Below are 67944 nucleotides of genomic sequence, written 5' to 3' on the forward strand. Positions count from 1 at the left end.
GTCCGCCATCTTGTCCGCCATCTTGGCCGCCATCTTGTCCGCCATCTTGTCCGCCATCTTGTCCCCCATCTTGTCCGCCATCTTGGTCCGCCATCTTGGCTGCCATCTTGTCCGCCATCTTGTCCGCCATCTTGGTCCGCCATCTTGTCCGCTATCTTGGCCGCCATCTTGTCCGCCATCTTGGCCGCCATCTTGGTCCGCCATCTTGGCCGCCATCTTGTCCGCAATCTTGGTCCGCCATCTTGTCCGCCATCTTGTCCGCCATCTTGTCCGCCATCTTGGCCGCCATCTTGGCCGCCATCTTGTCCGCCATCTTGTCCGCCATCTTGTCCGCCATCTTGTCCGCCATCTTGTCCGCCATCTTGTCCGCCATCTTGTCCGCCATCTTGGCCGCCATCTTGGCCGCCATCTTGGCCGCCATCTTGTCCGCCATCTTGTCCGCCATCTTGTCCGCCATCTTGTCCGCCATCTTGGCCGCCATCTCGGCCGCCATCTTGGCCGCCATCTTGGCCGCCATCTTGTCCGCCATCTTGTCCGCCATCTTGACCGCCATCTTGTCCGCTATCTTGGCCGCCATCTTGGCCGCCATCTTGGTCCGCCATCTTGGCCGCCATCTTGTCCGCCATCTTGGTCCGCCATCTTGTCCGCCATCTTGGCCGCCATCTTGTCCGCCATCTTGGCCGCCATCTTGGCCGCCATCTTGTCCGCCATCTTGTCCGCCATCTTGTCCGCCATCTTGTCCGCCATCTTGTCCGCCATCTTGGCCGCCATCTTGGCCGCCATCTTGGCCGCCATCTTGTCCGCCATCTTGTCCGCCATCTTGGCCGCCATCGTGGCCGCCATCTTGGTCCGCCATCTTGGCCGCCATCTTGTCCGCCATCTTGGTCCGCCATCTTGTCCGCCATCTTGTCCGCCATCTTGGCCGCCATCTTGTCCGCCATCTTGGCCGCCATCTTGGCCGCCATCTTGTCCGCCATCTTGTCCGCCATCTTGGTCCGCCATCTTGTCCGCCATCTTGTCCGCCATCTTGTCCGCCATCTTGTCCGCCATCTTGGCCGCCATCTTGTCCGCCATCTTGGTCGCCATCTTGTCCGCCATCTTGTCCGCCATCTTGGTCGCCATCTTGTCCGCCATCTTGGCCGCCATCTTGTCCGCCATCTTGGCCGCCATCTTGGTCCGCCATCTTGGCCGCCATCTTGTCCGCAATCTTGGTCCGCCATCTTGTCCGCCATCTTGTCCGCCATCTTGTCCGCCATCTTGGCCGCCATCTTGGCCGCCATCTTGTCCGCCATCTTGTCCGCCATCTTGTCCGCCATCTTGTCCGCCATCTTGTCCGCCATCTTGGCCGCCATCTTGTCCGCCATCTTGGCCGCCATCTTGTCCGCCATCTTGTCCGCCATCTTGTCCGCCATCTTGTCCGCCATCTTGGCCGCCATCTTTGCCGCCATCTTGGCCGCCATCTTGTCCGCCATCTTGTCCGGCATCTTGGCCGCCATCTTGTCCGCCATCTTGGCCGCCATCTTGTCCGCCATCTTGGTCCGCCATCTTGTCCGCCATCTTGTCCGCCATCTTGGCCGCCATCTTGGCCGCCATCTTGTCCGCCATCTTGTCCGCCATCTTGTCCGCCATCTTGGTCCGCCATCTTGGTCCGCCATCTTGGCCGCCATCTTGTCCGCCATCTTGGCCGCCATCTTGTCCGCCATCTTGGCCGCCATCTTGTCCGCCATCTTGTCCGCCATCTTGGCCGCCATCTTGGTCCGCCATCTTGGCCGCCATCTTGTCCGCCATCTTGGCCGCCATCTTGGCCGCCATCTTGTCCGCCATCTTGTCCGCCATCTTGTCCGCCATCTTGTCCGCCATCTTGTCCGCCATCTTGGTCCGCCATCTTGGCCGCCATCTTGTCCGCCATCTTGTCCGCCATCTTGTCCGCCATCTTGGCCGCCATCTTGTCCGCCATCTTGGCCGCCATCTTGGCCGCCATCTTGGCCGCCATCTTGGCCGCCATCTTGTCCGCCATCTTGTCCGCCATCTTGTCCGCCATCTTGGCCGCCATCTTGGCCGCCATCTTGGCCGCCATCTTGGCCGCCATCTTGGCCGCCATCTTGGCCGCCATCTTGGCCGCCATCTTGGCCGCCATCTTGGCCGCCATCTTGTCCGCCATCTTGTCCGCCATCTTGTCCGCCATCTTGTCCGCCATCTTGGCCGCCATCTTGGCCGCCATCTTGGCCGCCATCTTGGCCGCCATCTTGGCCGCCATCTTGTCCGCCATCTTGGCCGCCATCTTGGCCGCCATCTTGTCCGCCATCTTGTCCGCCATCTTGTCCGCCATCTTGGCCGCCATCTTGGCCGCCATCTTGGCCGCCATCTTGGCCGCCATCTTGTCCGCCATCTTGGCCGCCATCTTGTCCGCCATCTTGACCGCCATCTTGTTCGCTATCTTGGCCGCCATCTTGTCCGCCATCTTGGCCGCCATCTTGGCCGCCATCTTGGTCCGCCATCTTGGCCGCCATCTTGTCCGCCATCTTGGTCCGCCATCTTGTCCGCCATCTTGTCCGCCATCTTGGCCGCCATCTTGTCCGCCATCTTGGCCGCCATCTTGGCCGCCATCTTGTCCGCCATCTTGTCCGCCATCTTGTCCGCCATCTTGTCCGCCATCTTGGCCGCCATCTTGGCCGCCATCTTGGCCGCCATCTTGGCCGCCATCTTGTCCGCCATCTTGGCCGCCATCTTGTCCGCCATCTTGGCCGCCATCTTGGCCGCCATCTTGTCCGCCATCTTGGCCGCCATCTTGGCCGCCATCTTGTCCGCCATCTTGTCCGCCATCTTGGCCGCCATCTTGGCCGCCATCTTGGCCGCCATCTTGGCCGCCATCTTGGCCGCCATCTTGGCCGCCATCTTGTCCGCCATCTTGTCCGCCATCTTGTCCGCCATCTTGACCGCCATCTTGTCCGCTATCTTGGCCGCCATCTTGGCCGCCATCTTGGTCCGCCATCTTGGCCGCCATCTTGTCCGCCATCTTGGTCCGCCATCTTGTCCGCCATCTTGGCCGCCATCTTGGCCGCCATCTTGACCGCCATCTTGTCCGCCATCTTGTCCGCCATCTTGTCCGCCATCTTGGTCCGCCATCTTGGCCGCCATCTTGTCCGCCATCTTGTCCGCCATCTTGTCCGCCATCTTGGCCGCCATCTTGTCCGCCATCTTGTCCGCCATCTTGGCCGCCATCTTGTCCGCCATCTTGTCCGCCATCTTGTCCGCCATCTTGGCCGCCATCTTGGCCGCCATCTTGGCCGCCATCTTGGCCGCCATCTTGGCCGCCATCTTGTCCGCCATCTTGTCCGCCATCTTGACCGCCATCTTGTCCGCTATCTTGGCCGCCATCTTGGCCGCCATCTTGGTCCGCCATCTTGGCCGCCATCTTGTCCGCCATCTTGGTCCGCCATCTTGTCCGCCATCTTGTCCGCCATCTTGGCCGCCATCTTGTCCGCCATCTTGGCCGCCATCTTGGCCGCCATCTTGTCCGCCATCTTGTCCGCCATCTTGTCCGCCATCTTGGCCGCCATCTTGGCCGCCATCTTGGTCCGCCATCTTGGCCGCCATCTTGGTCCGCCATCTTGTCCGCCATCTTGTCCGCCATCTTGGCCGCCATCTTGGCCGCCATCTTGGCCGCCATCTTGGCCGCCATCTTGTCCGCCATCTTGTCCGCCATCTTGTCCGCCATCTTGGTCCGCCATCTTGGTCCGCCATCTTGGCCGCCATCTTGTCCGCCATCTTGTCCGCCATCTTGTCCGCCATCTTGGCCGCCATCTTGTCCGCCATCTTGTCCGCCATCTTGGTCGCCATCTTGGTCCGCCATCTTGCGGGGTAAGGGGGGGGAGGGGGATGGAAGATGTTACCTCTTGAACAACATGCTCTCCTGGTATCGGAAATCTGAAAACAGCTGGTTTGTATGGAAAGTTAGTGTATAAACATTGCATACCTTACGGCGCAATGCAAGTTGGTTGCAAAGTTAGTGTATAAACATTGCATACCTTTAGGCGGGCAAAATTACCAGGTGCTACCTCTTCCGTGGATGCTCTCCTGGTATTATACATTCAAAAACTGGTAGTTTTCCAAGAAATTTTTCACGACCAACGGGAAGGTTAGTGTTGAAACATTGCATACCTTTCGGCGGTTTTTGAGCAAAATTGCTGCATAATTTTACTCAGCCAACGGGAAAGTTAGTGTTTAAATATTGCATACCTTTCGGCGTTTTTCGACCAAAATTGCTGTGCTAGGTGCTACCTCTGCCGTGAATGCTTTCCTGGTATCGGAAATAGGAAAACAGCTGGTTTAGAATGGAATTTCGTACCAACCGACGGAAAGTTTGAGCGAAATGAAGGATGCTTTCCGTTTTATTGATCTTCCTTACATTAGCGATCGTTCTCACGGGTTTGATAGTATGCAATAGCAATTGTGATGGGCAAAGTTGTCCCAAGCTGCAGATGTCACCTCCGGAAAAACATGCTCTCCTATTATCGGAAATCTGAAAACAATTGTGTGCGCGGCAACGCTATAGTGGTTTTCACAGTTGCCCAGTTTATTTGGTCATTGGACAAATTTGTCAACTCTCGTGGCCCTGCACATATTAATGTGAATTTCGATCGTTCGCTTGATTTTCGCGTATGAAGTTTGATGCTCCAATTTTAGATCGGTTGTCCGTGCGTCAAGAAATCCAAGGATTTCTGGGCCGATCTCGTCGGTCATTGTGAAGACGCTTGAGATCATTTCGTCACATTTACACTTGCACATTTACATCAGTATGCGACACATTATGTGCTCCTCAGGCACAATTTGATAGTCAGTAGCAAATTATAGGGATACAACACCACAAAGCACTTACTAATTTTTCTCAAACAAACTGCAAGACTACTATGATATGTTCTTCACTGAACACATCGTTTTTATATCAATGCATACCTGATTACTTCAAGTATTTTTTTTCATGTTCTTTTTTTAATTTAGATCAACGATTTCGCGGTGATGATCTTAAACCGTATGGATTTAGAATTGGAAATTTTAGAACAATTCCAGTCTAACAACGATGCAAATGTTACTGAAATTACAGCAATGTAGTTTGAACAGTATTCTACACGGGGATATGATGAAGTGGGTGGACAGTTTGGGATGGGTGGACATAAGCTGGATCTACAATCCAGCTTCGAATAAGTAATAATCAAGAAAGACAGAAATGGTATTCCAAGAACCATGAGGTATGAAATATCAAACGGAAAAGAGAGTTCTAATGATTGCAATATGTTTTTTATTCATATTCTATGACAATGCTAGCTATGTCGTAGTACACTGACAGATTGTGTCGGTTATAACATCATTACCGGCTTGCAAACTTGTAGAAATTGTGACAATCGAAATACTAAACACAATACTCCACCACAATACTGTTTCGAAACACGTAGGCTGGACATTTTCACGGTTCAATCGGGGAGAGAAAACAATACCACACCACGAGTATCGCAATGGCAATAGCTGGCAAATATTGCGGAAGATGTCGTGCCGTTAAAAAAGAAGGAGTTTGAGTACACTGCATACTTCTCATGCGTAGCCGTGTAACCGGGCCGATATAGCTAGTCAAATAGAAACAAATGTTTTATATAACCAAGGATGTATAAAATCCAAAGATATTTTCGATCAATTTGTTTCCTTTTTAATAAGATTTTGTGCTATAAATTAACTTTGCTGCTAAATTTCCAAAAATCGCACCATCGGTACAAATTGTTTGGGGCCCCCAACACGGCGAGGCCCTAGGCGACCGCCTACACCGCCTACCGTTTGATCCGCCGCTGCATCATCCAACAACCCACAACGCGTGGACTTTGATTCGTATTCGCGCGCGGTGCTATCAAACTTCCGAAGTAGCATTTTGTCACCCATAAATTGAGTCAACTTTATCGTAATTATTGAGAAAGCCAACCTATCTTATCGCGTTACAATTGATAAGAAATGTTTAAATGAGGTGAACCAACTGCCCGGTGCGTAGCTGGAGACCGTCAGACAAACGATTAATTTATAGTACTAACACAATGAACAACAACAACAAAAAGGCAAATAATGTCAGCTTGTGCTTCAGGGTGTCCGGTATGGAGAACCGAGTCATCATAATCGTTTTCGAAGGGGGTGGCTCAACCGAATAGCTTCGAGTTTAACATGATCGATTCAGCAGCTCTTATATTTGTTCGTTTATTTTCGAGAAATTATACCACTTGGCAGTACTGCCACGGTTTTTAGCTACTGATATTACCCATTTATTTGATTCCCATTCGCCATTCGGGTCTGGCCGACAGCTTCCCAATTGCAGCGCGAATGGCCGGCCGACGATATACACACAAGTATTAAGAGTATTGTAAGATTATAATGATCGATATTAGGTCGATAACGCTGGATTACATTTGAGCAAAACACAGTTTACTAGTAGTATTAATCGTTCTATGTACATAGCAGAATGCTGTTCGATTATAGAGTTCGTGCAATAAACACAAATCGATATTGAAATGGGATGCAACAACAAAAAAAACAACCAAGTCCTTAAAAACGATTTAAATAATGCTTGCTAGTGGGTAAGAAGTAGTAGCAATGGAAGAAATGGTTATTGTCCAGTAGGATATTACACGCCATGCTGCTAGTAGAATAAACCCAAAACAAAGTGAAACCCTGGCAAAACTATCCCCTAACAACGACGCGACATTTACGGAAACGTTCTTCTACTACCGGGCACTACGCATGAACAGGGTAGCCATTATTATCTAGGTGTCCTTCTGCATCAAAGGTGAACAAAAAAAAAAAGAAAAGGTTACAACATCAACCAAAAGTGCGTTATATCACTGACTCACCTAGCTTAAGTGCTTTCGATATCTCTAAAACATGTTGGATACTCAACGGGCATGTGATGGAACTGATAAAAAAAAACAAACCAACCAAAGTCGAAACAGACCGTAACGGTCAAGCAAAACAAACTATCCTATCAACAGTGAAAGATGGAACGATAGTCCTAGGAACAGGTGTTGTGGGTAAACGGTGTGGGAACGCGCAACCGCCGCCGGCCTCCTCATCCTTCCTGTCCACCACTGGCATCAGCAGTTGTGACACTTTACTAGCCCCACCTCGTCACAGTTCATACACTTGAGGGCTACAAATTCGGCGGTGAAATGGTTCCGATGGATCGATTTCTTCGAACCGCCACAGGACGGGCACGGTAGTAGACGATAGCCGCCGCACACCTTGCACATGTACGGCGATTCCAGACACTGCGCGGAGAATGGAGGTGAAGAAACGTTTGCATTACTTTGGGCATATTGTTGCCACTGCGATTGTGGACCCTCGTACTAACCTTGTAAGGTTTCAGCATTTTCCGCAGCTCGCCGCTTTCGTTAAGCCTTTCGATACACTCCGCATCCTAGACGCCGTGGGAGGAAGTGTTAAGAATTAGCAAAGGGGTAATTGAGAAAGTAGAGGGATGAACATCCTACTTACCCCGATGTGCTGCCCGTCCACAAACACCTGCGGAATGTTGATCGTGTCGACCTGCATGCGCTCCTTAATCTCCTGCTGATACTCATTGCTCATGAATATATCCTTCTCCTCAAACTTGACCAGCAGCGTGCGCAGGATTTGCTTCACGTTCATGCATTTCGTGTACGTCTCCCGCACGATACCCATGCTGGTGCTGTAGACGACCACCTTGCCGGCTTCCTTGTCTTTGTAGTTCTGCGTACGGGGGGGAAAAAACAGGAAAAACACCGGAAATGTATGCGGAATTGCAGCTACAACGACTCTGGCAGAAGCAATAAAACCAACGCGAAGCATCGTATCTGACACACATAGCGGGGCGACACACTTTAACGCACGGTGACACACATCCCGCAGTGGCGCCAGTTTTGCATAGCCAAACAAAAGTAAATACCCCTTACGACGAACGTAAGGCACGGATTGTATCGGCTTGGCGTGGGTATGTGGGTCAAAGTCAGTCACCTCGTGTTGGATCAAGGCTTCGGTCAAGGCGAAAGAAAGCATTCTGATCCGGTTTGTCGGGCGCATGTTTTCTTCTCCCAACGCTGCGCTCAACCCGCTCAAAGGCCAAACACGGAAGTGTCAACGGGTCAAACCGGTTCCGACGAGTTCCCGCCTTGAAGGGCCGTTGATGATGGTGGAAGCGTATCCCTAAACACCGTTAATCAGATATAGGTCCGCCGTGTGGCCTACTCTTCGCTCTGTCCGGTTTTACAGCCCGTCTTTAACATTCTGGGCGAAGTCCAAAAAACTGGAGCGTTCTTCTGGTGATTCCAAAGGTGCCCGCGTTTCTGCATAGCTAGGACATGGTCTTGGCCCAGCGCGATACGTGATTGGAAACGCATTAGCATTAGAGGGTTTGCCAACAGCATAACGCCTTTCTCTTGCCTGCATTGATGAGGATACTGGCCCCGTTTTACTGATGTACGGATGACATAAAACGGCTCGTCTAGCAAGGCAATCACCCGAACCGTTGACTTCTGCAGCGATCCTGCCAAACAAAAAACAACGGCGTTTGATATGGCGCGGTGTGACCAACCAGCCAGATAACAACAAACACGAGGCAAAGCACCGACGCTTGATGGCGTGTTGCTGATTAACATACCACACGACGTAAGCGCGCTCCTTTCGCTTCGGCCAGCGTCCATTCGGACGCGGGTGACTTGTTTGCTCAGCGGTGCGCTTGTCTGGAAAATTTTTGAAGCCCCAGATTTGGTGAAGGTGTTGTTGACCACCCCGCGGTACGGTGGTGTGGGGGGCGTGCATGAAAAGTGAAAAGTGTGACGCCCCTCCCCCGCATCGGAATGCCGATGATCTTTCGGGGTGATCGATTTCCCAACACAACCCAATGGCACGGCGATGTCTAAGGCGGCATTGCCTAGGACTTGCAATTGTTGCAAAACTGGTGCGAGTTCGCATAGTCATGAAACATCTCCCAGTGAGGTATTTGGAATTAGCGTACATAATTGCGTAATGACGGTATATCAACACTATACGCTGTCAAAAACGAAAAAAAACGCTACTAAAATGCTTATCTGCCGAGAGATGCAATTGTGCAATTGAATGAGGGTGCGGTGATGAGTCCCACCGTCGTCATCAGCCCAAGTGTAGCCGCGTAAGCATTTCGTGAGACTCCGGTGCACTAACTTTCGCAAAGCGTTAATCGTGCGAAGATTAGCGAGACTCTCTACCGCGTTAAAGCGCACACGTATGCTTCACACACAATTAGGGGAGGCCAAATTTGAACCGTTCACCTCCCGGAAAACCCCTAACCCAGGAAGAAGGTTATTGTTTGAGGGCTCAGCGGGTTTTAGGCGTTGCCCCCAACAGCTTAGCCCCAAAGCCAAGCCATCAACAACAGCAACAACTAAAAGCCCTGCTCTGATGGGTAGAAGTCACGTCTTCCACGTCGTGGGACACGCACTTACCTTGAGGCCGGTCTGTTGCATCTGCAGAAAGGTGGCAATGCCGTTCCGCACGCGGTTCTTAACGCCCCGCACCGTGCCCTTGTTGCTGCGGATCGTGGACGTGCCGTTGCTCAGGTCCTTCAGCCCGGCGAAGCTTTCGTCGTCGTCCACCACGGACGGTGTGGTTTCCGGCGAGCTGCTGCCCGGTTCGCCACTACCGTCCGGCCGGCCCCGCTCGTTGATGTGAAACTTGTAGTACCGATCGCTCTCGAACTGATTGCTGCGCACGCTCTCCGTCGTGAAGGATCCGGCGGAGCAGCTGCTCTGGGCGCGCGTCACCCCCGCCGGATCGTTGATGGTGATGTGGTGCATGTGCTGGAGGTAGTTGCTTGATGGGTCGTGTTGGTGATGGTGGTCCGTTTGATCGGTGGCCCGGTGCATCCGGTTGCCGCATTCGAGACTGTTGATCTTGTCCATCAGGATGGACCGGGTGGTCGTGGTGGTGGCGGTGGCCGCGGCAGACGCGAGGCTGCTCAGGTCGAGCGTACCCGGCTCATCGTTCCGGCCGGGACCGACCGGTGCGAAAGGTTTCCGGTGCGTCTCACCGTCGACCGAGTCGTTATCGTCGTCGTCCGTACAGTACACCTTCGGGCGACTTCCACGAATGGCGGCCAGCAGCGAGTCGGGCAGAATGCACACACTGGGACCGTCGCGCTTCGCCCCGAGATACGCCGGCAGTTTCGGTCGGATCTGATGTGTCGCGCCACCGTTCACCGCACTGGAATCCGTCGGACTGTCCCGTGCTGGCGTAGCCGGCGCTAAATCGGTGCCAATCTCCGCCAACGGCTGCAAACTCGACAGGTGCTCAAAGTTCAGCGAATCACAGCTCAGACACGATTCCGATCCGTCACTATCGGACGCAATGATGCTCCCTTGCTGGGATGGTGGCTGCTGCTGCTGCTGTTGCTGCTGCTGCCGAGCGGCGAAACTGTCGGACGTCAAATCAACGGACGTTTGATGTGTTCCGTGTTCGTTCTGTCTATTCCGTTCTTCCTCGTGCTGCTGCTGTGTCAGCCGTTGCAGCTCGATGTGATGATGGTGGTGGTGGTGGTGACCTTGCTGATTGATAACGCTATCCGTTACCTTATCAACCGGCGAAAACTGTCGCAGCACGGCGCTGACCACCGGCCCTGCCACGGGCGGTGGCGTTTGTGTAGGTGACACCGGCTGACGGATACCGTCCGCGCCCATGCTCTTCTTTATCGCGGACGACGATTTCAGTATTTGCGACATCTTTTTCGGCAGTGGTGGCGGCGTCAGCTCGATATCGCTACAGGTGCCACTGTCGAGCATGTCACTCGGTGAGCACTGACCGCTGCTGCCGCCGGACGCGGACGACGATGATGCGGTGCGCGGCCCGTCCCGTGCCATCGCTGCCATGTAGTAGACGTAGGGGGAACTGTCGAGGTCGGCAGAATCGACCGCCTTCGGCACTATTAACTTTTTCTGCACCATCTCGCCTTCGTCGAGGTCTAGCGGCGGCACACCGTGGTCTGCGTCCGTACAGGGTTCGGGGCTGTCCGGGTCCGGTGGCGTCGTCGAGGGTATGCTGAGCAGTGTCCTGTCCTCGATCGTAACCGTCACCAGCACGGCGTCACCGTGCGCGGACGATGCAGTCGGCGGTTGTTCGGCGTTATCACCAGCTGCACACTCCGCACTGTCACTGGCACCGAGCGATACCACCGTAACCTGCGAACTCTGGCACCTGGTGCCGGATTGGGTACCAACTACACTAACACTCGCACCACCGCCACGTACGCTGTTGTTATTGCAATCCTCTAGCGGACCCTGCCCTAGCGGGGACGGTGGAGTCGCCTGCTGGTCGCACTCCGCCGGGATGATCTGTATTCGCACGACGTTGCTGTGGGGAGGTGCGCCACAGTGTACCAGCGCTGAGGGCGATGCCGTTGTCACTGCCGTTGTTGACGACGCTGCTGCAGGCTCGGCCGTTGACGAACCGTGTATGTACACGATCTGTTGCTGCTGCTGCTGTTGCGCACCGTTGATCGTAGTCGCTCCGTGATCGCTGACGATCGTGGCCAAAGTGTTGTGGTTCTCTGCCACTTGGTTGATCTCTGCTGCGGGAGCCTCCACGCCGCTGGGGGCAAGTGCCGTTATAAACATCAGCCGCTCTGCTGCTGCCAACTGCTCGGACGCCTCCGGTACCTGCTCCACCGTTGGCACGGGTAGCGTTTCTTCCTCTGCAGTGCTCGGCACCGCTGCGCGCTCATCGGTTGGTGAGGGTTGCTCTGCCAGCTCGCAGTGGGAATGCTCAGCACAGTCGGCCGCCACCACCACCAACGATGGAGGGGACCCGACCCGACCGAGCGGGAGATCCACATCACCGTCCGCGCATTCCTCCGCTTCCTCCCCATCGCTCATACAGCTAGCGCCATCACCATCACCGCCAGCGGTACCATTCTTCTCCTCCTCCTCCTCCTCATCATCCTCCTCATTCACAGCACCAACGGCATTTACCGTTGCTTTCGGGAGGAACGTTTTTTCTGGCTGCTGTCGGTCGGTGGAAGCTGCATTCGCCGAGTCCATCTAGCCTTTTTTTTTGCTGCTTCGTTCTGCTTCTCCGCCTCTGGGATCCTCTTTTGCGATTATTTTTTCCACCCTCTCGCTCTTTCGTTCACGCTTGCCGCCGGTCTTTTTCTTTTACGCACCAACAGGTGAGCCCCTTGCGAGCGTACACTCTCACTCACACTCACTTGCTTTCTTGCTCTCTGTTTTTGCTACCGTTCGCTGTTTTTGGTGCCTGGTTGGAGCCACGCATGGAACGGAGAGCTGGGAGTGTAGCCGAGTTTAACCACCTGTGAAAAACAATTTAAGCAGAAAAGAAAAGAGAAGATGATTTGAGCGAGCGAATGGAAAGCTTGAATATGCGCGAGCGAGCCGCAAATGGTGGTAGCATATGAGTACAAGCTGTTGCTCTGCTGCTCTGCTTGCCGCAACCACCGGTCCACCGCACCATGAGCGACTTGTTGTGCTTTTTCTTCTCCACCTGTTTCACCTGGAGTTCCTTCGAGCGCTATCTGTCCTCTTTTTGCGCCCTATACGCAAAGAAGAAAAACGGGAGATTCAGGCTAACCCGTTGGGATTCTGCCGAGCGGCTGGGGAGGTTTTCCCATCCGTACACGTAATTCCCATTGCTCCCACCCTCTCGCACCCAGAGTCCCAGAGTATGTGGAGCATCCGGGCTCAGAATCTACAAGTTTCTGGAGGGAATCGTGGTACGTGCGCTACGCGCTTGGTACGGTTGCAGCTTGCGCAGAAGAGAAAGTATGTTACGCCGTACGGAGGTACGCGGGAACCGTCAGAAGCTTCAATCATAGGGGATGGGGAAGAAAGCAGCAACCTCACACCCCCCGTGACTATAATAATACTAACAATAATAGCACCGCAAACCGTGGAAATATGGGCGAGAATGGCGAATGCTTCCGCTTCACTGCAAAAAAAAAACCTCAGGAAAATCATCTCCCTATTCCAGATGGTGTAGCGTAGTAACCGCTGGGCGAGCCGTGAAGGAAAAATTTTCAGTACGGCTTCGGTGTGGCAACAGAAATAGAAATTAAAACTTCTCTCCCCGCGTGAACTCCAAATTTGGAAAAAAGTTTCCTTTTTTTTCTCGCCGTTTGCTTCCTCTATTCCCAGGTTTGCTGGGAACGCTGTTGCGCCCCGGTAGGAGATTTTCCCGACCAGAAATTAATCGAAGGAAGGAAAGTTATACATTTTCGATCGAGTTGCTTGGGGTGTTGATATACCACATTGAAGCAGCTACAAAGTTGAGTGAAGATCCGTTGTGGAGTTGCGAAAAAAAACACACACACACATACACGTTCGTTTTTGGAATACCCCCTTCGACACAGGGCACTGCACTGGGTGCAGGAACCTCGCTTTGGTTGGTGTTGGCAATGTAAGGGCACAGGTTATGGGATCAATCGAGGGTTTCCACTTTACCGGATCTTGCTCTGGTTTTTGCTCGCTGCTACTACCCCCCCGTTTTGGGCTAGCAAATAGCTTTCAAACTTCTTTCAAAACCCCCGAACAGGAATGCATGAATGGGCAAAGAGAGATACTGGAGTTAAATGGAAACTATGCCGGTTACCATTTGATCCGGTTTTACCTGTTTTGTCCACTCGGCATCGTTATCCCGGTGGTTTGGATGCACTTTCTAGCTGCACTGGATACACTACTTTACTTGGTACTTTCTGGTCTGCTCCCCACGTCCCCATGGTACGCGTGAAACATCAGGATTCCGGCGTACGATAGAAGAGCCACGCAAATGCCGCCTAACACTTAGGACTGGAGCAACTCGGAAACCAGGGACCCCTGGGACGGTGGTCCTCCCACAGTTGGGAGGGGTGGAGTTGAAAGTTGCTCAGCAGATACACACATGCACACACACACAGACATACGAAAAAACACCCACCTGACTGGATCCGTGGATGTGGTTGCATCGAGCGCAGCCGATGCACTCCAATGTCGGACCAAGAGGACGAAGCGATAGCCACGAGCGACAGGTTCCACTGCAAGATCGCCTGGAATGGATGGCGCACACAGGCCACTTGACCGTTCCCAGCAGCACCCCAAGTATCCCAACAAACAATGAAAAAAAAACAGACACACGCGCACGGTGGAGTAAAACTTTCAAACGATCAGCAGGCGGTGGCTCGCACCAACCATGGCAATATCACCAGTTACCACGCAGCCACGATATCGGTGGTCGGATACTCTACTGTCAAAGTTGTGACTTCTTTGGTTCGCGATGTAAAATGGGTAAAAGCTAGAGCAGCGAAATGTACGTCCATAAAAAGCGGAAAGAGCGCGGTGCCACATTCAACACAAGACGAAGAGTGTGTGTGTTGCTCGTAACATACACCGAAAAAAAAAGAAAGCGTACCACCCATTCGCTCCCCTATTGGGCCGCTGCCGAAGCTCCAGAAGGTTTTGGCAGTGTGTGGTACACATTTTGCGGCCAGAGTCTTACCGAAAGCGAGACAACGGAACCCGATCGGTTGGCCTGCTCTCACGCCTGCTGCGGCGTTTGTCGTTGTTGACGTTGGGGCTTGAGGTTGAGAGCTGTGTTGCTGTTTTTGTTGCTTCTCCTTTTCATCGGAATCATAATTTGATAAAGAGGGGTGAGCGCGTGCGGTCCGTTTATGAGCACGGTCAGTCGGTTGAGGTTCATCGCCTTACTCCCTGTTGAAGTCTTTTGTCCGGGCTTCTAAAGCTGGGGTTTGCTGCTGCTAATTAAAGAGTAAATTTCTACGTTCGTCGTTAAAGAACCAGAACGATTGCTACGAAATATATTATGAAAGAAGAGGGCCAAAAATTACCCCCTCCCCACCCCCTACCCCTCTACCCTCCTCGAACGATTACTTATCTCGTCAATTGTTTTACGATGATAGAAAAACCCTAATTAAAATGGACTAGAAAAGGTTGAAGAAGAATGAAACGAACTAAATATTCTATCACACGCAGCGTAACGAAAATATCTATGCAGTTGGTTCTATAAATAATTCGTAATTATTATGTTACCGATCAACAATATGCTGCTAGTGCGAATAACAGAGAGCGTAGTAAGAAAAGAAATAAAACGAGAGAGGATAAAATAATCAATTATTTAACAAACCCCCCTCCTAGAACATCGACGTGTGTTCAGTGTGCACTATTTTTCGACTTGAAACACCACTTCGAAAGAATAATTTCGTTTTGCTTCACACGTTTCATAACGGGCGGCAAGCGTTTATATTTCTTCAGCTTCGTAGGACATATCCGAATCATCCGAGTAACTGTAATAAGCTTTCGCTTTCTTACGCTCCCGTCGTTTACTCTTAGCCTGGCTCTTTCCACCAACTACCGGTAGCGATGTAACATTATCGTCCTCCACCACGTCTTCACCTACCGATGGCGCGACGTTATCTTCATTTGTCGATTTTAAATCTTCCTTCGGTGCAGGTTCGTCCGAAGTTTTCACGTCCTGCGACGTGTCATCAACTGGATTGGCACTCTTTTGCTTCTTCACCAGCTCCACTAGATATTTGTAACGCGCTACGCACTCCTCCTTCGATTTTCCCGGCACACTATTAGCAATCTTCTGCCACCGGTCATAGTTAGCCGATTTCGGATATTTTTGAATAGCAACCTCGAGTGCTTGCTGCTGTTGCTGTGTCCAGTTGCTGGTCGCTGTTTCGTTCGTGCCGGTGTCGCGCGTTTTCGTTTTCACCTTTGCCGAACCGGTCACACCAGTCGAAAACGCTTGCCCTGATTCGGACGAATTTGTTCCTTCCGACTGATGCGGTAGCCGATACCCGCAATCCTTCATCTTTGCGGCCATGTAAGTGATTTCTTCTACGCTTCGCTGCATCATTTCCGCTATTATTTCCCAGCGATTACTGGTACCGCCAGGATATTTCTTCACCAGCCGGACCAGCTCCGTCAGGTCGTCCTCCGTCCAGAGGCCTCCAGATTGTGGTAAAGGAGTGTGCGTGTTCTTGTCCGCATCACCGTCGCGTGCAGGTTTCATAATGCGCTGACCGTACGCGGCCAGCTCTTCATCCGTTTTCTCCGGGACTACCATTTTTTTCGATCGTTTACGCAGGATGCGATTTTCTTTTTCTCGTGCCCGTTGCTCTTCGAACGTTGCTTGCAGTTCGATCTCTTCCTTCTCCCTGTACAATAAAATGAAATAATCAAAATGTTCTACACACTCAGCTACGAATAATTTTTGGACACTCACCGTTGAAGTTCCTCCTCTTTCTGTTTCTTCTGCTGCGAATAAAGCTCGAACATCATTCGGATGGCTGCCGGTGTACCGGTCACTGTGTTCCAAACCCACATGGGAATCTGGCAGGGTAATGTGTTCTTAATGCTGGGCAGTGGTATTTCATTTATTAGCTCTTCCAATTGTACGTTTGTCTGTTTTTTCTTGTTTAGCTTCTTAAGCTTGCTGCCCACAATTTGTTCCTGCAGAAGAAATACCGGTACAATTAGTTGTAATCACTCCAAACGATTGATCGTATGCCTTTTCTTACCGCTGTATATTTTTTCTCAATATATGCTGCCCAGGCTACAAAATACTGCATCACGGTGATAACAACAAACAGAATTGTGGCACTCTCGACCATTCCCATTTTTCGCACATGGCGGTAGTAGTAAAGTGCAGATTTCCAGTTGGGCATACCTTCCTTCAGCACTTTATCATATTTTTCTCGCTTTCCCGGGTCCTTTAAAATCTCGTAAACCGAAACAAGATTGCGAAACCGAATGTTTGCATCTTCCGCATCATTCTTGTCCGGGTGGAGTACCACCGAAAGCGTTCGGAACGCACGCTTAATTTCGGCCAGCGTCGCCGTTTGATTGATGTTCATGAGTGTGTAGAAATTTTCATTCACCTCCTCCACGAGATCGAAAAGTTCCATATCTTCCGAGCCCCAGCCATGAGCAGAGCTGGGCGGTATTATTTGCAGCACCATTAGAACCACCAACAGCAATGCTGCCACACCAGCTCGATGCCTTACTTTCATGATGGTGCCTATCTTCCGTCACTATACGCTGGATTTGCCACGCAACTGCATCTAATGTTAGTGAAGACGTAATGCTAATAAAGTGTTGACGACAACTCTCGGATTTCACAAACAACCCTTAAAAAACACAGTTCCGGTAAACTTACCCGTGATTGTTTGTACGTCATCTATGCTTACGAATACATTCGCACACAGTGTAACTTCAGCTGGGTCTGACACAAGGTTATTATAGGAGACCAACGATGGTGTGCCAATGTTTATTCACGTTTTGCCACATGACATGACAAGTTCCGAGATAAGAATCCATTTTTCGATCAAATTAGACCGTTGTTCACTATATTTACAAATGAAACCGGTTGCGAGTGGAGCGAAAATTATTATCAACAAATTTTCTGCACTACTCCCTTCGAATCAATTCCTTTCATAACGTTCAAATCAAGCTTATAATAAGATTTGCGTTTACTCCAGGCTGTTCTTCGAAAAACCTGTTGCGGGCAACAATGTTGCTGGTGGAACGTATAGATTTCACAGCTTCGGCAACATTTGCTCCTGTGGTAACATTTGCTACACGGTCTCCTACAATAGCGTTGGACAGCATACAGAAAACAAGGCTGGTTCGATGTCGTTATGTGACAGTGGAATGGTTAGGTGCTCAACTGTCAGTTTATTTGTCAGTTAAGCAATATTTGAATTTGATTTCATTTTTACTTTTTGTACAAAATCGCTGCTTAATTATAATACACAATCATGAATGTATTCCATTTCCTGAAGCGGTATGGAAAACATATCTTTCTTGCAAAGTTATGGACTGTATTGTGCCAAACTGTCAGCATTATCTTTGATAAATTACGCACGAAATGTCATCATGGTCGTACCTCTGATTTATTCATTGTTGTTATGTTTATCCAAAACCCGATAAAATGCTTTTTTGTAGTCTTAATTTTATCAACATTCGCACCTTCGAATACAAGTGTTGGAAAGTGTGATAAGTTTATAGTTATTACCATATACTTAGACGTGAATCTTTAAAGCCTATTTTTTAAAGATAATGTGTAATTAGATTGCCAATAGACAACACACCACGCTGTGTATCTAATCATTCACCGTGACGATCCAAAGGCGGCTATGAAGATGTGGGTTGTACGTTGAAAGATTGGGTCAGGTCCAACAACAATACACCACCCCATTCGCGCCTCTGTTGTTTGTCGTTCCCGCGAAACAGGCGGCCTTTCGCTGCTGTATCTACCCGTTAGCGATTCGGTAGACTATATTGCTATGCGAGCGCATACCGAACGCATTCAATGGCGGGATTCCACGCCAATCGCACGCCACTACAGAAGCGAAACAGCCACGCGGTGCCGAACCTCCAGCAATTCGTGTCGTTTTGTAAAACGGAGCCAAAGGTGTTAGTAGTGGTGAGTAGCGACAGCGAATTTAGTGGATGCCAGGTAAACAACAACGCGGCTACGGCGAGTGTGGTGTGTACTGTGTGACAACACCGACATATCTAGCCGTTTTGACCAGTTGGCATGTTGTTGGAGCGTAACCGGGAGTGTAACACCGTCCAGAGATACTGGTTTTAATATCCTGTGTGGGTGTCGACTGTTTGTGGTGCGTCTGGTTTTGTGTGCCTAATTGTATGTTGCTCAAATTTTACCAAGAGTTCCCAAAAGTTCTCGCAGTTTTCTTGGTTCCAAGTCTCCACAATATCTCTCTTTCGCTACCTAGCGTAAACCGGAATTAGGAGTACATTTTCAAACTACCGTTTATTTGAAGGTGATCCAGAAAACGAAACCAATTCCGCATTGTTCCGCGCTGCTGCTTCAATCAACCGCCACACCAGCCGTACCGACAGACCGCGCACCAGGTGGATGATCTGGTTTCGCTACTTGAGGGAAAGTGTCTTAAGCAGAAGGCCACCGAACAGAGTCGACGTGCTCAACAAAAAGCTGCCGTTGGGCGAGTGAATATTTGTTTCAACTGTAGCATTAACCCGGCTCGAAGTGAAACAATCTGTTTCAAGCAGCAACGCGGCGTGAGAAGTATTGTCGAATCTTAAAGGTGATAGCAACAGTGCTCAGGATGTACATTGCAGGTGTTGAAGGGTAAGTCAATTGTTTTGTATATAAATGTAAACATTTCTTTTTCAATTTCGCTCGTGCAGGTGTTAGAATAAATTCTACAACATTACATCATATTCTGAGAAAAGTTGCTACATGTCAAGAATTTTCGTTGTCGTACAAAGAACATCTGCAATTAGGTAAACAAAGTTACAATTTGGGAACATGCGCTGGGGGGGTTATTTTTAGAAGTTTTTGGAACGTATAGAAATCGCACCATTATGCAGGATGCACAAATGGATACAAGGAAGTATCCGGTAATGAGCAATTCGCAGTGAAGGCGTACATCTTACCGGAAGCCAATGGCACCTTCCATCCATTGAACGCTTTTAACACGGTATGAACGGAACTCAAACAACAAACTATCATCGAAACAAGTGATTATGAGGTAGAGAGAGAGATAGAGAGAGGAAGAGAGAAAGAGGAAAGCAGCAAAAAGATCAACCCACCCAGCACTTTCATAACAAACGACGTAACAGCTTCGAAATCGACCACAAAATGATCGCCTTGCTTTCCTTCCACTCCGAAACCCGGAGAAGGAGGAAAACAAATAGCCAAAATGAAAGTGAAAATCGTTTCAACAGAGCGATTCCTTTCGTATTGATCCACGATCGGAATTCGGCCTTTTCAACAAACACCCTCATCAAATCTCGATTAATGAGAAGATGTTTGAAAGAAGTCGGAAGTTTAAAGTTCTGGGTTTTAAGTTCAGTGCAACTTTCGGTGTGCTGCTGTGTGCGCACACGACCGTTCACTTTCATTTAATTGTTGCACCACATTTCAAGGTGAGAGATGCAGTTCTGACGGTGGCAGACACCATGTTTGTGAAGTAGTTCGTAGCGAACGCCCAGTATCACCGCAAACCAATTTGAAAGCTGCCCGCGGAATTCGTTTTAGATGAGTGATTGTTTTGCATTAGCAGGGTTTGTTTGTTTTTAAAAGCATTAGCCTTTTTAGCTGTTCTTGGCCCATGTTCTGCTGTTATCAGTAGATGTGACACATTTCGCCGAGACCTTGCCCTTACAGTTAGACATCGTCGAGTGTAGTTCACTGCCAAGTTTAGATTGTGGCGCGAAGAAGCGTAATTTGGTTTCATGGTTGATGTATGACTTAGATTAAGCCACTCTCAAGTTCTTGCTTGTGGTTTTATCAAGCACGTTCATAACAGGGGTCGTCATGTTTTGTCTTGAGGTGTAATTTTCTGTAGAATTTTTTAACTTACCGAAAAAGGAGCTTACGACGAGAGAATACTGAAAATGATGGAAGAAATCACAAATTAATATTGAGTTATTTTGAGTAGCAATAAATTACTATCTTAAGTTATCTGATCTTTTATCACCAATTTCATTTCCTCTAGAAAAACAAACACTGTTTTTGTTTGATCGTGTAATAATCTATAGCCTGAGTCGATAAGCACACGCTTAGATTTTTTTTACTTTAACTTAAGTTGACATCGGATTGTGTATCTGTATTGGTCTAACCACGCAATTGATTTTGCAAGATTTGTTTTTACATTTTTTAAAAAGAAGGGGATATAATTGCCTCTTTTTAGTCATGCTATTTTTCCAGGCTTCAAATGGTTCTTAAAAATACTACGATGACTGATAATGTTTATTTTTAAGATGTAATAGTATCCCGATGAGAATCGATCCGAAAAATGTCGGGGTGTTAGCAATTATTCGTGATCTGAATATCCATGGTCCATTTATATTATTTAATTTAAACCTATCCACTACTGTTGAGTAACGTTTCCAATTGTTCTGAGTTTTAATAACACCCACTAATTTAATTAATTAATCCACATTTAATTTCCTGGAAATACTTGTCTTTCCAATCCCCATATTAATAACATTTTTTACAACCTACGAATTATACGGCCTATAAATCGTTTTAACACATCTTCCGGTGTTACGACACTCAAAGTGGTATCTATTTAAGGTTTGTTCGCTCGTAAGTGGACAACAGCCAACCGTTTGTATGCCAAGCGTTAGATTAGAAATGACGTTCTAACCTTGATATAATGCATCCGATCACGATCTCACACCCATTTCGGGGGAGGGATATATTGAGCACGTTTGTACAAGTGCAGCAAAGATTAGTTCATTCTGGTTAGGATTTTAATTACACCGGAAACCAGTGCCTAAACACTTGAACGTACCAAAACAAAGCACTCGACGTGTAATCAACACATGTTCTCCCGATAAGACAAATTCAATCGGGGATTTTGTTGTTGCTATTCCCAACATTTGCGTGCCAGCGTTATTACCCTTTTTTGATGCTTTGATGGTTCATTTTATGTGTATGCCAATATTTGGAGGCTGTCTGTAAGAACCCGGAAGCGTAATTTTTTGCGCATCAGAAATGATTTCTTTTTTACTTACTTTTTTACTTTTTTTCTTTTAATGATGCTTTTTACGGGGCATATGGGCGCGCAAAATGTGCTACTCTGGACATTACCGTGTTCATAGTTGAAAGAAGAAAAACAGAAAATGATAGCCTGTTTGTCATACCGGTGTACAATTGATGGTCTTGTGAATAATCGCAAAAAACACCAGATGCCATACGCGATACATCAGAGATAAGGCATGTGTGAGTGTGTGTCGGTAGGGGTCGTCTGATAACTCGTCTGTCAAAGTGTTGAAAGTAGGGACCGTGTTGGGAGAAATTTGTTTCCTAGATCCGCGGTGTGATAAACTTGGTACGCCGTATGATATATACACATGTCATACTAAATGGTGAAGTATTGCTTCAACCCTTTCTTCCCTGCTGCCGGCTCCTCCTAACGAGCTACATCATCAAGCAACACTAATTGATAATTGAATTTTGCATTCATTCCACCTCCACGCCCGCATATCTCATAAACCATCACTCACTCTCGAGCGGGTCAGGCCACATTCAACTGCTTAAGTTGGTTAAATTTGGCCACAATATGGCGCTAAATGATAGAATGGCTGCAAATAAGGCCAGGAGCGCGTTATGTAATGTGAGTGGAAGAATTCAACTCGGTTGCTTACTATAAAGTCTCCAAAAATAGAAAAAAAAAAACGAATAAAAAACATCCTAAAAGTCGCTTTAAATAAAAAAATAAAATATCTTCTATATAAAGTATTTAAAAATATCTATCCAACTCTCATTATAATTTCAGCGGTGCGACACATTCCACCTTGGTAATCTGCGATGAGGCGGGACAGGTGGTCGGTCGAGCGAAGGGCCCAAGCACAAACCACTGGGCGGTTGGAATACCGGGCGTAGCTGAACGGATCGATGCAATGGCCCGTGCCGCCAAGCTGGAAGCGAATCTGCCAGTGGACCAACAGCTGACTGCAGTCGGGCTATGTCTGAGCGGTGCCGAAGCAGAGGAAACCAATCGCGAACTGGAGACGTACCTTCACACGCACTATCCGATGGTGGCAGCGCGGTATGTGGTGTGCAGTGACACCGTCGGCAGTATTCAGGCCGTCTCGAACCTGGGCGGTATGGTGATTATAGCCGGTACCGGATCAAACACGCTGCTGCGCAATCCGGACGGAACTACTCACGGTTGTGGTGGGTGGGGTCACATGATCGGTGATGAAGGTGGCGGTAAGTGTAACCATAAGCTCCGGTGGAAGCTTTCCCAGCCAGTGACTAATGTGTTCGGTATGTCGTTTTTGCAGCCTGGTGGATCGCACGTAATGCAATCAAGACCGTGTTCGACCATCGGGACAATTTGAAGCGTTCCAAGCACCCAATCGACCGTGTCTGGCAGTTGATCCAGGAACACTTTGGCGTGCGGACATTGCACGATCTACTCGATCACAGCTACGGGCGGTTCTGCAAGACGGCGTATGCGGGACTTTGTGCTAAGCTGGCTCGAGCTGCGCAGGAAGAGCGTGAACCCCTGTGCTGTAAGCTGTTCGACGAGGCGGGTCAATCGCTTGCACGGTCCGTGTGTGCATTGCAGGATAAAATCTCCCCGGAACTGTTGCGCCCGTCGGCTGCAGGTTCGACCTCCGCCCTGCTCGATATCGTGTGCGTCGGTTCGGTGTGGCTTAGCTGGGAGCTGTTGCGCGATGGGTTCGTGTCGGAGCTACGGTTGCAAGGATTCCCGCACGATTTGCGCCTGCTGCGGCTGACCACAACAATGGCGCTCGGGGCCGCCTATCTAGCAGCAGACACGTACAAGCTAAACTTGCCTCGCGACTACACCGGCAACTACGACGTGTTCTACACGTTCCGGGCAGTTGCGAGCGAGAACGGTAACGGAACGGATCATCAAACGAACGGCCGAAGCTAAAAACGCTCGAAAGCTTCGGGGTTAGTTCTTCTCTCCCGATAACTACTTGGCTCGATGCGATTCTTCCTTTCGCTACGCTACAAGATTGAGATTCGTTACAGTGTGATACATGAACAAGTGAGGGTTGTCTAGCAGTAGTTCTAGTAGTAGTAATACGCATTGTGAATGCGGCAACATCGATGCAGATACAATCCATGAGACCTGATTTAAGAGGCGTACGGACAGAAACACCTTACATGAGGCGCGTGCGAGGTGTATATATGTGTGTTTTTTCATGTTATCATATATTTAGTAAATTCATTTCATTAATAGCTAACTAATGTGGGTAGAACCTAGCTGATGGAATCCTGGAGATACAAATACCCGTGTATTCCAAGTTATTCCATGGTTCAATTCCGCCAAGAAGAAATGTATTTTTGAGTGGCACTTTCCATATGAATGAGCATGAGTATTCATGGCTAATAAACGTGTCCGTTTTGCTTTTTAGTTCTCGTAAATTGCCACTAGCTAAAGCATCTTAATATAACGATTCCAGTCTTATTGATTTTGTGGTGTGATGTTGTGAAGGTGTTTGTTTGCAGAAAAATATATAATGTCTACATATATTCCAAAATTCGTCCAAAAGGTGTTCGGTGTCTGATCTGATGTAAACTATTTCATTTGAATCAAGTGGTAAAAATCATTAGCAAAATAAATTAAACACTCTAGCACTAAGTTGACTCCTCCGGGAAGACATGCACCGTAGTAAGCTGCTGGCCGCGATAGACCGACATTGACAGTTTTTTGTCCTGTTCCAATAGCAGTTCGTAAACATCGTTGGAATTATTAATCTCCTTTCCATTAACGTGCGTTATGATATCACCCGGCTGCAACCCTCCGCTATTGAGAATAAGAACACGTTAGTAATGTGTGCAGATACTGCAAGGAAATAGCATCACTTACTTGTACGCCGGAGATCCTTGGATTACCTTCCACACCAACACGCCACCCCGCACGAAGGGTGGAAATCTATGATTGCGTTGTTGCAGCTCGTGCAAGATTTCGGGCGTCAAGGTTAGCATCGTGATGCCGATGTATCGTCGATATGCGGGCACATTGCTTCCCGAGCGCCGTTCTGACCCGACAGGCGATTCGTTAATTTTGCGCAGGAATTCCTTCGCGTGGTCGATCGGAATTGCGAAACTAATCCCCGACGTGACCTTCATGCTGTTGATACCGATCGCTTCACCGTCGAGATTTACTAGCGGGCCGCCAGAATTGCCGAATGTGATGGCCGCATCTGTTTGGATGTAGTTAATGTCCTTCCCGCGCAGTCCGAGCTCTTGCGACGGGCGCTGCGTTGTGCTTACGACCCCGGCCGTTACCGTGTTGTTCAGGGAGAGCGGACTCCCGAGCGCTACCACCCACTCACCCGTTCGCAAGTCTGCCGAATTGCCGAGCTTGAGCGTTGGCAAATTGTCGCACTGTACGCGTACCGTAGCGAGATCCGATGCCGGATCAACGTGCTCGACGTGACCGGGGAAGGTACGACCGTCGGTTAGCTTTACCGTAACCAACGTGTGTGGTTTGCTCACCACAACGTGCGCGTTCGTCAGGATCAGTCCATTCGATTCCACGATAAAACCGGACCCGGTCGAAACCGTCATTGGTTCGCGGGTGAAAAAATCTACATGCTGTCGGTCTCGTATTTCCAGGTATACTACAGCCGGTGCCGATAGTTCCACGGCGTCCGCAATGAAATTAAAATCTTTTCGCTGGCTACGTTTTGGCGTTGAATGCGTTTTCGCAATGACTGCCGGTAATGTCCAACTGAAACCGCGCTGTTTCTCACCGATCTCCAACTGTTTGTAGACGAGCAGTCCCAATACTCCGGTCAGTGCCATCGTAATGCCAACTTTTCGGTGAAAATTCCAGCCATTGTCGTTACTTCCATGCTGTTCTGTTGTTTTAATCGGTCGTGACGTATTTGTCGGTGGAAGATGAGCAATCGCCAGTAAACGATGCCGGAAAATAGTGGAGTTTCGCAATGCGCAATACATGTTTTTCTCAGCCTACAATCATACCTAAAATAGAAACATAGCAGTATTGTGAGCAATAGCATTTTGTCAACGTTTTGCTCTGTCGATACATACGTGTACTTTGATCATCGGTAGCCGCGAACGATGCGAAAACATTTCCAGAAACAGTTTGACAGCATCACCTGATTTGTTTGACGTTTGCGGTTGTTTATTTACGTTTTTGTTGCGTACAATTGAAACGACCGCGTGCGTGTGTGCGTCAAGCATTGCGAACAAATAAATTTATAGAACGAAACAAAACGTATTCTTTTACCACGCAATATGTTTTTAATTTAGTAATTTTTTATTCAATTCGTTTATTTCTTATCCCACAAAGTAAACAAAAGATATTCTTTCATGTGGGGTTTTTATTTAAGCAAAAATATTAATCTATTATCACTTTTACCGCCTATCGCTTCATGTTTCGCCTTCGGATGTTTTAAAACTCATTCAGTTGAATAACAAACGTACTTATCGTCTTTATATGACTATTATATGACTTACAAATGAATAAAGGCGGGAATTAAACAGCATTGGTACAGGCTAGAAGTTAACTAGAACAGTTTAACTCATACTGAGCAATTGACGAAACCATATCCTGATAATTATTAACAGATACGTTATTTTTTCAAATTATCAACTTCTATTACTCATCAACATAGAGAAAAATTATTCAATAGCTTAAAATTAATTTTGCAAAATCTGTAAAAAAGCGACCACTCCCAACAACTATAATTAGTCATTTACCAAGCGCCACAAAGTATTTTTAGCTCACATCTAGGGGGCCCTTATCGCAATCAGCTTTTCGGGAGTTCAATGCTCAAGATTCCCAGACATTCTATCATACATGGGAGGGGCTTGGTCTTCTTGGCGTATTCCAAATGATACTACTGGGGACTTCATTGATGGTATAATATTTATGGAGGAACAACATAAAAAATATGATTACGTTTTGTTTTCGTGGACGAATTTGGAAACGTGAATCGTGTGATACGTAGCAGAGATGTTAAATCATCAAGCATGTACCAGAGCCATTGTAAAGAAACATTCAGATAATTGATACAAACATTCAGATCGACCACTAAATTCAGCCAAGATTTTGTAATCCAGGTACCAAGCTTATTGAAATAGCTTTGATAAAGGTTTGGATTGAATTATCTAAATATCTTTTACAGACAATGCAAATATATTCTGGTGTAATCGTTTGTGGCAAACCGGTCACAACCCCAACGCATGACAATAGCGCCAACAATAGCCATCCGAGCAGCAATTCCCTGAATTCAATTTCCCCCGTCCTGCAAGGCTTCAGCAGCGCAAGCAGTTGTGCTCAAGTCAATGTACGGAATTGTATTCAGGGATACAGCACACACACACACGTTCCTGTGCTAGGCAGTTCTGCACACACATCAGCCGACTGAGGGATACAATTGATGTTCTGTGTATCCTTCCAGCTAAACAGTGTGAGTGTGATTTTTAAATCCAATGGATAATATGCAATAAAGTTAACGTTAACAAAAACAAACAATATCAGCCAGTCTGCGATCAACTGTCCACGTGTACGGACTGGACCTCGTATGCGATCAACCAAAAGCCACGCTAATTACAATCAATGTAAAACAGCTGGGTGATCATACCACCTTGGTAACGTAGTGTAGAGTGTGCACATACAGAGATAATACAAAATTTTCACAGCTCAGCTCATACTACGAAAAAAGAACCTCAACAAAAACAACAACGGAAGCTGGGACCTTCCAGACGACCTAATGTACTGCTCCAATTGAAGACGGATGCTTTATAAGACGGTGTACTGACGCGCACATCCTCCATTCTGCCCACAGCTTCCAGCGATGGAAACCGTCTACACCAGCAAGCGAATATTTGTCAATAGCGCCAGCCAGCCGGCCGATGTGTTTCCCGGCGGGATCGTTCTGTCGGCCATTGACGGTAAGGTGACACGCGTCCTCAGCTCCCGGGCAGCTGTCGAACGTTACTTCAAGGACAATGAAGGTGATTTTAAGGTTAGTGTCAGGTCGTTCGCCATCTTTGCACTGCCTTTCCGGAAGACTTGACATCTTTTGATTTTCCAACAGCATTTCGACTTTGGCAATTTGATGCTTATGCCCGGGCTGATCGATACGCACGTCCACATTAACGAACCGGGTCGTACCGAATGGGAAGGTTTCCACACTGCCACAAAGGCCGCCGCAGCCGGCGGTTTCACCACGATCTGTGACATGCCGCTCAACTCGATACCGCCAACGACCAGTGTGGCCAACCTCCGTACCAAAGTTAACGCAGCCAGGGGAAAGATTTTTGTGGATGTCGCGTTCTGGGGCGGGCTGGTGCCAAACAATCATCACGAGCTGCGCCGCATGATTGATTCCGGTGTGATTGGATTCAAATGCTTCCTATGCCCTAGTGGTGTGGATGAGTTCCCACACGTATCGGAGGAACAGGTGTATGCAGCGGCACGATTGATCGAGGGCACTGGTGCAGTGTTAGCTGTAAGTTGATGTGGCTGAGAATTTATATATACGAACAGTGGCATAACTACTGCTAACTGTACAAGATGTGGAAGCTAGTGCACTAGTATTGGAGAACAGCCATGTGTACTAGTAATTCATATCCATTTCTTACTATTTCTTTATAGTTCCATGCTGAAGTCGAATGTCATCAACAACAAAAGGAAGACCTGTGCAACATCAACGATCCGTTCAAGTATCGCACATTTCTCCAATCCCGTCCAGATAGTATGGAGCAGCAGGCGATCGAGCTAGTGGCAAAAGTGGCTCAACAGTTCGACATTCGGACACACATCGTACACCTTTCGTCGGCACGAGCACTACCGACAATACGACATGCCCGAGCCCTCGGTGGCCGACTCACGGTGGAAACCTGTCATCACTATCTTGCACTTGCTGCCGAAGATGTGCCGGACGCGCATACGGAGTTCAAGTGCTGCCCACCGATACGGGATCGCACAAACCAGGAACAGCTTTGGCGTGCCGTGCAGGACGGCGAGATCGATCTCGTGGTGTCGGATCATTCGCCTAGCACGCCGCAGATGAAGCTGCTTACCGATGGGAAGCAGCGTGGTAACTTCCTCGAAGCTTGGGGCGGTATCTCATCCCTCCAGCTAGGGTTACCGCTGTTCTGGACGCACTGTAAGCAGTACGGTCTCACGTTGAAGGATGCGGTCCGATTGCTCTGCACCGAACCGGCACGTCTGAGCGGGCTGGACCAGTATAAGAGCCGGCTCGAGCCTGGTTACGATGGTGACATCTGTGTGTGGGATCCTGAGGGTACGTTTACCGTCACGGAGGATATGATCGAGTTCCAGCATAAGACGACACCTTATCTAAACCGTACACTGCACGGCGTGATACATGCGACGTTTCTGCGTGGCTCACCAATCTATTTCCGATCGCATGTGCCGTCATTTTCTTCGCCTTTGGGCAATATTCTCCTTGGTAGCAGAAACGAGAATACCAACAACAACGATAAAGATAAGCCACTGCATACGTCTTCTGAGGAGGATGAGTTGGAGGACGATGTAGATTTGTGAAATTCTACAATACTCATAAGACAACCTGAATTCTACTCCACTATTAGTTCTAACATATCTTTAGATATCGTATTACTCATCAACGAGGTACAACACACAGTGCGTACTAGTGAATTCGAGTCGTTTCCTAAGTACTGTTTTTATAGTAAACTTACTACAAGCTGTTGGCGGTAAGCGGGTTGTGACGTGATCACCGCATCTCTCGGGACGAGGTCAATGTGCCACGAATACGTAGATTAATTGAGTGGAAAGTTTCCAAAGCTGTTTGGCATTCGAACCGAATTTTGCTTGATTTTTGGTCGACAGGTCGGATCCTTTTAGGTGATAAGCACAGCGCGTTGGAACGATCAGGTTTAATCTCGTTTATATGAGGAACATGTTACGAACTGACGTACAAAAATAAAGTACAATTATACATCTAATCTTGTTTGGTGTATTGCAACTCTTTCAAGCATCGGCTGTTCACATGGCCAAATTGTTGAATAGTTAGTCTGTGCATGCCTGTTAGTCTGACCCTGCTGGCTTTGGTATTGTTTTCTTCTTCTTTATTTGCCCAACAACCTAGGTCTGCTATGTATGTATTTCTTTTACTTTATGTACTCTTCATTTACTTTATCTATTTTATTTTGTAATTGTAAGACGAGCCTCCTTCCGCACAACCGAAGAAAAATTTATTTTTGGAGGTGTCACAGAGGTTGCGAAACGTCTTCTGGATCATGCGGCAGTATGATTATTTTTTTTGCAGCTACCATGGGTATTGCCCATTGGCTATCAGGAGTATTGTGAAAGATTATTAAAAGATCACCAAGGGTGAAGCAGATTATCTGAGACCTCCGCCCTGCCAAAAATTTGACTTTTCCATTTAAAGTTCACAATCTACTTTCTGGCTGGATCCACTTTTATGCCATTGAAGAAGTGTACTGTATAAAGTGCTAAATAAATTGTATAACGGCGCGGTAGGGGGATCTGCACAGCAAATAATACCAGACATTACAATTCTTGATGCATCCACAGGGTCTATTTCTTAAAATTCAGTTTCATGCTAATTCCTAATATAACTTAATGTTCCCCTCTCTCGCCTTTGGTATTGCAAAATAGTATATTTGTCCTAATACACGGCAAAACACGTTGGTGCCGAAAACATTTTTAGTTCGAACACCATCGAAATTAGGATTTCCAACCCTGCCTTTCTGTTTCCAAACCACCATGATCTAACCGAAAGCATCTTCTGCCGTACTGCTCTACCCAAGCATCGCCATTCCGCACGGAACCGCAAAAGCAGCTCGGAATATCAAATGTCGAACTGTCAATAATTTTGGACCTGACTGCCGCAATGCTGCCACGGGGTGCCACTGACGTGTGTGGGCGCACGCTGGCGGTTGTTTTTTTTTACTTAATTCAAATTAATGACTATCAAGTATTGTTGCTGTGGTCCATGTGTGACTGTGTATATGAATTTAAAGTTTCTAAGATCCCTCCGTCCGTGTATGGAAAAAAAACTATACAGCAAGTATGCTACATCACAACAAAGGCAAAAAAAACAGTATATTCTGTAAGATTGGTTTACACCCTACTTGGCGCGGAGATTCACTAGCACTGACGTCATTCGTTTGAAGCAAGTTTTTTTTCTAAATTGATGTAAAAAGACTGCTTTTTAAAAATATACAGAGCAATGTAACATCAACACACCTCGTGTCGTAGCCACTGCAACTTGCAATGAGCTGCCGATTGATTGGAGAAATGTTTTAAAAACCAGAGATTAGAATGTTTTTTAATTAGTGTCTTTACTAATAGTGATGTACAGACAGATATCCAGGGCTCCTGCATACTCGCAGCGCCATCAAAGAGCGTAACACCTTATCACGTGCACTACAAAAACAGTTCTTCCGCAAAATCCGTTCCGCAACACACTAAATCCTCACCGTGCGAAAGTAGCTGTGGGTAACGCAAACGAATAAATCAGTATGAAAGGTAAAAAACTGTGCAGAGTCTGTCCCACTTAACAGCTACGCTCTAGATGCAAAAATCTCCCATTCTCGCTAGTTTGCCCATTTTCTGCTTTTTGTATATACGCTGACGAATTTTGGGACAAACCTGTAGAAGGAGAAATCGGTACTGCGTAAAAGTGATGCCGCCGTATTGATATCGAAGGAAAAGCGCAACAACTGCAGTAGAATAATGGGAAAGATGCAACATACATTGCTGACCTTTCTGATAACGCATCCAGCAGATATGAAGTTACGTTATTATCGTCCGACTACGCAGAACTAATAGCTGCTTGCATATCGTGCGCGGCTTGTTCCACGGAGTGAGCTTTCGGAGGAGCAAAAGTTTTTTCAATCCACCGTTTTGTGACTTTCGTCTACTCCTCTAGGGAGTCTTGTAAAGCTCGCAACCCACGAGAAGTTTTGCGACCGTACTTCGCGTGCTCCAGTGCTCGCTCGCTCCACCGGTTCCTTTACTATGCACACAGGACCTGTCCACAGCTGGACGACTGAGCACACCGCACACCCGCATCTTGCCAGCCCGCCCAAATGCCAAATGTACTTCTGTTCGGCAGGCAACTACGAAGACGAAAATCGCCATCCTCTCCGCACACACACAGCTCGTTTATATCAGTTCAGCCTTTACCGCTCTCCACCAGTTTTATTCGCTCTGTCTTTCTCTTGCTGCTCTTCGTCGTGTATGCTTCGTGGTTTTTTCGTCACCTTCAGCACCATGTATCCGTCTTGCGCATGTTACTCGCGCAGGATCCGCTGATCTCCCCGGTGCCCAACCGCCACCGGCACGAACAAAATGTCGCCGAGGTCGGTCGGTGAAGCGCGGTGGCGTGACAATACGGTCGCGAGATGTTGTGGGGCGGGAGCGCCTGGCGAATCAGATCGAGTCCGGAGAGTAAGCAAACAAAAACAAACCCTCCAGCAGTTAAAAGGAAGGCGCTCGCGCGCGCACGGTGGGTTGGTGGAAGAAGCAACAACAACAAAAAAAAACCACGAAAGGGGAAAAAAGACACACGGCAGAAAACCTGCCGTAAAGTGACACCGCCGCAACACTCTAGGCTCTCTCTACAACTGTTCTGCGGTAAAACATCACAACCGGGCGGAAGGTAGAAATAAAAGGAAAAAATATATATATACAACGCACAGCCCCCAAGTGTGAAGGTTTCCCGCGTATCGAGTATCTCCCATTCAGGCGAAACGTCTTAGCTCATTCGACTAGTTAACGCCGGACCGGACAGAGCAGGCTTGATACCAGCCACAAAGCCTAGACTACGCGCGCGCGCTCCGATTGAGCTCGGGAGGGTAGGGCCGTAAACAACGGACAGCATCACTGTAACACGTACAACAAACACACACACGCATACCCTAACAGACAAACACATGGCGATACACGCAGATGTATAAGTGATGTCTTTATTTGTATATTGATTCTTGGGGTCTCGAGTACTAAGTGCTTCAAGGCGCGTGTGAGCAGAGTCAAGTCGAGAGCGGTAGTAGGCAAAAGAGTGCGATTAGTATCAAACGGGTAGTGTCTAAGTGCGATACGAGGTACCCACCGTACTGGCAGCTAAGCCTGAAAGGCCATTTTGCCGTATGTCCAAGTGCATACAGGTTGGTGTCAAATCCACTAAATCTTTGAAGTTTACTTTTGGGAATCTCTACATTAATGATAAGTTTAGTGGTGAACAAATATTATAAACAGTGCATGCAAAATTTTCTTCATCCTCAGTCTGGTTGGTACAACATTTTGCAAACGAAGTTTTACTTAAAACATTGGTAAGAATGGAATAACTGTCCTCTTCTTGAAAGTGCAAAGAATCAAATACAAGAGCGCTAGGTACTGAAGTGTTATGAAAATTCAAAACAGTTCGTTACGATTGATTTGTTTCAACGGCAAAGCACAAATCACCGAGCTGACGTGCAAAGACTATCTTCAATACTTATCAGATCCAATCAGTGCTAGACACAATAATCTACAATCAAATTAATCTGCTCATCAATCATACGTAGCGAGTGGAATCCTATTTCATCACGTGATGCGATGGTTACATCTTGTTTTTCTTCATCTTTGAATGGTCATTCTGAAAAAAAAACAACAGATGTGTTTGTGTACAACGCATTACGGTGGGCTTCAAACCAAAAATGTTTCTGTTTTTTTATTTCGATCAAAACGTTTGCTGAGGAAACTAGTCTTAGACACCGAGGTGGATTAGTTTTCATTGTTTTTCATCAACATCTGATACTAAGAAATCATTATCTCATCCAAATGTCAATAAGTTGAGAATGGGTGAACCGAACATCATCGTAACCCAGCAGTAAGGCAAAACGGCATCAGTTTGTTTTTATTATTGCTTTGCACATCCTCTGCACAACAGTACGCAAGTGAACAGATTTCGCTCTGTCTGGTTGGCGGAAGTTGAGCGGTAAGAATCACTACCGGAATGGCGACTTAAACCCCCGGGAATAATGTCGCAATTATCAACACCGATGGACAAATAGGCTTTAACGTAGGACTACAGCTGGAGTATAAACAAATGCGCTTAAAGTATTATTACATTCAGCAACCCACTCTAAGTCCTGTCAATAGGCTCCTTAATGATGTAATCCGGGTGTGAACGTCTAGAATTGTCCAAAGGTTGTTTAAAAGTTCGTCAGTAGCCAGCGGTCGTGTTCTATTGATACGAGAGCATTAAGGTTACGAAGAACAAGCACCGTAGCAGCTGTGCTGTTGGCAAGGGATACAAACCTAATGAGCAGTTACGACGGAGATTGAATAAAAACAAGAAGTGTTTATCAGCGACAGGGAGCAAAAAGTTAATTTGCATCCAATTAACTTCAGGGGTAGAACCACCTGCGTTTTGATTTCGCGTTGTTTTCTAACCTATCTATTACGCTTCATGTTCGTACGTGGTGTATCAACAAATTCGTCGCCATCTTTGATACAAATGATACAAATTTATGGTTTTAGGCTGAAGTTTAAAGTTTTGCTAGTAGTCCTTGCAACAACGTTGTACGCACCGTCTTTTGGTAGTCTAAGCTGGACGACAGGTACCAGGTTCAGATCCGGCACCCTTGTTTCAGCGCCTTCAGCTTACAGATCTCCGCATCGAACGGCAATCGGCAATCACGCAAGCAAACGATTGCCACTGCGTAAATAGGCGGAGCAGTTGGGTTACCGTTGAAATGGTACGGTGTGAGGTTGCGGTGTTTGCATACTGCAATTAGGCGTACGAGATGCATAAAACAACTTTTCCACATTCCAGCAGTGTGGAGGCACCTCCGAGTGTACGGGGGGCCTCCAACTGTTTTACCCTCGCCGCACCTCACTCTTTATGTAAGCACCTAATGCCTGGTTTCGAGTAGAGCAATGGACACACGCACACACACGTAAACAAAGTTCACAAACGACTGTCGGACACACACGGCCAGTACGTGCCGCAGGGTCCAGGTCCAGTGCTAAAGGTGACAGGAGTCTACTTGTAAGGTAGCTTTCCGCAAGCCGAACTATTGTTGGGGTTCGTTTCATTTCCCATCTCGCGTGAAACACACCAGCATTCTAGGATTGTCATTCAACACCTGCTGCTCTTATTAAATAATAAAACTAATTAAAGCTTCAAAGTCTTCCTGGCACCTGGTACTTTCACTTGACCATGATAGTAACACATCAAGATTGAAGAACAATAAGCAATGGCAAAAAGTACTTAGAAAAGCTTGTTCTACCTAATACTCTTTACATTATGCTATGGTAAGATAACTATGAAGAAGTGATCCATTCAAGCAGTATGATCAGATATCTCAAACTACACTTTCACCGCAACCTCAACCAATAACGTGTCTTCCACCTTTCCCCTCGATATCCACCCATTACTTCCTGCATGAACAAATCACATCCACATGGCCATAAAATACCGTGACATTATTATTTCCTAAATATTCATCGACATCGACCAATGCTTTATTGGCGGGTCTGGATAGACATCTCCGCCCTGCGTGCTGCGTGCTTGCACGGCCGTCTAAAAGCCGTCAAGACGGGTTTTTGTTAATGAACACCTGTCCTGCGCAAATTTAATCCCACACCTTGATGAGTCATCCGCTTGGGCAGACCATCGGCGCGGCGATGTGGATGACTTAAAACTCCAACCTCCAACATCCCCCCCTCCTCTTCACTCTCCGCAGTAGCACTAGGGAAACATCAATCATCCTGCTGCGGGTTTGAGCGGTGATTTCAATACGCAAAAAAGACACGGTTTTCGGCTTTCTTCTCCGACAACCGGAGGGAGAGGGAGGCGTCGTCCGTTTGCGGTTGCGGAACACGACACACGTTAATTAGAAGTCTTGTAGTTTCTCAAGATGCATGAAACAATCCGTATGTTAATTAAGCAATACACGCAGCCGCTGCAAAATAGAACAGCGAGGACACGGTGCGCAGGAAAGGGTCAGGTGCGCCAGAACCAGCTAGACATCACCGCGTATTGATAGATGTCAAAAACGTTCGCAAATGCGTGTGTGTGGTTGCCTTTTAGCAATATAACGGCACTGCTTTGGTGTGCGCCTGCAACAGGGAGCTTCAACAGGCGGCTAGCTGGCCCAACAGGCCAAACTGCTGTGGGATCTGCCCCGTTCCTTACAAATATTTATGCTTAGCTTATCACTTTGTCACCAGCATACGGCTAAAGCTTCACAAACTGCTTCAATACCTTTTTTTTTAAAAACAGTTTTCACTCGTATCGCGCTCTTACCCGTCTCGACAAAATCTACTCCTGAGGTGTCTCTACACCGTGTGCTTGTGTGTGGCGCAAGCCGAGATACGCCTTGTGCACGGCGAAAAAAAATCACAAAAATGCACGGTGTTAAGATTTCCATGCCGGCAGAAAACTTGTTTGGCAAGTAGCGAGCACGGAATTTAGCGATAGTTTGCCGATGCTAAGTGGTGTTAGATGATCGAAGCTAGAACTAGTTTGAGCACGTCTGAAACCAGCCGAAGCCGAAACTTGGCAGGCCGCCTGCAGTAGAAAGGGAAGGCCCCTCGCCGGGAGCCCTGGGACCTGGACGAGAAGGGAGAGAGAAAAACGCTTTTCTAAACCAATCCACCACCGGGTGCCACTAATATTCAACACTAGATGCAACGGGGATGGTGATTGAGCATTGAAAATGAAACTAATACATGTATCTCTTTTTCTTCTCTCTTCCACTATCCTCCCTTTATAATTCCAGCCCTTGTAGACAGGTTTTTTATATATATATATATATTTCGGAACGGTGTGCATACCACAGCCAAGGGAAGAGATGGCCACAGTGTCGAATGTTTGGTTAGCGTTGGCAACAGTGATCCTTGCCACGATGCACGGAATACCTGCAACGGCAAACCGAGAACACAAGGTAAAGACAACCTAATTCGGCTGAAACATATCTAAGCATTCTTTCCTTTCCTATCCCCAGGTTCACAATATAGTGCTTTACCCGAACAAACAGTCCTGGTGTACGACGCGTAACATAAGCCAGGTTATAACGGAACCGGGCTGCAAGCAGGTTACGATCGATAACAATGTGTGCGTGGGTGCTTGTTTCAGCTACTCGATACCACACACGGAACCATCCGATCCGGGCGAGATTATAGGACCGTATTGCGACTCCTGTCAACCGTCGGACGTATCGTACGTTTTCGTGAGTAAACCGTGCTACCTGTTAAGCTAGCCTCTTAGTATATTGCTCTTATGATCCTAATATGCAATCCATGTTTCACAGGTTAAGGTGGACTGTACGGAGAATGCGAACATGAAGAATCCCTACTTGTACAAACAGGTACAGCTGATACACAACTGCACCTGTACGGCGTGCGACGAACAGTCGACACATCGGTCAACACCTACCAGCAATACCCGTGACCTGTCGGAAGGTTCACAGGAGCATCTGCAAGGTTCGGGTGAGCAACTTCACCATCATCAGCTACCGTTGGTGTTAGATAAGGATCAGGATATGCTCTCGGCCGAGCATCACCATCAGTCCCATCGTACTTCTTCGCATGCAAAACACACTGTATCAGGTACGGGATCTGAAGAAGCACATGCAGACAGTGATATGATCCAGGACGACATACCGGAGATACTGGAGGTGGTGCACTATAGTGAGAATGACACCGAGCCGATACGTCACACTCCAGTGCACGATCTGCAAACGCCTAACAGTGGTACGACGTATATGGAGCAGCAGCAACTCAACCACTACGAACACAACAGCCACACGGACAACGTGAAGAAGCTGCTACATCAGAAGATCGTCAAGCTACTGAGATCAATCGAGGAAACGAACTCGCAGTCCGATCGGGAGCAGCTGATCGAGATGATACGGCTCATCAAGGGTACCAGTGATCGTAATTGGGATGAGCTGGTCGGGAGTCTACAGTCAGAAAACTCCATCCTTGACTTTACCCGTCTTCGGTCCGAGCTGGTGGAAGATGAGCCGTTAAACGTACCGTCATTCGGTGAAACCGAGGGCGATAAAGGTGACGATCCAGCCAAGCAACAGCATCATGCTGATCACGATAGTGCGAAACACGCCTCCACGCCAGAGTATGCAGATCACCAGCGGTTGATACAGCACCAGTACGACACATTACGCCACCGGCAAAACCATCTTCAAGAGCATGGGTCAAAGGAAAATGCGGCTGATGAGGAGAAATCTTCCCAAGAGGGACACATAACGCCTGGAGAAACGATAACCCCGGTGAGGTCACACCATCATGCACATCATCACCATATGGTGGGCGAACGCATCGATGCGCATCATCATTTAGCCCGTGGACCGCACGGTGCGTTTGTAATCCAATCGGATCAGGACGAACTGGAAATACACCGGAGCATCCAGAACGGGCATGAGATAAAGGAAAAGATCCACATCCAGGCGCACGAACTGAAACCCAACCATGTCGGTACGGTTGTTACGTACGACGGGCATGTACCGGGACCGGCAGTGACTGCCAACGTTGGATCGATGAAGGTGGACGGAACTGAAAACCGGGACCATCGCTTCCAAACACCTCATATGCATCCGAGGCAGCATTCGCAGACGTCCCAGGGTCATGGTGGCCATCACGGGCATCACACTCACGACCATCCAAACTCTGACCGTGGACATCATGGGTCACATCAAATCAAACCACACGTAGCGGCCAGCGGACCCGTCGGTGATACCGAACAGTGAGACGCACCGGGCAGAACATTCCCTAACCATGTACCACTTATTTGCACCATATTAAAATTCCCCCGTAACATAATATATACGCCAATACGATTAAATGTGAAGGAAAATAGAAGAACCAATCCACTAGGCGTTAACTTTATCGTGGATTGAAAGCCTGTTTACCTGATAACTACATTTTAAAATCTCTAGTCGCCTAGTGGTTTTGTGGAAACGTGACTAGTATATGCAGATTAGGATTGCGAACAGTACAGTACCTAACTTTATCAAGAAAAGGAACGAAAACTAACTCTAGTTGATAGACATTTTTAAATTCACTTCATTTAGGGCAACTCCGGATTTAACGGAAATCTGTGAGCTCTTCTCCAAGATGTTACACAATAGATTTCGCCAACATATTCACTCCAAAATCAAATCAACTTACCGCAGAACACAGCGCTACACACCGGGCTTGTAAAACCATTAAAAGCAGACAACGCTATTCGTATTGCATACATGAGCGAACAATTTTAACCTACGTACAACACAATTTGAAAGGAATCTCGTAAATTGTACCAAGTAAAATAGAGTTAAGAACATGAAACGAAAAAAAGTACGCCAAGCTGCCTCAATATTTACACAGAATGAAATATGAGTAAAATTCATTATTCTACAATCAATTGTACCATTTCTGGCAAGAATGTTAACAAAACTGTATAAAAACAAATAACTGCGTCTTCTGTTTGATTTGCATTTTGTTTTTGGTCAACACTGGGTACGGTTCGTTTCACTGTACGGCGGACGTTTTATCACCAAAATCAACGAATTGGAAATTAAAAAAAACACCAGCACGATAGAAACATCGAACCAATAACTCGATTACACACTTTTTCACCACCAACGCAGCGTAATTTCATTAAAATAAATCCGAAAATCTTATCTTTCTTGTCGCACAGCAACTGCACCGATGCAAAATGTAAACAAAGATCAGCTTGGCGCCAAAAAAACTACGCTATACCAGGCGCACCAGCGATCGCCACGGAGCTGTCAAAATGCGGTCCTCCGTGGTGCCGCTATACAAGCGCAGAATTGGAACCTTGCTGGAAATCCTGCGCCCCCGGTAGCGGGCCGATTTTAAGGCACTCTGTTCACATAAGAGCTATATAGCTATAATGCACGGCTGTCACTTTCAGCTGTCAAAGCACGGTGCTGTATCGGCGAGCAAAAGTTTCCGTGCGTTTGTTTATGGAGATACATGATTAAAACACGCCGGTAATTATTCGAAAAAGGGGGTAATTTGTTTTTCATTAGAACGGGGTGGATAGAATGTTCTTTCACAATCACTGGTGATTAATTTGCTATATTTTATTCGGCGGTTAAGCGTGCAAACCGGCGTTATAAACCACACTGGAAGCGATCGTGGTAAGCTTTCTCGCGATTCTCTATTTCAGTGCCGAAAAGCGGAAGTCCTTACTTTTTTCAAACTTTTCTGCCCGGTACAAAACTTCTACAAATGTTTTGAACGCGTATTGTACCGCTTGTGATCGGTTTCTAAATACGATATGTAAACCATTGTAAATCGCCTCCGAAAGATGTTTGTTTTCTTGGCACAACAAGCGTGTTGTAAATAAGCGTTTTGAAAGCACCACCATTCAGAGTGGGTAATCTAGTCAAATTCACGCTAAACATGAGAAAGTTGTTTGTTTGGCAAATGTTGCAATTTCACGATATCTTACGATATTTCATCTTTATCGAACTCTGACACCGTGAAAAATGTTTTTAAAGGTTGGAATTACTGGTTGCATGACAAAATATGGTAATTAATTCATGGAAGCACAATTGATTCTGGATATCCAAGGTCCCCCTTCGGTGCACTCCTGAAGCACACATACAGATCCAGCTGCCGCCTAAATGGCGGTGAAATTGAATGATTGCGCTCTTGCTTCTTCCCGACTCAAAACCTTTCCAGAAGGTTCAGACGATATGGGCAACTCCGACTCCCTCCGAAGTAGCATCGCATCAAGGAGAACAAAACTCTCACATACACGCGCGCTCAAGAGATAATAAGCAATAGTAGTGTAGCGAAGAAAACAATGCAACGCAGAAGTTGAACTATTGCTTACGTCGCGATGACGTAAGCGTATGTCGCGGAGAAGAGAAGGAAGCCGTGGTTCGGCTTCACACCGTTTCGTGCGCTTTAGGGTGAACACAGCGCGGAGCGGGGTTTGCATGACGTGATTCTGGCATCGACGACCCGTATTTTCAGCTGCCATGCCGTCGTATGTGTGGCTCTGTGCGCACGTACTACTTTTCACCAGGAACTCGTTTACCGCCTGCTATTTCTGTTAACTCCGTTTTGCAGCCCCGACATATCCCGGGGATTTTCATATGTTTTGCGATGATTTTGTTACCTTATCCAACGTTATCATATTTATTGCGACGGGAATCCTTACCCAAAATCACAATGTTTCAGTCTCAAAAACCGCAAAGGATTGTTCAATGTAAGGAGGGAGAATTTTAGGTTCCTTGCCAGACACTTTCAAGGTGATCTCCACCCAATGGGTTTTGCGCCTTGTGTGCTGGAAAGACTCTGGGAAGTTGGATGACGTCATCGCGTGATTACGTATGCTGTGCGGCTGACATCATCGTCGCCCTGCGGCAAACGTCACCATGCAAAAAAAAGGTTCGTTGCAGTCGGCCGGTCCGACGCTGGTACCCCTTTCCCCATATACGATTTATCTCGCCGACGTCGACAGTATTGCCAGATCGTCGGTCGAATTTTTCAAGCTACGTTAATTTACGGCCGAGGTTCCCCTCTCGCAGGCTTTTAAAATTCCTTCACTCTATCGAGTTCGTGTAGCATTGGCATGCTTCGTATTCCCAGCCCATCGCCGTCATCGTCAGCATCATGGTAACAATTTGTTGGGGGATTTTTTTTGCTTACCAGGCGAAGACCTAGGGGATGTTCAATGTAACAAAGGCATAATATGAAGATTAAGCCCTAAAGCTCTCTTAAATATGTTTTGACTGTTATTTAGACATTGAATCATCATTGGAGCAGGTTATGGGTTTTCCTCGAATAAGATATTTAATGGTAAGAATACTTAAAATCACTTTAAAAACATCCCATATCATGTTCATAGGTGTACCCCGCTTAGATTACGAATGTTGAGCTGTCAATAGAAAGAAAAAAGCACACACACACGCCAGTTGGCTCGTGACGTTTGGCAGGGTCTAGTGATACAATGAGAGAAAGAGAGCAGCTAAGCTTCAAGAGCTATTGGGTATTATTGCGCGCGCGTGTGTGTGTGTGGTCTCGCGCGTGTGCGGAGGTGAGTTAGCAAACCGAGAATTGGCAGAATCAATTAGCAAGAGCGAGAAAGCGAGCGAAAGCACGAGATCTAGCCGGGGTTAGTCTGGTGGCACCTTATGACGGCGGTCATTCCAATTCCCTCCTATGTGTGCGACGGCATATAAACGGGTCATCTCGCTCGCACGCACGCGCTGTGTGGTCCCGTCCCAGTCGTGCAGCCGTACAGAACCAACCATAGGCACGGCCACGATGACGTTCGAGCTAACTGTCAAAAACAACGCCACAATAGTTCCGTTTCGGTGTTCGCAACGAATATGACGAATTGTCCGCTTGCTCGCAAGCGTGAACCGTCGTCGTCGCATCGTCGCATTCAGCGCTGTTATTATTGTTGTTGTTGCCCACCGCTAGCAGCATTGTCGTCGTAAGCATTTATTCCGTTTTTCCCGTCGCTTGTCTGTTCCCTGTTGTAGTCCCTCTCATTCACCAATCTTTCCTAGTACCCAAATTCTTGTTCCCGCGAGATCCTCAGCGCACCAACGACAACAACAACAGCTACCTCCGTGTGTCTAGTGGTTTTGGGCCCACTTTGCAGAGATCGCGCGCGCGTTCTCTCATTTGCCAGGTGTAGCAATATTTTCGGTCGTGACACACACACACACACACACATGGGCGCAGGCGCACACATACAAACACACACACATACGCAAGAGACGGGATAGCTCTCACACAGTGAGGGGTCCACCAACACCCCACGGTCAACACTGTGAGTCGTGTGTGAGCAGTAAGACTGCGCTCTCGCTCGAGTAACACACTAGCAGAAGCGGCACCGTGAAGCCCCAACTGTGTGGTGTGTGCGTGTATGTGCTCTGTGTTTGTATACTCTTTTTACAAATGCGTGATTGCGTGTGTGTCGCCCTGCCCTCTTAGTGTGTATACCCTCTTGCGGGAACAAACTGCTGTGTTACGCGCTCTAGGACGCATATACGGCCTCGACGTTTTGGTCAACCATCCACTTCCTCCCAACCTCACTCCCCATTCCCATTGGGCTCTCTTTTGGGTGGAAGTTCTTCGCTTTCTTTCCGTATCCGCCTCGATGGTAGAGTGTTCGCCTCGTAAACCCTTCAGAGCAGTGAGGTATATATGAGAATAATATTATTGTTGTGCACTGTGACGCATCAGTCTATGCGTGTGTGTGAATGGTTGAAGGCCGAAGACCGAAAGAATCCACTGTAGTGATTGTGTGTTTGTGGAAGGGAAGGAAGAAGGTGAACAAGAAAAATCCCGAAAACCCGACTTTACGTACCCGTCGGACGGTTGAGTGTTATCTATCCTGTTCCTATCTGTTTATTTAGTGTGTTTAACCTACGCCCCGCGTGTGCCGGTGTGCTGCCTTTCGGGGGGCTCTCTGTAGAAGTGTGTGTGGTTCTAGTGTCGAATGCCCGTATGATAAGAACACACACGGTGACCACACGGGTAAGCGAATTTTATTGTGGACGAAATGTCCGAAGTCGGCAGCCCTCAGGGTACGATAACCTAACCTGCAAGAAAGTGTACTTTACTCCTGTGAAATCACACGTCGCGTGCTCTGTCTCGCTCGCTTCCATGTGGGTGTTACGCCTACGCCTGGCACACCTATCGCTTTCTCTTTTCCATTTCTTGCTAGAATGCTGAGCTCATCGATTTGCTCAGCTTCGGGTGAGAAGTGTGTAGGAAGGTAGGAACATACGTACACAACACTGCGTGTGACTAATATGTGAGGGAGGCTTACGCGTGCGTGCCCTTCGAACGAAAAACGGTCTCGTGTGTATGTGTGTGTGTATTTGTGCGACACGGGAAGTCACTGTACGTGTGTATGCACACGGCTATCACGCGTGCGGTGCGTGACCGTGTCTAAGGACATAGGTAACCTTCACCATCTGCCTATCCCTTTAGCGAAGGTGTAACATTCACGAACATAATAACACCACTGCAGCATTACTTACACACGCACGCAGACAAACAAGTAGCTCTTGGGCGAGTAAAAGGACATTAGTGATGTTGAGCTCAACCTACCTTTAACTGACCCAGTGAGAAGTGCAAAAAAGTTTCTCCAACTTGCAAACGCGCTTTTGCAGGTACGATGATGAGCGCTCGTGAACCGTGCCCGTGGTTGTGTCTATGACTCTTTGCCTCACAATATGAAGTCGTTTATTCGCTTAGATAAGATAGACGGATGGAGCAGAGCCCGCACGATATCAGTTGCCACACCGCTCAGTCTCATGTGTCGGTTCTTCGTGTTGTGCCTCTTAGGGAGCTATTTTGTGTGGCCTCGTTCAAACACTTCTACTAGCAACCGGTGTACTCGATGTCCAACTCTACAATCAATGTTATCCCAGCTGGTCAGCAAATCAAACATGAAGAGTTCAGCCACTATCAAACAGACGTATATCTAGGATTGGGCGCATCGCGAGATTTTGTTTCGTTGTAATAACCTTTGTGGTTAGCTATTTATCAGAGGACTTCTGAGACTCAGATAAACTAGGACTCTGGAGTAGGATCCAGATACGCTGCAAGAGATGCCTGTTGCTTGACAAGATCTACTACTTTATCCTCATGTACAGATAACATCGAGTTACTTCACAAACATTACATTTTGTCCATTCTCCAGAATATACTCTCCAATGCATTACATTTACATTTAGTCCATTCCCCAGAATATACTCTCCAATGCGAATGGAGTAAGTTTGACCTTCACTTTTGGGCGGCTATTCTGAATATCATTTGCTATAAAAACACATTCTTCGCGGCTGAACATCACGATCAGCTCGTTCTGATGAATATGAAGATATTTAGATTAGTCCGCAACCAAATCAGGCTCTGTAAACGGAGCACTTTGAGGAGACTGTCTATTGCATCGATTTCAATATTGCGTTCAATTATGTAGTTATTCCTGTTGCGGCACTCCACAACCTCGGAGATCTTGAGGATTTAACCATTTCCGGACAATCGATGAACTAGAACTGTAACCTGAACAGTTAAGATCTGGTAATGTATTAGGTAGCTGCGCCGGTGACATGACACGACCGGTTCAAAATTTTATCTGGATCAATCCTCCGTACGCAGGACTGACTATTGAGCTACGGATAAATAAAGTCAAAGAAAGTCAGGTATGGCAGACCAAGTCCTCTTGAGGTTGTTGTGTCGGTAAAGAAGAAGAACAGTCAAGAATGTTCTTCGGAGCCGGTCCTGTTGTGTGAGAACCAGAGGGGGATTAACGAGAGGTGATTGACAGGTAGAAGTGCTATTCCGATGTACATCTTATTGGAGTGAATACGAATGTGCGAATACACGGCGTTTACTTGGGATCTATCAAGTCCTTAATGCCGCCTACAAGATGTACCGAATTCGCTGTTGTAGGCTTGCATTCCTTGTCTCAGATTCGGATCGTTACCAAGTTGAGTTTGCTAGGGGAAAATCTATCACCGACAAAAGCTTCAGTCACCAGCAGATCCGAGCATCAATACGCACCACCTATTCATTGACTTCAAGGCGGTCTACGATACTATAGATCGGACTGAGCTATGAAATATCATGGTACGAATATAAAAGCTAGGTTGTTAAAGGCCACATTGGATGAAGTGCGATGCAATGAGAGAGAGTCTCAAAGATGCTGTCGGAACCGTTCGAATCTCAACGAAAACTGAGGCAGGAAGGCGAGCGGACCCTACTGTTGGCTATTTCACATAGCTCTGGAAAGACTCATGCGAAGCGGGCTTCGATATGCGTGGCACGGTTTTCGACCGTTCACTTCAATTCCTTGGCTTCACGGAGACTTCGACATCTCTGGCAGTGTGTGAAGCGTATGTACTACTGAAATGCGACACCTCAACAATTGGATAGAGGATCAATGCGATGAAGAGTACTCTGCTACGAGTGGGCCAAAAAGACAAAAAAGGGATGATCACATTAATTCACTTATGAAGTTTGTTATTGTAAAGCATTAAAGTTCAAATATTTACAATGCTTCCACATTGACTTACTCTACACTGACTAAGTTAGTGCAATCAAAATATATGTTTCACTGTATGCACAATTTCACACCGTTGGGCTATCTGTCCCCAAAATTATTCGCTTACGCTCTTTTTTGCTATCGGAAATAAATTTCCAACTGTTGCTTCCAAGCGTAGTCCACTTGGATGGGACATCAATCTCCCGTTTCACAAGCACCCAGCACTGGCATGCATATCAATCGTAGCGCAATTTCTCCAGGGACCAATCTTTGTTTTGCCTTCGTCATAATGCCGGTTTTCGGTTCCGTGCATGACGTCATCACACTGCGATGTTGAGCCTACTCGCTTGACCAAACTGTCACTGTCGTAGTGCAAAATGAAGGCGTTAGTACTGTTTTATTTTGTTTTGGGGGCAAAACACTATAACTGGAGGATGGTACTACAACTACCAAACGTTATGCTTTGAGATGGTTACTTTACGACATCAAAGAGCTAGAATATGTTTTAATATTTTTGATAGCTTGAGCTATAAAACAGATGTGTAATAATCATGCATCAACTGCGATTCAATTATTTTACTATAAAAATAAAAAAAAATCCAGACGAATTCAAAACATATTTAATTTGTCAATCAAGGTCTTAATTGCAAAGGGTTTCCATCTGTTTTCAACTGCATTTTAATAGCTTAGGCACACAGCTGTACGGGAAAATGCTTCAAGGTTAATCTACGGCATGCAGGTTGTTTCAGTTGTTTTCATTCCGCTTCCATATGGACTGCAACAAATTCGGAGCTCGAATCGTGTATTGCCTCCCAGGGAATGATAGCTCATCGGAGAGGATGAGACGGTTGAAAGATTTTTCTCACCTCGCCAGCGATTTCCGAAATCGCCACGGAAATCGGTCTCACGCATGTTTCACATTTGATTTCTGCGCTATTTCACCTTGGTGTAGATTTTCCAACATTGTGGAATTCGCTTCCAGGCTGATACCTCAATGCCGAGATTATCTTTCGCATCTCATCTGATAATCACGTCGAAGCGGGCCGCCCGATTCGGATGACGTGACGAACCGTTTTATTTTTCGCTTGTACGCGGTCTCGCGTAGCGCGCGGCGCGTAGAACGCTGTTGCTACGTCAGCGCGATGAGTTGCTTACGTACGGTTGTGAGAGGTTATGTATAAACAAACATAACCAACACAGCGAAGCATCAAGCGCAACAGTGTCGAAAAATGTTTGCTCTCAGCGTTTCGCTGCGTGCCGTTAGTCCAACCAGATCGGTATAAGTTAGCTTGTTTGATCAATTTGAAAAATCTATTTATTTTTTGGGCTCAAAATTGGCAACGATATATCTAATGAACGTTAGTCATGTAAACGAAATGGAACAGAAAAAATGTATATATTGTTTCATTAAAGCATGATTTGTTTGTACGATGTTTCACAACGTTAAACGAATTTCCTGATTTTCCTCACACTCGTAATGCACCTGATTTTCCTAGTTTTTTTTCCAACCATATTGATGTCCTTGAGATAGCACTTAACTGTCCGGCATGGTGCGCGTATGGCAGAACGAGCCAGCCAGCTTGGCAGAAACAGAGACAGAGATGGTTGGTTGACAGGGGACCATCCTTGAAAACATATGGACGCATCAAAAACACACGATAGTGTGCGCCCATCGGCTAAATGTCGACCCAGAGGAGCGAGCGCAGAAGAAAGCAATGAGTTTCGATTCGACGTTCGACTCTTTTCGCTTGCTCATAAAATTGGCTAACAGTTTGGCAAAATCGCGGTTTTTTTTAAATATTATTATTCGCCATCTTCAGGCATGCCTGGGAGGTGTGTAAGCAGCACCGTATCACGCTCTACTTTATTGCTTACGCGATTTTTAATGTTTTGCTTTTGTGCATGAGTCACGGCATGGGTTGCTGCTGCCGATGTTTAGAGGAAGAATCGCATGGAATTGGATTTTTCGTTCGATGTAACGAACCAGCGCCAACCTAAAAAAGTGAACGTAATCATAAAATGCTGCTGTTGGAACGAGAGCGTATAAAAGAAAGGACGAAACATATACTACTACCACGTCGTGACTGCCTCGTATGTGTGAGTGTAATGCTCTCGTTGTTTGGGAAAATCGAGTAGAAAATGCTCGTACATTACCGATGGGAACGTTCGTGTTTTAAGCAACCATTCGCTAAAGAAGTTGGCGTTTTGACCGTGAAAAGATGCCCAACGATTAGCATACTTTGGAGTGTGTGGAAACGCAACAACAATTTAACGTATAAAACATAAAACGGGTCCCAAAAAAGATGTTTTTGTGATGAAATTTGCACACATATTAGCAAGAAAAGAATTGAGAAGGCAAGACAAACAATTTTATGAAAAAAAATGATAGAAACACATTCCAAGATGATGCTTCCGGATGGATAGCATCTCAGCCACTGACAGGTTCAGGGAATAGATTGACGCTAAATCAATCGGTGGTTCGGACCATTTAACGCCATACTTGGCCTAAGGTGTAAATTAACCGAGCGCTAGTTTGATGTGGGTTGGCGCTCCGTTTTCAACACAACCAACAGTCTAGACGCGGAAGGTTTTGCGCACATGGTACTTCCTTAGTGTAGCGTAAATAGTTGGAACCGGGCCCAGAAAATGCACCGCCAAGCGAAATTCCCCTACACATGGAAATTTATTTTTAAATCTTTACACCAGTCATACAATGGAATGTTTGTGTTTGGTAACTTCCTGGTTCTTAAAACAGCCAGCACGTGACTCCACATGTGGTTGCTGGCAAGCACGCAACGGTAATAAAATGCATAGATCCTGCAGCTTAATGGTCGACCATTCCAGAAGTGGTTCTGGGTAGAAATGTCGTAAAGAGACGGTGAGTTACTGGTGTGTGGTTACTATTAAACGCCTTACTTTCTACTTTTATTTTTTTTAGACTTCAGTTGAAAGACATATGCTGCCTAGTATCGAGCGGAAAGCTAAGAGGTCCCTTACGACCAGACCGGTCTTAATGCTAATGAGTCTTATATATCTCGTTTTGCTTCCATTTTGGGCAATAACGATGGTCTTGGTCACGCAACGTTCTGTGCGGGACAATGCTGCTTAATATTGCCTGTTTCTCTTACATGGCTCGTTCTACGATTATTCAATATAATTTAATAACATGACCTTATAGATGTTTCTTGCCAAAGTTGCTGCTTTAAGATGTGCTGCTTCATGAAATAAGATAAACCACATTCAAGGTCACGGAAATTTGATGTACATTTCCAAGGTTATTCTAGACCGGATTGTGAAGGAAGTATGCATTTATATTGGTAGCGAGAAATATCTTCGATTTTGGAACTTCGATTGCTCCAGCAAATATTCCAGTTTCCGCTGGAAGATGGTGTTTGTTTTGCTTCCGTCTGTTGGATTGTTGTGTTGCGCCCTTTTTCGCTATTCTCGTCTAATATGGTGTCGTCACGATGAGTTTGACGGCTGCGTGCAATGCGCTCAAGGTCATCATCATCTTTCCTGCCACTCATCACCTTAACTCCTAATTTCCGAACCCGGTATTAAATTCGTTCCGTTATTCCAGCGGCGTAATAATTATATTTGCAAAAAAATATTCAAGCTCACAAAAGCCATTCTCCTAAAATAGTTTCTAATATCAAATATTTGACATTTTCCACTTTGCAGCCCTTGCTAGTGCCGAAATGTTAAACGAGCGAAGATGAAACCATCTAAGGCGCGATCGGCAATGTAATGTACCAACGACGTGTGCGACTAGTAGTGCTACAAACAGGACAGGACGGTTCCAGGACATGCCTTGGTATGCGCACGTGCGCACCGTTTAGTGTGTGATCGATGTGTTCGAGACGAAGGAAGCTGCAAGAAGCTCCAGATCGCCCGCTATCTGAAACAAATGTGTAAATGCCGCAACAGGCCGCAGCAGACTGGAATGTGAGTCGATCGTGTGCGGTATACGAATGTTTTGGCGGGCGCGCATACACCTTTGCTCGTATGGCGATTGGTGCTAGTGACGGCAAGAACATTCCCGTCGAAGGGCTAAGTCCATTCGTGATAGGGCCGCGTGCGTCCGCTTCAGCTGGTCAAGTATAGATTATCCGTCCCGCCGAACGGTACGGTCCTGCCGGATGTAAAACGAGGTTTGGTTATGTTTTGTTACTTCTTCGTCGCGTGTGTTCCCAGAGGCATGCAGCATGCCGGAGTTGGTGGTAAACAAGAACTAAGCGAGGTGGTTAATACGAGGTACTTAAGACCGCGGTCTAGATGAACGAACGCACCCATTACGTGGATCTGTAAGTGCTTGTGTGCTTTTGTTTTGCGCTTATGTTATACCCACCTAGGACAAGGACAACATTTCTAGAATAAGACCCAAAAGTTCGCGTAGTGAAGTATCGGTTTTTTGTCGTTTTACCGTAGTTAGATGAAATTTACTCTGTGCCCTGTGTTTGTATACAGTTAGGCAAAAGAATCGAACGACCGCGGTAGATAAAAGCGCGTAACAAAACAAATCAAAAACCGAGTGTAGTAGTGCGAACATTACCTCTTCGGTGCGCTAAGCAGACATTGGGGTTAGGGGTACGATTTTGGATCGGATTTTTTTGCAAATCAAAAAAAAAAAAACACAAGCTTGGCACAGTACAAAAATCGGTACGGCACGGTGACGGGGCCTAGGAGAGGCGGCGCAACGCAGCGGCGGATTATGGACAGTAGTATGGTCGAGGAGAACGGTTCCTCGGCGATAGGCGATCCGCTTGGTGGTGGTAGTGGTGGTACCGGCCCGAACACAACCGGTTCGACAGTCGGAGAGGCGGTAACGGGCGGTGGTGGTCGTGGCCCCGCATCGGGAGTTGGAACACAGCACCAGAACGAGCTAATTAATACCTCCAACAACGGTAGTACCGATAGCAGTACGGCAATAACAGTGGCAGCATCTACCGGCGAAAGTGGTGGCGGAGGTGGCGGCGGTGGAGGAGGTGGTGGAGGAGGAGGTGGAGGAAAGGGAGCGACGGGCGTGGTACCAGGCGGTGCAGGCGCGGGTGGATTGGTCGGCGCATTAGGGTCTGGATCAGCCAACAGTACGGTGACCGTTGGTGGTGCCGCCGGTCCGGAAGTGACACTGGTCCCAGCAGCAGCAGCAGTAACCGCCACCGGTACCAACATTGTGCAGCTACTGTCGACATCGCAATCGCCCGGGCAGGTTAGTATGGAAAACCGAGTGTTTCGTAGAATCGAATCGTTTTACCTGACACCGTCTTCGATGTTAAGGCGCTTCACCTTTCTTTATGCGAAGCATGAAAATCAAAGCAATGGAAAATGTGTTCGTAACAGATCCTTCACTACAGATAAGCCGGTGATAATTTCCTCCTCGTTCTAATACTAATATTTCTTTCTTTTTCTATACTATCTCAACCAGGCACAATCTGTTATACAGCAGAACCAACAATCTGTTATACAAACGGCGACAGGAAACGTCCCATTAGCAAGAAGCGTACTATTAGTGTGTAACAAACCAAACTCCGTGATCCACACAACTACGGGCAATTTGCAAACCATACACGTAAGAATGCCATGACATGCCGATTTAATATAAGGAAGCAATATTTTAATGATTTTTTCCTCTCAATTTTATGATACACGGCCGACGCATACAGATCAAACCCGAACCGCACATCGTAACCGGATCCGGTAGCATTATGACCGACACAAACAGCGATGATACACTCTCGGACGAGGAAGCGTCCCCAAAAAAGCGAAGAGACCTGCTAACCAGGCGACCATCCTATCGTAAGATATTGAGCGATCTCGGCGGGGCGGAAATCGGTACGTGTGTGTTTGTGCTTTTTTCCCACACCTGGGGGAAAAGAGGGAATACGAACAACTCTTGAGCAAAAGCTCTTTCTCGCTCTTGTACCTTTGTCATCACCCTTAACCGGGTGCGTGCTCGTCCAGATCAACCTTTCCAATGCCCGGGGAAGTGCGTGCGCGTGACTGTCTGTTTAATGCGTGAATGTGTCCCACTTCGCTAACTTGGCTCGTTGGTCGTTTTTAGCTTCGATTATTACTTCGTTTTCTCACAAACAAACATTATTGGCCAAAATCGTTGCATCAAAATATGAAACGAAACATCACCATCGATCCATCGCCTCTAACGCACAGAAAAAAATGCATTTATTTTGATGTAAATTTCCCGTAACAAACCCAATGACACTACAGTAGTAGCTTGCATCACTAACCAAAATTTTCACCGAACCTTACCTTTTCAAAACTCCCATTAGTAACACTCTATATAATCGTGCAACGCAAATTGGGAAGCATACGTTCCACGACACTTAATACAGTTGAGACGCGTTGGGTTACGTACTTCAACATAATAATATTCTTTTGTATTAACCATGCATTTTGTTTGAAAAAATGTCTTGTTTTTTCCTCGAACTCGATCGCGAAACGGCACCTTATAACGGGTTTATTCGGCCGTTTTGGGGAATTCTTTTAATTGTATAATTTATCTTCTAATACTCTAGAGTACTATTAATATACATTATTTATACTTTGCTGTTGTACACTTTTCACAATATTTTCGGACATGGCGCTGAAAGCCCACAATCTCCTCATAAGTTCATAATTTATAGCACTAATTTAAAGTGTATAATCGCCGTTTTGTTTTTGTGTAATTTATGTTAGATGTCACAACATATAATGTTTGCAACATTCTTTCTGTCCATTATTTATACTTGAGTACGTGCGGTTTTGAAAAAAAAACAAAGAAAATAATTTATTATTGCACGCACATTATATTCTCAACAACTTTTCTTACACGAAAACATCGAGTGATTTGAACACAAACACAAAAAAAAACATGTCAAATGTAGTAATTGACAAGTTGAAGATAATCTCAAATACATACATACTAAGCAACGTGTTTCGTTTTAAAATTTTATTTGTTTCTTGAACAAACAAGGTTTCCTGCGATGAAATAATGAACCATTCGGCCCAATATTGTTGCGCATGATTTGAAAGTTTTCTTTTTTACTGTAGTTCTAGAATGGGGTTGCGAAATTAGAAACTAGTATGCGTTTTGAAATTGAACAATTCTCTTCAAATAGTTAGCATTAGTTTCAGTAGAAATGCGCTTTGTCGGTTCTTCCCGAGCTGTTACACTTAGAATTGACTGCTTACCATGTATGTTTACTATTTGAAAATGAAATCCAATTTTAAATGTTTAGTTTATGCTTCAGTCACGTTCGGTTTCGTTTACAATGTTCAAACATTAATCGATCGGATTTTATTATATCGTAGGGGAATGCATATAGTAATATTAGTTTTATCTTTATAGTCGGGACATGACGACTTCAGTAGCTATCCGTTTTATATATCCCTTGTTCCTCTACTTACCTGCACTTCCACGACATTCACTGACTCTAGAGTAATTGAGACGCAAAGTAATTCATCCTTCCAGCAATAATCTTCTCCCGACTGGTACAATTCATGATGGAGATATCTTACAACGTTACAGTCTTGCTGGGTCTTAAAATCCATGATTTTTAACATGTTGAAGTACAAACACTTTGAACAATAAAAATCCTTCTTTTTCTTGGCGTAACGACCTTGTAGGTTATGCCTGCCTTTTTAACGTATTAAATTAATTAAGCCGGATAGGCAATAATCCGGACGGTATTTTTGCACGGTCCTGTCATGTGGGACCAGCGTCACTACCTCATCCACCATCGAGTCGCCCATATTTTTTGGATGCTCCTTAAATAAGAAAAGATGAGATGTTTTGTGGAAAACTGTAATACTAGAGTATAGGAATATAAATAATAACAGTAACATAATTAATTGGAATATACTTTGGGAAATCAACAATGAACCAGACCATTCTTGAAGAAGTTAGAAATAAAAGATTTTTGTTTTCATACTCTGAAGGATAAGGAAATTCATACCTGCAATTGATGGAAATTGCCCTGTTTTATCATTAATTAAATTAAATTGAATAAATAGTATTATTAAATACCTCTCATAAGCAATACTGTGCTAGCAAGTAACGCTCGTTGTATAATCTGCCATTGTGCTAGACGCCTCTTTAATGTCGCATTAAAGAAAGAGCCACTAGCATCTTGTTGTGCGTAGAACTCGCCACACATTAACGCTAAACTGTGCATCATTCATACGCAAAACTAAAAAAGCAACACATGTGGCATGGGTGCTAACAAATCATAAACGCGAAACATGCATTTCCATACCCTTAACGCTAGTTGCCATACATTTTTGTAGACGACAAATGTGTTTTGGGGGAAAAGTCCAGCACGAACAACTGCAGTGTCCAGCAAATTCTTGCCAACAACCACATGGCCCACTTCATTCCACCCCTATTGGAGTCCCCCCCCCCCACCCCGCCAATACCTCCATCATCCATAAACAGTTCCTTTATTAGACGATGGTTTAGTTTTCTTACACACAACCGCTTTGAATGACATACATTACTACAACTTGTCAAACTGCTACTACCCACTACCACAGCCAACACCCCGAGCGATGGTTCCGGCCTGCATACCATAGCAACACCTGGTGGTGTGGTGCAATATTCCCAGCCCTCGGAGGGCATTTACGTACCTCGTAAGTATGATCCAATGCTCCGATGTCTCAAACGTTTTTTTGTCCCATTCCCTTGACCCCGTCCCAGAACCAACCAAGAATATCTCCTTCCTGGTCAATTTTATTCAACCTCTCCTTCCCCCTTTTTACTGTCGATGTGTTATGTCGATGTCCATGTCTATTGATAGTGCGCTAGTTTGTTTAATTTCGTTTAGTACTGGTAGGTAACGTTAGCTATATTTTATTCGCTTACAAAGTGTAGTTAAATATGTAGCATTGTTGTAGACAGAAGGTTTTTTAGTGTTTCTTTTGGAATTGCTAAACAACACTGTAGATGGAAAGGAATCTTTAATGTGGTACTTCATCATGTTTGGCTTTTGCCTGTAGTGTTGGAACTTCTACCCAAGATATTGGCAATTCAAAGTCCCAGTAAGTTCCTAATGGTTTTAAAGTAGTTTTTTTTTCATTAAAACAATCTTAAAATAATCTAGCAATTCTATTGGAAATGTAGTCAAGAAGGAGTCGCTTCCATGTTTGTAAAGTAGAGCCGCGCATGCTGAAGTTTTACCTTAACCTCCCTTTTCTAGTGCCAATTTCTTCATGTTAAAATCCGACCCCGTTTTCTAGAATTCTCGGTATTGTTGTAAGGACTCAGTAGAAGTAGTTCGTGGTGTTATAATGAGTTTTTTTTCTTTTCTTTTCTCTTTATTTTTCTATTTTTTTCCATTACTTTTTCCATTGTTTTCATCTCCTTCCCCTTATGCACAACACACCCTCAACTGTATTGTTTAACCCTACTACTACGGTTACGATTATTTATACACAACCAACACAATGTGCGTTACCGTCACAATAACCTTGCTGCTACCGCGCTACTAAAACGTAATCTACCTATCTCTGGCATGTGATGGTGGCCCTATACAATTTCTAACGTGTATGGTAACTGGCATATAACAATGACGCTAACTTTGATTACAATGTTATACAAAAAAAAACATCTCTTGTTGTGTACCCTGGCCAACATTTCTAATCTTCCACCTATGGACACATGTCTCCCCCATCCTCATACTCCACCTCCTTCCTCCCCCCCCCCCCCCCCCCTCCCTTGGTGGTGATTTCGTTTTCTCATGGACTTTTAAATTACTCGCCTTCCTCAAACTTCGCAAACATTGTTCGTTTATTCTCAAAACCGTCTGGAAACGAAAATTCATTCGCGCGTTACCCGCTCATGGGCATATACCCGAACCGCTCCACCGATGAACGTGTCATACTATATACATATATATACATATATAAATATTTGCATATAAATGTTCTATTGTCCCAATTCCGCTCCCGTTGTAATATCTAACCCACCTCCCTAATGTGAACCCATCCTGTGGATCTGATCTCCTTTCCATACAAACACACCTGACTCACGACCCACCTCGCAATCAAAATCACATTGCCGATGCAATCTCGGATCTGTCACGCCTATTGGCACACCGACTGGGATGCGCTCGTTCCTCTCGAACCCAAACCTCCCCACTTCCCTTATACAACCACCCACGGGTCAACCGTTCCCACCGTTCCCCGTGCGTCATTCATCGTATCATCCGCAAAAAAAACTTGAGCAGATATTTTTCCCAACACAGTCATGGGCGGTAACGTGCAACTGGAGGATCAGTCACGCAAGCGGGAGATGCGATTGCAGAAGAACCGGGAAGCGGCCAGGGAGTGTCGCCGCAAGAAGAAGGAGTACATCAAGTGCCTAGAGAACCGGGTGGCGGTGCTGGAGAACCAAAACAAGGCCCTAATCGAGGAGCTGAAGTCGCTGAAGGAGTTGTACTGTCAGCAGAAAAGTGACTGAACTCCCGAACCGGTGGGACCACCAGCAGTAAGGCACCTGGGGGTGGTTGTTGTTGATGGTGGTGGTGGCACCAGCGAGCAGCAGTAGCAGTTAGAAGCAGCACAGCAGCAAACAGCAGCGCAAATACCGGACCATACGTAGCAGCAGTTCGTCTCGGAGCGTGGAGCTTTGGACGGGAAGAAGGAAAGGTGGGAAGGGCCCACAACAACTGCATCCAGACAACTTACGTGCACTAGTCTTTAGTCCTCTACAGTGTGGGCAGACAATGACCGGCCAGATGCGCAACGGCTACCAGAGGTACGGCCACAGATAGCCGGACGCGACACAATGGGGGGAACCAATGGTGGCTGTTGTGACAGTTGACGTTTCATCTCTGCTATATCAGATGTACAAAATGGCGAGCATCACCCGTACCCAGTCGGCATGCTAGATTTCAAGCTACTATTTTAATCCTTTGAATCTATTTTTCACAGCAGAAAGCCAACTTAAAAAGCGTATGAAAGACTGTGTTCTTCTCCTACAGTGCGTTAGATTCTGGATTAACTAGTATTTCTCATAGCCCATTTATTTCGGACATTTGTTTTATTTTGAAAGTTGCATAATTTTGAGCAGATGTACAGGAGTTTTTGAGTTCAAGCAGGTAGCATAGTTGAAGATATTTCTGGTTTCTTTTGAGGTTGAGAGTTTGAGATGGATTTGCAATTCTGTCAATTTTCCAACGTTGGTGAGCTATGCTAAAATTTGACAGATTACGCTGTAAGCTTTGCAAGCGTGTAAATTCCAGAAATTGTTAAGAATTCCAGAACTACCTCAGCATAAATGCTAGCTCAACTTGAAAAGAAACGCAGAAATGATTCCAACTTTGCAACTTTGCAACAAGAACTTCCTCGTATAAACCTTAACCATTGTTTCAACAATCTCATTGTGATTGAGTGCAGGGCTAGATCGATAAGATGTATAAATAGACCGTGTACTACAATTCTTGTTATGTATCTCGCCGCTATCTGCTTGATATCAGGGAGATCGACATTGTTTTGATAGTATTTTTTCTTTTATATATATTTTGCTAGAAATGCCAGCGACTTGCTTCAACAGTCGCTGCCCGTTTTTTTATGTCTAAATTCCATAAGCTTCGCCCAGTTTGCCGGATTTAAGAATTGAAGCTACCGTTTGTCAATATCGGCCACAAATCCGCCACAAGTGGCTAATTACACGTGTACAGCAAATGTTATTTTTTGTTTTGTTATTTCGGCGCAACGAAACCAACTCACTGTGTCTGCCTTACGTCATCCATACTTAGGCTTGTATTTATAAAGGAGGGCGAGTCAGTCCGTTCGTTCGCCAAACCAACCAACTTGTGTCGTGTCTGGACCGAACGGTGACACCATAGGATGCCCCGACATGTACAGCAACTAGGTTTATGATTTACCACTACTACTTACGCGACCCCCTTTCTGCTTGGGGGAGGATGATCCGCTAGTTTTGGTGGGAGAGGGGGGAATGGGGGGGGGGGGGGGGGGAATCAGATTCTGATATTTTATATTTCCGTTTTGCCATAGTTTGTAGGCGGCAAGACAGAAGCACATTTTGACGGCTCTCGTACCAAAATCCCGCAGCCCCATACATGTGCTCACAGGACAAATATAGACACATATACAACCTACCATTGCGGAAACCATCCGGCTCGACAGCTTTTGGGGGGCTAGCAGAAACGAAAACGCAGAAACAGAGATGAACCGGTGTAGCGTATATAGAGATACATCCTGAAAGGATGACTAACAGAGCTAGTACGTTTGTAACGCAAAAACTGAAAGTAGCTATAAGAAACCACAACTAGGGAAATTGCGACACAAAGTAACTTACAACACAAAGCAAAACAGGCAACAACGCAAAATAATGTTGAGGAATTGAACATTTTTCTTTCGTTTCGGACGTAGTTGCAAAAGCAGTGTATGTATGTGTGTCGGTTTGTTTTGTGTTGGGCCAAGTAGGCAAACAATTGTACAAAAACAAAATAAGAAATGAAGGAAGAAAATCACACAAAAATCACACTTTTAGGAGATTCGACCCCGCAACCGGGCATGTTGTAAAAATTGTGCATTACCCTGTTATATGTCATCGCAAGCAGAGCCAGATATATAAACAAAACGGAAAAAAGCGGTAGAAATTTAAATGTGGGGATTCGTACTGTCACGTTTACAGTGTCAAACAATCGTAGACGGATGCTGTTGTGTAGTTTTGATGTTAAGTTATGCTTTTAAAGAGAAAGGGTTGCGAAAACCAAAACCATCAAACCGCCACATAATAATCGTCACGGTGTGCAGAAATCTAATTAGCGAACGATAAGTTTATAAATGGATAGAGGAGCCAGCTGTTATTGTGCAAATTGTTAGTAATAATGCAAGCTAGTTATATTTACCATTATCATTATGCAATAATGATCAAAGTGTTCGAATTCTGAATGTCTGGTGTGGAATAAAGACTTTTCATAACCGATTTCCATTACGTTCGAACATAAAGCAATTTTGCATTCTCGTATTTTTTTTTCTGTTGTTGTTCCTTGTGCATGTATTTCGTTTTGGTCTTTTTTCGGCCCTCAAACTTCAACAGGAAAAGCACCCGAAGTTAAGGCGCAAAGGTGGCGTTGAATGTTTATTATACAGGACAGATAACAACACGTAGAAAGCTACTAAACACTGTCCGGGCTACAATTGTTTGACGCTGTATTTTATATGAAACCCTTCTTCCCCTTCCTTCAAGTTCTTTCCGCAAGGTGCTTCAAGCCAGGCAGTTTATAAGCATAAGAACAGGAACGAAACACGGGATTTAAACGCGGAATTCGCAAACTTTAGCTGCACTGTTTTGTGTGCCTATTAAAACTGGGCACCCAACCAGCCCTTCATCTAGCAGAAGAATGTAGTTTTATGCTGCCGTTTCGCATTCAAACCAAAGGCTCCGGTTGCTGTTGCTGTGTTGCGTAAAGCGTTTGGGTCTAGCGTTAAGGCGGCAAAGCTTTGATGCAAGTGTGTATAATTCAAAAACGTCTTAATTTGATAGTATCTAGCAATTAGGTTTACGTTGATTAGTTGTTGTATCATCATTACTTTTAATGAATTTCCCCTATTTTCCGTTTGCCCGTTGTATGTTAAGTTTATTAAATATTGTTTATATTAAGTTACATGATACCATCAAGCCGGCATATTATTCCTTTTGGCACAGATAGAGACCCGAGTGTGTGGTTAGTTTTGTTTCTTTTCGCGTGTTTTGTGTATTAGGTAGTTTGTTAGAGGTTTTAAGTTTAGTTGTTTTCCAATGTGTTCGATTCTCCATACCAACCAGATATAGATAGGTGGTGAATATCTGTGTTTTATGAATAAAACAAAGCAAGTAAAAAAGTTATACAAATTTCGTTCTTCTCAATATTTGTCCAGGACGTAGGCAACCAAGAAGGCTACATCACAAACGCAAACAAAAGTCCAGCGGTTCAGAGACACGCAAAGCCGAATACTCGTGCGCAGATGTAGAGTGAAGTGGTGGTCTCATTGTGTAAAAATAGTGTTCGAACAAAGGAAGGATCCAAAAAAAAAACTACCCCCAGATCAAGTTAAAAAAGCCGAAACCCTAATCGAAAACAAACAAACAACATGAAATGTTTTAATTATGGAGAAGAATGAAAATCGAATTTCATGCGACAAAACGGAAAAATAGGAGAGAAAAAAAAACTTACAGATCCAGATTATCATCTGCCCATCTGCGTGTTATCTCTTGGTCGTAAACATATGAACATAATATTGTAATATTTGTATAAAAAAACGGAACAAATAATGCTCGTAAATGGTAAACTCGCTCTTGGCGGTCCTTTAGAGGCAGTGAGACACAAACACTCATAAAGGCCTTTTCTTTTTTGAAAGAGGAGTAGCGTTTTTGGATGTGTCCGTCGGTTAGGTAGCGCGCTTAGAAAGAGCCAGTAGAAGGCGGGAGTAGAACATAACGAACCAAAATTTACCCCGTGCGGTGTAGAACAGCTAGGAAACGGTTGAAAGCAGAAAAACTGTCGTATGAAATTGTATGATAGAAAGTGAGTTTTTTTATTGTGGTTGCTACCATCCATCAACTAGACTATCTTTCCTTTCATTAACACTCTCTTACACGCCTGTTCATACTTGCCTTAAACTTCATGTTTGGTTTTTGGTAAGGAAAAGCGTCACAGTGCCAGGGCCAGAACAAGCCGTTCAGAACGAGTAAGCAGCGATAACGACAGAAGGGAGAGGAAAGATAGCGAGGAAGAGGAAGAGTTAGTTAAGGAACAGCAACAGGCAGTGAAGAGACGAAACCTTAAGGCGAATAGCCCAATTTGGGTGACGCGAAGCTTGAAGCACACAGGTACATCTAGAGAATTATTTACAAACAGCTTAAGGTAGGCGGCGTGTGGAATTAGCGTGAAAGCAGAGCAAAAACCGGTGATTTTGCATACTTTTCGGCGTATAAGGCCACTCTAATAGTTGTCGTTTTGTCCCAAAATGCGTAACACAAATACCCATCTCGATGTGGATATTTCTATGTTCCTTGTTGGTTGTATTCCGTATGTGTGTTTTTCGGCCGCTAGACGAAACAAAAGAAAAACGACAAAGGACGCATTTTTTTTAAAACGTAAAACAAAACAAAACAAAAATACGAAGAGCAAAAGAGATTCATGTACCTTACCACGAAACGGTCCGTGTCTATAGATAGATTGCGCATGTGATACGTGTGACTGTACGTTTCATTCGTTCTTTCCTTTTCTACGTTTTGTGTGGCTGGCGCTATGTGCATGTGTTTGAGATGTTGACGTGCACACAGAGCGAAAGAGAGATACTGGGCGCCTCCATCGGGTTCGGTGGATAGCGATTTGTGATTTTAGTAGTGTCCGGAATTAGTTGTGCGAGATACCGAACATTAACTTTAAACCGGTTTTGGTCGGCATGCAAGGCGTACTTTTGGGCCGTATTTTAAATGATATATTTGTGCGTGTGTGTGTGTGTGTTGGGAGGGAAGTAGCAGCAGGGGGCTGGTACCAAGTGTTGGAGGAAACCTAGAGCAAAACAGGAAAAAATAAACAACGATCTTTCACCGTTTTAAAAGAGGCCATTTTTATCGCCGATATGAGTACCGCAGTACAGGCAATGTTCCCCTCCCTTCCCTTCCCAATTTTCCGCCGTCACTGAATGTTTGTTGTTACACACACTACAATTGTTTGTTAATCGTGTTAATGTGTGTCACTACGAGATTGTGATGTTGATAGCAAGCGGGGTTAAACACCGTTCCACAACACTTTGCAGCCGTAAGATGATCACCTAAATTAAAAATGGCCGTATGAAACTAACTATTAGTATACCAGCAACGGTGGTACAAAGCATCTCTCCTAAGTGAAAGCAAGAAGCAAAACAAATTATTAGTGAAACAAAAATAAGAAAATGGGAAAAAACACCCTCTGCATAAGATTTTTTTTTGTAAGGATGCATACACACACACGAAAAACACACAAAAAAGAACTCCGCTCTACGTTTTAGGGAGCGTTATATACTCGTATATATATAAATATATATGTATATATATATATATATAATCCCAGTATATATACATACATACATATATAATATGTATATATATACACACACAGCGATACAGTCGTTTGCTCGCCTTGGAACGTGGTGTGTGTGTGTGTTGGGGGGGTTTGTCGACGCTGTGGGTGATTGCGAAAACGAAACTAGTTGTGCAAAAAATGTAAATGTGTAAAAGAAAATATTTTTCAAACCAGCAAGAGAGATAGAGAGAGAAAGAGATAGAGAGAGCACTCAAACATACAATAAAAGAAGAAGAAACATCAGTTACCCTCCTTTTACTGCTTCATCGTTCTCCCTCCTTCCCTTATCATCCCGTCGTCCCCATCCCCTGGTCGGTGTTTGGTTTTTGGGAATATCTGTCACGAATGTATACGTGGCATTCATTTGAAGAGGATACAAAAAACACCTTCACACATTACATTAGAAATTACAAAAAACACATTTTAAAAAATCAATTTGCTCGAGCGCGCTGAATGGCTTGAAAGGAAAAAAAAGAAATATAGACACACAATGGATTTAAGAAGAAAACATACGCAAGATAAAGGCGCAAATTGAAGGCCAACAGTGAGAGAGCGGAAGAAGAAAAAGGATTACAAAATAAAAACAAAAGGCAAAAAGCTAACTGTATGGCCCAATGGCCAAAGGACGTTACTTTGAAGGACGGCAGTGAGATAGCGGCAACAAGAATAACATTTTTAACTTTATTTGGTCCAGATGTAAAAGGTCCGTCTGGAATAAAATGAGGAAATAAGAAAAACACACTGAATAGATCAAGCGACGGAGGAGCATTCGTGGTTTGCGTGTACGCGCTGCATCCGAAAGACTATCACTACGTTCGCCGGTAAGGAATTTACTAGTGTTGGGTGAAACTAATTCATGACACACGATTCGAATGACGCCACGATGAAAAGACTCATTAACCACAACGCTAGAAAATAGCATAAGCAATGGTAGACAAATGAAATATTTGTGATAATCAACGCGTTACATGTTCTCGCTCGTTGTGTTTCGCCAATTTCTTTGCAGTTGTTTTGTTTGGTTTTTGTTTTCTTCACCTCACCTTTATTTAGCTCAATAATGTATTTTTTTATGGATGAGACAACCAGTATATTGCGTCTTTTTTTATCTTCATCTCTCTTCACTCGATTTGATGTACTCACGTATTGATATTTGTTTTCCTTTTCCCCCGTTTTTTCGTTTTCACTCGTACTTTTGCGTTATTAGCCACCATTTTGTTTGTGTTGTTAAGTTCTCTCATATTAGTCAGCTATTTTCGTCTTTCATATAGTGTATTACCTTCTGAGCGATATTATTTTTGTTCTTCTCTTGCTCTATGCTCTTGCATTTGTGTACAATGTGTTTTCTTCTTCTTATTCTTCCTTCTCTGCCTTTTTCTTGCATTTGTTTTGCTTTTTTGAGTCACGATTTTGTCGGTTAAGTGTGTTGTTTTCGCCTTAATTTCATAAACTTTGTTCAATTTACCTAAACGAAGAGTTCGAAGAGTGAGAAAATGGATAACAGGGAAAATTTCGGGATTGCAGATGGAGAATGAACGACTTAGGGGGGGGGGGGGGGGGGGATGGGGGGGGGGGGGTATTATTTGGAAGGATAGGAGGATTATTTTCTTTTCTTAATAGTTTAATAACCAGCTAATAAGCACAAAAATACGTTCGATACGATTTTTGGAAGTGGGTTTTTCTTTCCCAATATTTTGCTTCGCATTTTCTATGTGTTTCAGGCGCGCGATTGTTATGTTTTCGCTTTTCACACTGCCTATTACATTTTTCAGTTTGTTTACTTTCCCTTTTTTGTCTCTTCTTCATTTTAATGCTAGCATCTTCATTAAGTGGTAACAGCAAACGTGTTTCTGTGTGTATATGTGTGTGTGTGTGTGTGGTTGGGAAGGTGTTTTTGTACATGGTTTTTGTTTTCGGGATGTTCGATTTAGTCGTTCTGCCGGAGTTTTGGTGCTGGTAATGGAAGGTGAAATGACTCATAAAGGGAGTTTTGGAGGGTATCTGGTGCCCGTAGGATCAGGATTTTGCGTGAGACGTAGACCGATGTGGAACGACAGGTTAGAATAGCCAGCCAAACAGTGTTGAGAGTAATGAATAGTCTTTCATCTGCATTCATGTGTTTTGTGTATGTGTGCGCGTGTGTGTTCATGTGTACGTATGATTATGAGCTTTCTCTAACTCCCGGTTCTAGGACCTGCCTGACAATGGGAGATTTTATAAATATTTATATCCATAATTATTCTTATATTGATTCATTTTGGGTTTTTGTTTATGATTTGCTTTTCCATTCTATATCTTCCACCTGCTTAATTTGCTTCCACTGAGACTCCTTTCTTGTGTTTGCCGATGTTTTTGTGTTTCTTCTTTTGTTTGTATCGTTTTATTTTTCTTTTCTCTAAGATACACTGATATTGTTTTATTTTTCCTTCTTTCTATATAATGTTTTTTTGTGTCTTTTCTCTCTTCCATTTTTGGGTTTTTTTGTTGCTGTTGTTGTTGTTGTGTTCTTCTATTAATTCCATCTTTTATTTGCTTAACAAACACTACACACTGTTTTTACTAGCGCTTTTTTCCCAACAAGCACTCAGTACATTGAAAAAACAACGCACCATTTTCGCCTTTTCTATGCGCGTGTATGTGTGTGTACAATGGTGTATGTGGTGCAATGGTGTATGTGTGGCCGCGGATTTTGTTTTATTTCTTTTCTATTTTTTAGCTGAGCTTGAAATTGTATTAACTCGCCGGGTCCGTTCTTCCAATTGCTTGATGATATCAAGATTACGGTAACTGCATAAGAAACCCCCATCCATTGTTTATTTGTATACACACGGTTTTTTTTGGGGCCAAGCCATGCGCCACTCCAAAAAATGAAAATGAACTTAAATATTTAGATATGCTTTCTGTTCTATACCGCTATTTTGCATGTGGCCATTTTCTTTTTTTAATCCTTTTTGCACCATTTTTGTTTTGCATGCACACACTTGCAGTGTGTGTGTGTGTGTTTGTGTGGTGTTTTGTAAGTACAGACAACATAAAAGCGTTACATCTTTTTCGGTGGTGTTTGTATGTGTGTGTGTGTGTGTTTGTGTGAGTGCAATCATAATAAATCACACTAAACTTATTAAAAAACCGAAAAGAACAGAAGTAAAACACACACACTTCTATTGAAATAAAAAAAAAACAACCCCAAACACACACTGTACAACAACGTGTTGCGTTTCTTCTGCTTGGGGCGACAACCCATCGTCCATTTTGTTGCCAAATTTGTTTCTCTGTGTAGCCTATGGGCGCGCAACTCTCCCATCACTACTAGTAATCGCCACAGCTAAAACGATAATAATGGTAACATTGATACTTTTCATGTTTTTTTCCTAAACTATATGTATATATATATATATGCCACGATCCTTTCATTATTCTAGTTTCGATTTGATTCGCGCACTTGAGATACGGCGTAACGTAACGGGAGCCCCCACACACTGATAGAAAACTATTTGTTGTTGTCATTGTGTTTGTGTGTATGTGTGGTGTAGTATAAGGTGGCAGCATAATGCGTTTGCTTATGTGAACAAGCGATTTTCATCCGACGTGTATCGCGCGCAACGGCATTTTGTTGTTTGCGTTAGGCATATGTAACGCACACATATGTAACCGCAATCGTTACGCTACTGTATACACATACACATAATGCAGCCACGAATGCGCCAGTGGTAAATATTGGTGGTATTAGCCATTAGGGTAAACATCAATTTTATAGCAGAGGCCAGTCAGGCTCACTAGGGTTGCGACTGCGATTGAGTTTCTGCTACGGTTCCTTACGGCCAGAAGCAAAACCGTTTTTTTTCCCGACGCCTAAATACTTCTATCAAACACAAACATTCTCCCTATATGTATATGTATATGTATATGTGTGTGTATATATATCTCTGCAATTTTGCTACTGATTTGTTTCGCCTGAACCCACAAATCAGGTGTACTGTTCACATAACTACATACCTCAACCCCCACGCTTCCTTCCCGCAGAAGAAGGGGCCTGTTTATGTATGAGATTAATGCATTTATTCCATCCCCTACCATGCCATGCTACCTCAATACACTCAACTACCAATTACGCGCCCGAAGCATACTCTGCCTAAAAGTTCACATCGCATCTCCTAACACAATACAGAAGAAGCGTTTTTTGTGATAATATCGTCTGCATTCTGCCTGTTGCTAAACATCTATCCAACGCCTCCTACGCACATCCCCAAATTTCCCTGTTTTTCAGCCATATTCGCTCAGTCCTATTTGAAGGGGAGAGTAGTGGTATACTTGTCTTCTTTCCAGCAGAAGATCCTTGTGCTCCAGGTATATGCTCCACGTTTCTGTATGTGTGCATCTCCCCCCTCTCTCCCTCTCCCCTCTCCCCTAGTATCCATTTTCCCTTCTTATATGGCTTCCGTGTTTTTCACGACCACACACACACACACACACAGCCCCAACAATTCAAAAAGGCCAAGAACGTTCCAAAAAAAACTTGCAACAATAACACGGACTGCTGCATTTCAACGTTGTTCAACAATAACAGGACGAATAAAGGGTTGATGTGGGCCCGGGGATGTTAGTTGATCAACATGTAGCCAAGATAATAGGATAGAAACAGCCTGTGGCTCAGTATCAATGGTCAGCTTCATTATATGTTGACGCTGTTTTGCTAAAGTTCCTTTTCCCTTTTGCATGTATGTGGGTTTTTTTTGTTTGTATGTCTCACTCCTTTCACTGCGGATCCTGTTCCAGATTAGCAGCACTATCTTGATCGAGATCGTCCTCTTCCTCGTCGTTTTCAGCCAGGGTCATCTAAAATAGTACCATAAAATAATGTTAGTATAGTGCGGAAATGTCTAAGAAATTAACGGCAAACATAGATCAAACTTGACCCAAACATGTTTATAGCAATTTTAAAAGATATTTCAAAATAATAAGTAAGGAGGAACTCTAAGACGTAAGATTAGGAGTAAGAAGTTGATTCATAGTTGTTTAAAATCTTGCAAATCTTGAACACAACAGTTAATTATTAAGCTAGCATCAAGTTGTATCCTGGTCACGGCACCAAAAATGATTGATTGCTTAAGCTCCCTACCTCACTACCTACCTGAAATCGTAACCTTGCGGCCAGCGCTTGTGGATCGATGGGCATGGGTTCCTGCTGTTCGTTTCGCTTGCCACCCTCCTTCTCCGTCGTTTCCGGCGCACCGGAAGAACCCAGCTGGGAGCCACCGGACTGTTGGTGTTGCGGCTGATCGTCTTCCTCCTCGTCCTTTTCCTGCGAGGGTGGCGATGGTGGCGGTATCAGTGCCTGGTAGTATGCCCGGTTTTCCTCCAGCCGGTCCAGTATGTCCTGGGCGTCCGGCCGTACCAGTTCCGCCCACGCCTCCCACAGCGGATGCACGATGTAGTCGATGAAGCCGACCTGCGAGCTTTCCACCGTGGCGGAACGACGGTCACACATTGGCGAAACATCCATACCGGCCGCCCGTTCCCGGTCACCCTGACGGAAAAACTCCTCCATCAGGCGGCGTACCCAGCGCCGGTAGAGCGGCAGTGGTTTGGTGGGATTGCTCAGATCCGCGCAGTGTACCAAATTCTGCAGTACCTGGATGCGGTCGGTGTAGCTGTCCAGCAGGCGGAGCAACACACCGCTACCGCTGCTGCGCGATTCCGACGGGTTCTGGTTGCCCGATATTGCCACCTTCTTCGTTTCGACCATCGTCTTCAGATCCGCCAACAGCGTCATGTGTTTGGACATGTCGGTTGACAGTACCATGTCTATCACCATCTTCCGGAAGGTAGCGCGCTGTTTTCTGTGCAATGGAATTGGTTGAGAAGTGTGAGTTGGGCGAGCAGAACCGAGGTCGAAGAACAAAATACTCACTTCGGTAAATTGCGCAGGATGTTACAATCATCATTCTGCATAAGTTTGAAGGCCACCGCCAAGTGATGATTTTCCAATACTGATTCGTCGTTATACATAAGCGCCAACTCCGAGCCTGAGAACGAGACAATTCCAAAGCTGAAGATGTGATGGTTTGTTCACATATCGCGTAATGTTTGCACTTACTAGAGTTAATAAGAAATTGGTTTGTCAGACCCGGATGGTCGACATCATGTATGCAGGCGGCGACCAGTGCCGCACACACCTCGAGCGGCGTAAATACACCGTCCAGTGCCGGACTGTGGAGTAGCGCGTGCGTACTTTGCGTCACGTCCGCCGCATGTAGCGAGTTGTGGAACGGATTGTCCGCCACATAGTGATCCTCGACCGTGCTGACGAATGCCAG

At 45.7% G+C, this 67944-nt stretch overlaps 8 protein-coding genes across 18 annotated transcripts in view; 4 read left to right on the top strand and 4 right to left on the bottom strand.

Annotated features, from left to right (window-relative positions):
* Positions 1-7047: 7047 nt before the first annotated feature.
* On the bottom strand, positions 7048-12074 carry LOC128307182 (uncharacterized). The gene is made up of 4 exons (XM_053044919.1): positions 9489-12074; positions 7525-7758; positions 7382-7447; positions 7048-7298 (listed from the first exon to the last, which is right to left on the bottom strand). Exons 1-4 carry the CDS (start codon positions 12072-12074, stop codon positions 7125-7127), a joined length of 3060 nt encoding a protein of 1019 aa, XP_052900879.1. The 3' UTR covers positions 7048-7124.
* A 3179-nt stretch (positions 12075-15253) lies between these two features.
* Positions 15254-17565, bottom strand: LOC128306895 (uncharacterized protein F54F2.9). 2 transcript variants are annotated; one of them, XM_053044535.1, is made up of 4 exons: positions 17206-17565; positions 16568-17110; positions 16273-16499; positions 15254-16204 (listed from the first exon to the last, which is right to left on the bottom strand). In XM_053044535.1, exons 2-4 carry the CDS (start codon positions 17057-17059, stop codon positions 15280-15282), a joined length of 1644 nt encoding a protein of 547 aa, XP_052900495.1. In that variant the 5' UTR covers positions 17060-17110; positions 17206-17565; the 3' UTR covers positions 15254-15279. The 2 variants fall into 2 exon arrangements, with proteins under 2 accessions (XP_052900495.1, XP_052900497.1); XM_053044537.1 differs by lacking the exon at positions 17206-17565 and having other exon boundaries at positions 16568-17145.
* Positions 17566-18158: 593 nt separating this feature from the next.
* LOC128307095 (N-acetyl-D-glucosamine kinase) lies at positions 18159-23753 on the top strand. 3 transcript variants are annotated; one of them, XM_053044821.1, is made up of 4 exons: positions 18159-18696; positions 18836-19164; positions 22325-22761; positions 22836-23753. In XM_053044821.1, the coding sequence occupies exons 2-4, from the start codon at positions 19142-19144 to the stop codon at positions 23453-23455; spliced, it is 1080 nt and encodes a 359-aa protein (XP_052900781.1). In that variant the 5' UTR covers positions 18159-18696; positions 18836-19141; the 3' UTR covers positions 23456-23753. The 3 variants fall into 3 exon arrangements, with proteins under 3 accessions (XP_052900781.1, XP_052900780.1, XP_052900782.1); XM_053044820.1 differs by having other exon boundaries at positions 18159-18474; XM_053044822.1 differs by having other exon boundaries at positions 18614-18670.
* Positions 23754-24048: 295 nt separating this feature from the next.
* Positions 24049-25625, bottom strand: LOC128307094 (serine protease HTRA2, mitochondrial). 2 transcript variants are annotated; one of them, XM_053044818.1, is made up of 3 exons: positions 25588-25625; positions 24398-25518; positions 24049-24334 (listed from the first exon to the last, which is right to left on the bottom strand). In XM_053044818.1, exons 2-3 carry the CDS (start codon positions 25492-25494, stop codon positions 24166-24168), a joined length of 1266 nt encoding a protein of 421 aa, XP_052900778.1. In that variant the 5' UTR covers positions 25495-25518; positions 25588-25625; the 3' UTR covers positions 24049-24165. The 2 variants fall into 2 exon arrangements, with proteins under 2 accessions (XP_052900778.1, XP_052900779.1); XM_053044819.1 differs by having other exon boundaries at positions 24398-25506; positions 25588-25602.
* A 1451-nt stretch (positions 25626-27076) lies between these two features.
* Positions 27077-29490, top strand: LOC128306955 (allantoinase). Its single transcript, XM_053044636.1, has 4 exons — positions 27077-27277; positions 27351-27530; positions 27603-28016; positions 28163-29490. The coding sequence occupies exons 2-4, from the start codon at positions 27360-27362 to the stop codon at positions 29075-29077; spliced, it is 1500 nt and encodes a 499-aa protein (XP_052900596.1). The 5' UTR covers positions 27077-27277; positions 27351-27359; the 3' UTR covers positions 29078-29490.
* A 2556-nt stretch (positions 29491-32046) lies between these two features.
* Positions 32047-39142, top strand: LOC128306617 (sarcoplasmic reticulum histidine-rich calcium-binding protein-like). 3 transcript variants are annotated; one of them, XM_053044176.1, is made up of 4 exons: positions 32047-32183; positions 36292-36456; positions 36517-36741; positions 36823-39142. In XM_053044176.1, exons 2-4 carry the CDS (start codon positions 36364-36366, stop codon positions 38275-38277), a joined length of 1773 nt encoding a protein of 590 aa, XP_052900136.1. In that variant the 5' UTR covers positions 32047-32183; positions 36292-36363; the 3' UTR covers positions 38278-39142. The 3 variants fall into 3 exon arrangements, with proteins under 3 accessions (XP_052900136.1, XP_052900135.1, XP_052900137.1); XM_053044175.1 differs by lacking the exon at positions 32047-32183 and adding an exon at positions 32343-32688; XM_053044177.1 differs by lacking the exons at positions 32047-32183; positions 36292-36456 and adding an exon at positions 32343-32688.
* A 2712-nt stretch (positions 39143-41854) lies between these two features.
* On the top strand, positions 41855-57238 carry LOC128307413 (cyclic AMP response element-binding protein B). Of its 4 annotated transcripts, none has more exons than XM_053045234.1 (6): positions 41855-41987; positions 49236-50763; positions 50980-51123; positions 51218-51386; positions 54084-54179; positions 55775-57238. In XM_053045234.1, the coding sequence occupies exons 2-6, from the start codon at positions 50266-50268 to the stop codon at positions 56005-56007; spliced, it is 1140 nt and encodes a 379-aa protein (XP_052901194.1). In that variant the 5' UTR covers positions 41855-41987; positions 49236-50265; the 3' UTR covers positions 56008-57238. The 4 variants fall into 4 exon arrangements, with proteins under 4 accessions (XP_052901194.1, XP_052901198.1, XP_052901195.1 ...); XM_053045238.1 differs by having other exon boundaries at positions 55793-57238; XM_053045235.1 differs by lacking the exon at positions 41855-41987 and adding an exon at positions 42858-43039.
* A 5401-nt stretch (positions 57239-62639) lies between these two features.
* Positions 62640-67944, bottom strand: part of LOC128307446 (cAMP-specific 3',5'-cyclic phosphodiesterase-like) — a 14151-nt gene continuing 8846 nt past the window's right edge. For both annotated transcript variants that reach the window (XM_053045294.1, XM_053045295.1), the window contains exons 7-10: positions 67725-67944; positions 67539-67653; positions 66759-67467; positions 62640-66463 (exon numbers count right to left, since the gene is read on the bottom strand). The exon at positions 67725-67944 is cut by the window's right edge and continues 45 nt beyond it. In XM_053045294.1, the coding sequence (XP_052901254.1) occupies positions 66383-66463; positions 66759-67467; positions 67539-67653; positions 67725-67944 (1125 nt within the window). In that variant the 3' untranslated portion in view covers positions 62640-66382. The remainder of the gene's footprint in view (positions 66464-66758; positions 67468-67538; positions 67654-67724) is intronic.

This window comes from Anopheles moucheti, chromosome X (genome assembly GCF_943734755.1).
Source record: "Anopheles moucheti chromosome X, idAnoMoucSN_F20_07, whole genome shotgun sequence".
In the NCBI taxonomy this organism is placed as follows: domain Eukaryota; kingdom Metazoa; phylum Arthropoda; class Insecta; order Diptera; family Culicidae; genus Anopheles; species Anopheles moucheti.

What these genes read in the sequence shown, in the direction of transcription:
- LOC128307182 (XM_053044919.1), bottom strand. Translation starts at nt 12,074, where the DNA reads ATGGACTCGGCGAATGCAGCTTCCACCGACCGACAGCAGCCAGAAAAA. An exon ending in TGGACGGGCAGCACATCGGG is followed by an intron (nt 7,448 to 7,524) that starts GTAAGTAGGATG and finishes CACGGCGTCTAG; the next exon opens with GATGCGGAGTGTATCGAAAG. An exon ending in AAATGCTGAAACCTTACAAG is followed by an intron (nt 7,299 to 7,381) that starts GTTAGTACGAGG and finishes TTCTCCGCGCAG; the next exon opens with TGTCTGGAATCGCCGTACAT.
- LOC128306895 (XM_053044535.1), bottom strand. Translation starts at nt 17,059, where the DNA reads ATGAAAGTAAGGCATCGAGCTGGTGTGGCAGCATTGCTGTTGGTGGTT. An exon ending in TTGAGAAAAAATATACAGCG is followed by an intron (nt 16,500 to 16,567) that starts GTAAGAAAAGGC and finishes TTTCTTCTGCAG; the next exon opens with GAACAAATTGTGGGCAGCAA. An exon ending in AAAGAGGAGGAACTTCAACG is followed by an intron (nt 16,205 to 16,272) that starts GTGAGTGTCCAA and finishes TTTATTGTACAG; the next exon opens with GGAGAAGGAAGAGATCGAAC.
- LOC128307095 (XM_053044821.1), top strand. Translation starts at nt 19,142, where the DNA reads ATGTACATTGCAGGTGTTGAAGG. An exon ending in TACATTGCAGGTGTTGAAGG is followed by an intron (nt 19,165 to 22,324) that starts GTAAGTCAATTG and finishes TTATAATTTCAG; the next exon opens with CGGTGCGACACATTCCACCT. An exon ending in GATCGGTGATGAAGGTGGCG is followed by an intron (nt 22,762 to 22,835) that starts GTAAGTGTAACC and finishes TCGTTTTTGCAG; the next exon opens with CCTGGTGGATCGCACGTAAT.
- LOC128307094 (XM_053044819.1), bottom strand. An exon ending in CAAGGATCTCCGGCGTACAA is followed by an intron (nt 24,335 to 24,397) that starts GTAAGTGATGCT and finishes TATTCTCAATAG; the next exon opens with CGGAGGGTTGCAGCCGGGTG.
- LOC128306955 (XM_053044636.1), top strand. Translation starts at nt 27,360, where the DNA reads ATGGAAACCGTCTACACCAGCAAGCGAATATTTGTCAATAGCGCCAGC. An exon ending in ACAATGAAGGTGATTTTAAG is followed by an intron (nt 27,531 to 27,602) that starts GTTAGTGTCAGG and finishes ATTTTCCAACAG; the next exon opens with CATTTCGACTTTGGCAATTT. An exon ending in GCACTGGTGCAGTGTTAGCT is followed by an intron (nt 28,017 to 28,162) that starts GTAAGTTGATGT and finishes ATTTCTTTATAG; the next exon opens with TTCCATGCTGAAGTCGAATG.
- LOC128306617 (XM_053044176.1), top strand. Translation starts at nt 36,364, where the DNA reads ATGGCCACAGTGTCGAATGTTTGGTTAGCGTTGGCAACAGTGATCCTT. An exon ending in CGGCAAACCGAGAACACAAG is followed by an intron (nt 36,457 to 36,516) that starts GTAAAGACAACC and finishes TCCTATCCCCAG; the next exon opens with GTTCACAATATAGTGCTTTA. An exon ending in CGGACGTATCGTACGTTTTC is followed by an intron (nt 36,742 to 36,822) that starts GTGAGTAAACCG and finishes CATGTTTCACAG; the next exon opens with GTTAAGGTGGACTGTACGGA.
- LOC128307413 (XM_053045234.1), top strand. Translation starts at nt 50,266, where the DNA reads ATGGACAGTAGTATGGTCGAGGAGAACGGTTCCTCGGCGATAGGCGAT. An exon ending in CATCGCAATCGCCCGGGCAG is followed by an intron (nt 50,764 to 50,979) that starts GTTAGTATGGAA and finishes TATCTCAACCAG; the next exon opens with GCACAATCTGTTATACAGCA. An exon ending in GGAGGGCATTTACGTACCTC is followed by an intron (nt 54,180 to 55,774) that starts GTAAGTATGATC and finishes AAACTTGAGCAG; the next exon opens with ATATTTTTCCCAACACAGTC.